General features: G+C 39.4%; 2 protein-coding genes across 2 annotated transcripts in view; both read left to right on the forward strand.

Annotated features, from left to right (window-relative positions):
* The first annotated feature begins 5,918 nt into the window (after window positions 1-5,918).
* Window positions 5,919-20,723, forward strand: LOC135477502 (neuronal acetylcholine receptor subunit alpha-2-like). The gene is made up of 7 exons (XM_064757627.1): window positions 5,919-6,097; window positions 12,684-12,880; window positions 13,127-13,236; window positions 14,381-14,835; window positions 15,471-15,557; window positions 16,192-16,307; window positions 17,349-20,723. Exons 1-7 carry the CDS (start codon window positions 6,034-6,036, stop codon window positions 17,811-17,813), a joined length of 1,494 nt encoding a protein of 497 aa, XP_064613697.1. The 5' UTR covers window positions 5,919-6,033; the 3' UTR covers window positions 17,814-20,723.
* Window positions 20,724-69,646: 48,923 nt separating this feature from the next.
* LOC135473217 (neuronal acetylcholine receptor subunit beta-2-like) overlaps window positions 69,647-72,089 on the forward strand; it is a 39,959-nt gene continuing 37,516 nt past the window's right edge. The window contains 1 exon segment of the mRNA XM_064753065.1: window positions 69,647-70,068. Coding sequence (XP_064609135.1) covers window positions 69,990-70,068 — 79 coding nt within the window. The 5' untranslated portion in view covers window positions 69,647-69,989.

Consider the following 72,089-nt stretch of genomic DNA (forward strand, 5'->3'; position numbering starts at 1 on the left):
AACATACGTACAAGGTCACTAGGACGATGATCGCCCTGGCAACAAAGAGCTTCGGCCATATTTGTGGCCAAGCTGTCGCACTTAGTACAAACAAAGAATTGAGCAATTAGAGTTTGATCCATATTTAGGTGACTTGTCTGTAGACAAGAATAAAAGCAGACACAAGAAAAGTTGAAACGTTGTGATGGAAAATAATAAACGATTTACGGGACGTGGTGAACCGGTAACCAACAGGTCCTCTTAAGGCGGCTAATTCGATCATCTAATTGGTAAGATGAGGGTGCAGGATGTATTGTGGCTTATCCACAGATGTCTCTCATTGTTAATGTATTGCTGTGAGTAATAATTGTTTTCCAAGACAACTTACACTCATCCGTGCAGTTTCTGCAGATGTGTCAAACTCATTTACGGTATTGATAAACTTTACCTTATATTCATCTGGCTAGACTATATACAATTATGACATAATAGTTTTTCATGTGTACCAGTATTTGTTGATTGTGTAAACGAATAAAATGTCCTTTACATACTAGAGACAAAACTGAAGGGTTTTTCATTTTAGTGGTGATAGAGCCGTGGAAAATATATTAGAACAAAGAAAAGAAACAAAATAAAGACAAAACATAAGAATGTATGTTTTGTTATCAGGTGTGTGCTTTCACATACATATTGAAATTGGAATACTAAACGTATAATAGCACATCTACTTACTAACAGGCATGCCAGCTGTGCTTTCAGCTCATTTTCACACTCGATCTAGCAGCAACCTGCGGATGGTCGTGGATTTCCTTCCACCATATCCTGGCTGCTGTCATATTTAGGTGGAACACTCTTGAGTACGGCGTAAATGATCAACCAAATAATTTTCACATTCTTCGCACGCAATGTCACAAAAGGCGCTAAAACCATTTTGCACACATGTTTTTATCGTATTATCGTTAAACTGAATGGAGTTCGACGCTCGTCCAAAAAGGCTCTGAAACAGAGTGTTTTTTTATTGTGTTTGCATTTTAATAGCCAACCACCCCAGGTATATCCCCAATCGTGACGGGGGATCGTTTTGGCAGACTGTGGTGGTTATCACACACAACATATTGTCCATTACGATGCAAGACAGCTCACAATGTTTCTTCAAGGGATGGATCTTTCTGCTCATATTCTTAGGTAGACAAAATCATGAACGTTTACGTGGTTATATTCTGCTTGGAGTGATGAAAACAGCGCTCGCGATTGTATGCAGAGCAGATGGGGTAAACTTTGGTCAAGTTCTGGTTACCAAAGTACAGCACTAACCTGTGTATATTCTAGAGATCTGGTATACTGTTTCTCGCTTATTTTATGGCAATATTTGAGTAGTCTCCAGAATAATCATATAGGGGGTTCTGATCCGGTTTATATATTGGTAGCTCATTCTAAGTGCCATGCAACCATAAGCTCAAAGAGGTCATGGAAACAAAGATCATACTCCTCACCAAAATAACTATTCTTTAGTTGTAGAGATCTGCAAAGGCTTTTGATGCTTTTTTCATTGCTGTGACGGATGCCTGACGTGAACCTCTGCTACAAGCTTTAGAGAAATGTTAGGGCGCAGCCAGCACTGACAAATCTTAATAGAGAAACGATTTAGGGATTTGCCTAATGGCGTGGGTCTTTCACCTCCTTGTGCTGACCAATCACCAGTAGGATTGTCGGGATAACGGCGAAGATGTGGACAAATTAACCTGCTGCTCCCTTGGTCAAAAAACTTTACCTGATTTGAAAGAATGATTGATGGAGCGACAGGAAAGCCGAGTCTGTATTTAAAGCACGATGTGAGCTATGAATTGTTAAGCAGTATTATTCACTGAATCGCATAATGGCTTCAGCACCATCGATTATTTCCAGATATAAAATGCCACATGGAAATCTTTTTCAATTCCTATTTTTTTCACTGGCTTCAAAAGAAAAACTTGATTCCCAAGACAAAACTCACTGGGAAGTTCGACTTGGCTAGGTACGGGTATTTTCTCTTGTGTAAAATATAGGGCTTAATACTTTTTACTTCGTTGAATAATGGGAAGCTAGCTTACTCCAATGTTGATCGGATATAGGAATACACCACTATAGTTTATTTAAACGCTTTCACCAGTGATCACAATGTGGCCTACTTTATAAAATATGGATTTGGATCGCAATGTAATATTCATCAAGCGCGAATATAAAAAAGACGTTACGTTTTTGTTTTGAGTGTAAAATTTCACATGGCGTACAGTATCACATGCTTATTACCAAGGTGATAGAAAATAGTTAATGTAACCATGTCAACCAATTTGAAATGGGCCGTTATTTTTGCACAAGTGATTCCCGAGCGTATATAGAACGTGATAAGTGGGGTAAATTCTGTAAAAGAGGAACTTTCCTAAGAGTAGCTCTGATTAAACAACTAACTGGTTGTCAAGTTGGGTCACTTGTAGGAACAGTACCCATGTGTTTATAAAGAATCCGGAAACAGATTATCTCATGTGACGTGGTAAAGATTGATCAACTAAATTGTATATTCATGCTTGATACGTGATCACGTTGTATGCTATGTCCAGCACAGAGGGTTATTTTTAGTAAATTAACTGTAAAGTATTATTAATAGCTGTTAATAGGTTTACACTTAGAAGCAAAGACGTGTGAAATTTTGTTGTCTTGACGAAAAACAAAACAGAGAAGTGGATAAAAATAGAGACAGAGATTGCTAACAAATGTAAAGTATGAAAATGTAAAGTTTTTGCTTCACTGATATCTTCATCTTACCACGCTGGGGGTAGAAAGCACACTTGTTTGTTTGGTAGACACCACACTTAGTGGTATTCTTACCAAATGCACTCCAATAAATCAGGACTGGGCCTACTTCGTTGAAAGGGGCAATTTTCCGGCTTCTCAGTGAAATGCTGCACTCGTGTTTTGTTAACAGTTAATGGTCCCACCGTGTAGCGCGTGGCAGCAATGAAAATTGGACTAGCAGTAACTCCAAGTTTATATCTGGGCGAGCAAGCAAACGCAATTTCATGGACACACAATAGCACGTCGTTTCCATCCTTCATTTTCCCACTGCTATGGAAAATTAAAAACCAGGATTATGTGGGCTGTGTGGACGGTGATTTTCACGTGTCTCAGGTGTGGGTCTTCAGACTGGCTGTATGGGTAATGACTTTCAGGTGTCACAGGTGTTGGTCAGACTTCAGACTGACAAGATTATGTCGGTCATGTGGACGGTGGTTTTCACGTGTCTCACGTGTTGGTGAGACTTCAGACAGCCAGAATTATGTCGACCGTGTGGACGGTGATTTTTACGTGTCTCACCATGAATGGAATTTTCACGTGTCTCAGGCTTCAGACTGGTAGGATTATGTGGGCTGTGTGGAGGTGAATTTCACATGTCTCGGGTGTTCGCCCGACTTCAGACTGGTAGGATTATGTGGGCTGTGTGGAGGTGAATTTTACGTGTCTCGGGTGTTCGCCCGGCTTCAGACTGGTAGGATTATGTGGGCTGTGTGGAGGTGAATTTCACATGTCTCGGGTGTTCGCCCGGCTTCAGACTGGTAGGATTATGTGGGCTGTGTGGAGGTGAATTTCACATGTCTCGGGTGTTCGCCCGGCTTCAGACTGGTAGGATTATGTGGGCTGTGTGGAGGTGAATTTCACATGTCTCGGGTGTTCGGCCGGCTTCAGACTGGTAGGATTATGTGGGCTGTGTGGAGGTGAATTTCACGTGTCTCGGGTGTTCGCCAGGCTTCAGACAGGCATTATTAAGTCGGCCATGTGTATAGTGATTTTCATACGTCTCAGCTGTGGGCCGGTTTCACGCTGGCATAATTTATACCGGCAGGTGTTGAGCGTTAGTGGACAACGGATGTTTTAAAGTCTACCGGAACCAGCTGGAAGACAGAACTGAATCTGACCTAAGATGATTCCAGTATGATGACATCCTTGGGAAGCCCACATGTACCTAATCATTTACGGGATATTTGGCTTACTAAAGCAACTTACATACGCTTTATTTTTGACACTAGATTTGCATTTGTTTGCTACAAGGCCTTCTCTACTAAATATTTTACTTGACATAGGCTTTGATACATTTTAGTTTGCCAAACGTTCTCTAAGTTGGGAGACAAATCTCCTCAAGAATGTTAAGTATGGTTCTGCTGGATGCCCTTAAACATTATTGGCACTTCTATTTCCTGACCCGAAATTTCTGTGAATGCTTTAACAGTTCAGCGGTGGCACACGTGTCTTAACCTGTACTCTGCTAAAAGACAGATGGACAAGTAAAGACTTGCCCTTTGAGCTGATCCATTAACAGTAGCAATTCCGAGATGGGAACAGACAGTTTTCAGGCTAAAAACGAATACAGTATGGAAAGCAATCAGTCTCAATCTCGGCGAAATCTTCTTTTGATATAGGGTGGGTGCTGCTGGAATTACCGACAGGATAGCGCCGGCTCGGGTAGGGTGCAATCCCATGCCTGGTAGGTTTACCCTGACATCATCATAAGACGTTTTGCTCTTGTTTATAGGGGATATCGGTTGGCACCAACGCCTGAAACTATCCACCCACGTTACAGATACTTCGTACACCCAAAACTTTTATACATGGAATTTCTCTAGCGAATTGCTATTTCCAACAATTGTTTTTTCCCTTTCTTTGTATACTTACGGGCATTTCCCTGACTTTCGCCTCTATTTCTGCCAGGTAGATAAATGTTAACAACCAAATAAGCATTTTATTTCTGTCACCACACGGCGTATAATGCTACAGACGAACTAGAGAAATTCATCCGTAAATTACAAGCATTAACACTTTGTTCTTGGCTCTGTCAGAAACCAAAGTGTCGTTTGGGACTGGAGGGACTTTGCACATGAAATGGGGCAAGACGGCAACCGATTATCTGGAATGTAACTAAAGATAAACTTTGACGCTGAATTGCTAGGGATGTCCTGGTAATCACCTTATACTAAGCCAGTGGTATGAAGCTCTTTGTCACACTGTTATATTTATAGATCATTGACTGCATTATCTGGACACTAACAAATCAATTTCCACGGCAGTTTAAACCACTGTCCAGCCAGGTCACGAAATTAGCATGTATTTATGGAAAAATGAGAAGAGCATACTCTAAAAGTTTTATCATAAGTTTTTATTCGCACTTCAGTCAAATGCTTTAGTACGATTTGATTCCGTGATATATCCTCTATGAGCTGATTAGACTTGTTGATTATGTGAAAGATTTCTGTATTCAAGGATTTTCTTGCAGAAAATAATTAGAAAGTATGTTTTCATGTGGGAAATCAAATAAGGGTGAACCAGGAAACCTACTTGTTTTGACCAATATGAGAGCTATGCGAAAAAAACGGCTAAATGAAGTTTGATTGCCATGAGCTTAGTTTTAAGCATTTCTGTGTACACCGGTAATATATAACGATGGTACTACTTGGAGAGTCTAAGTTCTATGCATGGAAATGCATTTACATTATTTCTGTTTAGTGAATGGAGAACGGATTTTGCTCACCGTATATTCAATGACTAAACCTTTATTTCTCCTTCTTTGTTTCACATAATGTGTTTATTCCACAGCTGTCCATACTGGCCAGTTTAAAACGTGCCAGTTTTGGAGTGGTTAATAACCACATTCTGCACGGTATAACGCTGGAGACACTACATTATCGCCTTGTATTATTTCTGATCCCGCATTCAATTTTATCCTAATATTATTTGTTCCCAGGCTGGCCGCAAGAGAAACAGATCACGACCCCCGCGACATGTCATAACAACGGAAGGTGATTCCAGAGAACAGAACTTGGTCCACTGGGACAAAAGTGGTACAGTAGCGTTAACAGTCAAGAGCGAGCAGGTTCCAGTCATTCTCTCTCACACCCATAAGGGCAAAAAGAGGTCAGGCCATCCCTATCTCCAGCAATCATTCCAATGACCACTACATCGCCTTCGGGCCTCGGATTGTCGACACTCAATCTTTCGTAAATAGCTAATATCACCATAGGTATTGAAATGCTATCTTCACAGATGACTGGATGGGCCAATTACTTTGTGGTCATTTTGCATATGACTTTGGGTAAGTGACACGCCTTGCATCAATCTTGCTATCTTGCTGAATATGATACCCTGCATACAGTGGTTTAAATGTCGCTATCCGATACATAACGTATAAATAATGTACGATCCATTGGTTTTCATCCCTGATCAGCGGGATAGGAATATAACATAAACAACAGTGTAACATACCTAATACACATTATACCCTATAGTGGCTAATCGTGAAAACACCGTGTAATTACAATCATCAAAACAATATATTATATAAACAATAAATAGGCTATTAAATCGTGGATAGGCTTGGTTACCGTGAAGAATCTTCTCAATTAGAATACTTGAAATTGACTGTGGATTTTATAAATTATTTGCTGTATTTCTTTGGAAAACAAAATTCTGAGACTATAGCGGACCAGTTCATTGACTGAGAACACAACCGTCCCGTAAGAGAGCAAAAAATCAAGCGAGTATCTTACAGTGCCTTTAAACATGATAACAACTTTTTCGTGATTGAATAAAATACTTTACCTAGTCACACATCTGTTTGAGTATCAATGAGGTAGCAATGGTGGTAAGTCCACAAAACATGGAATCTATCACGGAAAGGCATATAACACTCATCAATTTGTCCAGCTTTCTGCCAGAAAGCAGCCAAGATTCGCTCCAATCTAAAAACAATCACAATTAATCGCCCCATTCTCATGGAATGGATAAATCTGACAAACTTATTCGGTTCTGAAAGAAAAAATGTACCAACTGTATCCTGGAAAGGCATTTTGCTGTCAGTCTATAGTGGTCGTATTTTTAGACGTGGCAATTTAAAGAACAGGTTCCTCTGACAAACATGTCAGCTCTGAAGAATCTACGTGTTAAACCTTTCATGAAACGGGTGTTGTTTTATCCTCAAAAAACCCCCAAAAAACAAAAAAATAAAACAGTGGATTACTCGTTTAATGATATACATTTTTTCACATGACTTCCGTGTCCTTTATCTGTCAAATGTCAGATTCACGCAGCCCTTGATATATTTTTATCAACACTCAGCTGAAACTATTTTTTAACACATATAATGTTTTAGCGTTGAGGTGGTAAAAGTTTTCAGACTCCGACTTTTGTTGATATTTAAACAGACATTTAATTTTTCCTTTCATCGCTTTAAAAGCTGGTTCTAATACACTTAGTTTGAAACAGCTGACGTGTAAAGTGTGAAAGAGATTCCCAGTGAATGAAATCTGGCTTCTTAAAGCCATTTAATTCAACAGCTATTGTAATTTCAGTAAATGATGGGGCATGGACTATGTATGCTAGTATTTGAGGGGTTTTTTGACGCTTTTTGCGAAGTTGGAAGTTATCTTCAACGAAGATGTGAGCTAACATACATATTGATTATACTTGATTCAGCTGTCTCAACGTATTCTTTGTCTCAAATTATCCTGATCCTGAAAGAGTCTGGCTGAGTATATATTTGAAAATGTCATCTGACCAGGCGTCTTTTTTTCCCTTGGATCTGATATTTCGTTACTATTCTGTATGTATATATATATATATATATATATATATGCCATAAAGATGATGAGTAATTCGATCACACATACTCATCTATGTGATTTATTTTAGTTCTTACATCAAGCGTGTAATTCTTCCGTTATGTGTTATATGTGAGAGTGCTGTTGTCGTCAGGCTTTGAGGTGTTATTGCTTACGGTGAAGCAGGCATTGTCGGTTATACCACCATTATTAGACATAGAATAGACAAAACGCTGACGGGTCGAATCCATGTGTCAACTGTTTCACAAAGATAATTTAAACAGAGGACGGTAAATACCATGTTTTATTCATCGCCCAGCCCTGTAAGACCGCCTTGTCCCCTCCTTGACGGCCAGCTGATAACAGACTAGCTTACAATTAATGGCATATTGACGAGCCCGGTGAAGCTTTCGGGAAATCCCCCGTCTCTATTCGTTAGCGATGTATTTTCCTTGATGAATTCTAGATGGGTGAGCCGAATACGCTGATAAAGGGTGTAGCTAAAAGAAAGGAGAATTTCAATAATGTTGCCTAACTTTTTTAAACTGGAGTAAATTATAGCATTACTTTAACAAATTCCTCACTATAATGATGAAATAGATCGTAATTAGTTGATAGTATAAGGTAACAGAGTATGATCTAGGACAGCGCCTGTAGATGACGTTTATCTTATCATAGGCAAGACCACCTAAGCTTGTTTGAAAGTAATGTTTCTCTTCCACCAGACATTCGAAATGTTGAGATACCTAACATCTAAGATATAATGAAGAGGCCTGTATAGCTGTGAAGTGTGTAGTGTAAAAAGGGCATGTTTATATTTAATTCGCTAATAGCTAACCGGGAACAACCGCTCCAATTGTTTTGTTGATGTATAATAAAGGTAAACTTGCGGTAACATTTGCAAACCGTATGTTCTCAAGCCATGGATATATGTATTATTATCCTAACATTTTACTAATCTGTCTAAGCTAATTTATCTCGTATGACAGTGATTACACGTAACTGGGAAATTCATTGTAAACCATTGGTTTTTCCGGTACTCCTTACATAGAAACCAAACTAATGAGAGATGGGTTCGAGCCTTCGACCTAATGTTGAGAGAGGCTGATCAGCTGTGCCCAGAACAGCGTTCTATTCTACTGAGCCAGTGTGGCGCCCGCTCTGGTTTTACTGTTGCCAAAAGATAGGACAAGTTTTAGTGCATGTCGTGCCTAATAAAACGCAAAACAAAATTACAAACTGGAAATTGGCAATCTGCAATAGCCAAATGCGCTCGTTTGAAAGAGTGAAATTGTTGCTAAATATAGATCTTTCACGATTTGAAAGTTTGCAAGTAGTTGTTTGTATCATCAGCCCTTAATTCCTATTTGCATAATTTGAATGATGGAACCGCTGGTTGAGAGAGGATCCAATTATCCCATTTGCCTTTTGTGATTGAAAAGGCACATAACACAATTTGCCTGCATGTGCCATTAAATCTGTTCGTCAGCTTCAAGTTTCATTGGGTATTGAAACATTTGTCGTTGATGTTACACTCCATAACTCCATGCTCACCGTGTGTTCATTACTGCACGGAATAAGGCTGTGTATTGATTCAGGCTGTTGTTGAAATGATTACATTTTAAATCAGTACATTAAATTTTACTATTGAATTAGGTAATCGTAACAGTATACTTCAAACTTTACATGACATACACGTTGACATTATATATATATCCATAATATCTATGTTACTAAATGAATATATGATGTGAAATGTAATTAAACACATACATATATTAAATTACATTATTTTCTGGTTTGTTAATGTCAATATGACAGTACATTTCACAGTGTTAAAGTGAAATTCACTAAGATATTGCAAATTAGACTGTCTTTCGGGGAAAACATTTTGTGACACTTCTCAACATTACATTATCAACAACAGACAGTTCAGATTCTTCTTTATCTCTGCAAAACGACAATGCTCTCAGAAGATAACATGGAAGTTAAAATGGTGACTTTATCAACGTTACGTCAGCATAACAATACGAGGTCGTGAAAATGCTTGTAATAATCACACGTACACGCCCCTCTTTTGTGCCATGGTAATTATGATGCTTTTCATCTACCGTCACACGTTTAAATACAAAAATAGGTTCTTCAGGCATTACTCCATCAAACACCTAAATTTTCTAATATATATAATATAGAATATGCAGTTCATTTGTACAAAAAAAATAATAGAAGGCTCAGCAGATTTAGACTGAGGAATGATGTAGTGGATGATGTAATGATTTCATGTAGACAATGAAAAGAGCGACAGGCATGGCAGGTTGTGAGGTTGGTGAGCCTTCTATTGTTTGAATAGCTGAAATGTGTAAATTTTGAGACGTCAAATATGCGACTTCTCAGTTTTTGTCGGAGTGGGCTGGGGGTGACGTAAGCATATCGGTTTTACGCTTACGTGATACTTTTATGAACAGTTACAATCACATGGCAATTCAAACACATATAATGTACACTCTTAGAATAGTTGCGATAATTAATAGAAATGAGGTTTAAAATTTGAATTTCAACATCCCATAATTGATGACTTTTGTCTGAAGGATTGTAATGTGGTTTCTTAATTATGGCGTTAACGCTTTTGATTATTGACTATGGTTGCAAAATGGTTTATATGGTCCAACCCATACACTTGACCGCCATCAAATGACAGAAATATAACTACCTGCAAACATCAATCAGCTACATAAATCACATATTGTTTCTTTTGGATCTCATTTGGTTTTGATATTTGTAAGTATTATAATGCACTCTATACAGGAAATTGTCCTATTGATGCATTTCACATAGTTATGGTTTTTCTGATGAAGTCATAACAGAATTGTTCAGATTTTTATAGTAGTTCGTTTGTGTCGAAACGAAGAAATACTCAGTCAGTCGTCCGCGATCGTTGGGTGACGTTTTTTCTAGAATTGCATTTCCGCTTAATAAGTTAAATCGCCCACAACGACTTTGATCTGCGCTAAACTTAGAACGGGTCTGAGCCATATTAGCATTTTCAGTTATCCCATATATTTCTGCTTGCGATTTAATATAATCAATTACTCGTAACCATCAAACCCAAAATGGAAAGAGAATTTTTGTGCGCAACTGTCGTTTGGCCATACATAATGCTATTCTCTCTTCCTCTCTAGGGCTATGTAACATCCGCAGCTTGTTTTATTTCTACTTCTGATATTATCGATATAAACTTGCTTTCGGCTTCTTTGAGAGGTTGCGCTGAATCACACAAGGCCCATTGACCAGAACGTTCCTGAACTAAGATGTTGGATAAAAGAGCGGATTATTTATTACCCTGGCGCTTAACTAAATATTCTTTTTGGTATCGGTCAATAGTTAACTTTTTCACAGCGTGCTTAACATCGGCATGGTTTTTTTGTCTGGTTGCTTTTATTGTTTTGACATGAATCAAGACGGGTCACCAGATATGAATACATCCAATCTGTAGTATGTTTTACCAACTGACAATGGACGCATTGGTTGTTGTCATATCTACCAGTGCACCAGTGAACCAAGCTGTGGAACTATTTCTGGTACCAATCGAAATAATGTAACAAAGAGGTTCCAAAAACCAATAAATGTGTGGCAATCCTTCAGCCGTCAAACGAATGCCAGCAGGACTAAACGTGCCCGTGTGTTCAGATTTGTCCACTTAAAAGACTAATATGATATCAACTCAGTCTAGCTAACTTCGGCACGGCAAGACAATTTAAAACATCCATAGAGGCTGTTAGGATTTGACTCTATCATTGACTAGATTTACATCGTTTTGCAAAAACTGTACATAATCAATATTTTGATTTTATCTTGAGAAAAGAATCGTAATTCCTCTGACACCTAGCGCAACCCGCAGGTTATTCAAACTATTGCTTATCAGGCTCGTAACTGGTAGTCAAAAACTGACGTTGAGAAAAACTGTGATGGGAAATGCCTTGTAAACTTGTTTCATTAGAACGTGTTATGATATAATAATAAAAAGGTTAAAAGACATGAAGGAGAAGGGCACCCAATCACATATGATTTCAGTGAAAGACGAGAACAAGAAACTGGTGATGGTTAAATAAATTAGAATCTTCAAAAGGCAGAACTTTAAACAAACAGACTATCGGTAGGCCATATTAATGGTTTATCTATTTATTTCCTTTTTTCTGTGTTTATTTGTTTGTATATTTATTTATTACACGACGGCGGTAATAGTTTTGAGCGACATAAACCGGACGGGTATGGATTTGAACTACCGACCATATTTGACAAAGAGCTAAGAGACAAAGGCAGCAAGGATTTGGTCGTTCGAAGCCTTTTGTATGCATGCTGGGAAATATTTTCGCGGTTTAGTCTGGCTCCAGCTAACTAACAAAAATGAATTTAGAACACACGCGTGATCGAGCTATTCTAACGGGAGTTCACACCAATCTAAATCGAGTCAAATCATATCAAGTTTTATTTACAGGCTGTGTTAATATGACATCACCTACTTCTGTAAACAAACAACACCAGGTTAAAGTTATACAATCAATAAAATGCCGAATTATTTACAAGGTTTTGAGATTTAATCCTACATTTTATGCGCGAAATTTTAAATCAAAACGAAATTTTGTTGGATAAAATATACACATTGAGAGTCCTCGTTTTTTGTGAACTGTAGCTGATTCTTACAAATTAAGGTCGATCAAGACTCATTATCTTTGGAATTCAGTCGTGGAGATTGTTCCTGAAAACAACAACTTTATAGGAATGGAAAAAGTTGAGTAAAATCTTCAGAAAAGACCTACAGTGTTTCAATCGTTTCTCTCCCAGGAAACTGTGCTGTCCCATTAACCATCCTCATTGAATCGCTTTTCCACAGTGACAACTTTCAATTCATGCACTACACATAAGTGAGTTTTATCTCATAGTTGTAGAAGAAACAGAGAAAACAAGCAAGTAACAGGAATATGTTCATGCTAATTTTGTATCAGGCTTTTGTCTTTTCGTTTTTCTAACTTTTTGCGACAAAACCAGTGGATTTTAAGAGCCCGACCTCTTTTCCTGTTTCAGTTTACGAGGTGCGCGCCTCTCACGAAAAGCGGCTCATCAGAGACTTACTCAAATTGTACAAGAACGCAGGTCGCGTGGGTCGTCCAGTGAATGACAGCAATGAAGGGATAGACGTGGAGTATGGCTTATCTATGATACAGATTCTTGATCTGGATGAACGCAACCAAGTCCTCACCACGAATGTCTGGGGCAACTACGTAAGTACTTTGGATTCCGAGCCCCTGACAATATTATTCATTTAAGATTAATAAAAGAATAATGATGGTGGCCGGATATGGCCAGCTAATTACATCCTTAAAGTTTGAGCATATAACGCATCTATACCAGGAAAATGTTTCTAATGTGACCTTGGCGTCCTTGAATGGAAAATTGACACATCGCTTACACATAGGGCATTTGGGTCGTATTACTACTTGCATTTTATTTTGAATTTGTGTCTGCAGAAATGGAGGGACATTTTACTGACCTGGAATCCAGTGGACTATGGAAATGTGACAACTGTCCGTGTTCCGACTTCAAAAATTTGGCTTCCAGATATAAAGTTGTATAATTAGTAAGTAATGTTTCACATTCTGAAATAAATCTAACTCCTACCATTGATTCATAAACAGGTTTTGATGAAAGTTACCTATGCCAGTTGTGTACGACTGAAAATATGGTCCACAATTTTGATTGTTTGACGTACTCATTAAATGACAGCATATGTCGCTATGTTGTTATATACAACTGGAAGGATAGTTTGCGTTCGTAGATCCACTGATTATTTTCATTCAATAGAATATTACAAAGAAAACCAAAGTTTCATTTTGGTAAAACTACATTTCTGACATAGTCTGGAACTTGGGCGCATTTTCAAACAGCAAAAAATTGATATTCAAGGCTATGCTAAATAAAGTTCACTCCCGTTAAACCAGATTACAGTCACAAAGAAATTTTGTTGAATAAAATATACACATTGAGAGTCCTCGTTTTTTGTGAACTGTAGCTGATTCTTACAAATTAAGGTCGATCAAGGCTCATTATCTTTGGAATTCAGTCGTGGAGATTGTTCCTGAAAACAACAACTTTATAGGAATGGAAAAAGTTGAGTAAAATCTGCACAAAAGAACTACAGTGTTTCAATCCTAGTCTGGAACCTGGGGGCATTTTCAAACAGCAAAAAATTGATATTCAAGGCTATGCTAAATAAAGTTCACTCCCGTTAAACCAGATTTCAGTCACAAAGAAACAGAGAACACAAAGAAAACAGTGAGAGGAGCTGTCAACTTTCACTTATAGAAGTGGATATGGACGAATAACTCACATGACCCAATTTCCTGACGATGGTATTGATGTGTGTTGAAATATAGATTGATTGAAGCCTTGATTTTCTCAGCTACACCTGTACTTTAAGGATACTTTCAAGACACTATTTCAAAATTTCCAGTATTTGAACAGATTTGTCCTTTCTGGTGGAAATGATTTTCACTGCTTAACTTTGCATAAATCCATCTCAATTTCGTACTTTATATATTTTCTTAGTTCTTTGGTGGGGTTTTTGTTGAATGTTGTTTTGGAAACTAGTTTGCCTATTATTGACCCGGGATGCCAATTTCGGCTAGTATTTGCATGTCTGTTTTGATGCCTAGTCTTGTATTTAGATGGAAATTGTGCTGTACGTGGTCTATGTGTTAAGAAGGTAAATGTGTTGGTTGCAGTGCTGACACACGACTACAGGAGCTCCGAGAGGCCTTGGCCGTAGTGTATAGCGACGGTACCGTTATGTGGATCCCCCAAGGAATCTATAAGAGTTCCTGCTCTATAGACATCACACACTTCCCCTTTGACGAACAACGATGTAAGATGAAGTTTGGATCTTGGACCTACGATGGCGCTAAACTGGACGTCCACTTTTATGACAACGGGACGGGCTTTGATTTCGGGGACTATATAGAGAGCAATGAATGGGACATCAAGGAGTTTACTGCCAAGAAAAACATCAAAAAATACAACTGTTGTCCGGAGATTTACCCGGACTTGACCTTTTCAATGGTCCTAAAACGAAAGGTGGCTTTCTATAACTACATTCTGATTCTGCCTTGTGTTCTCCTTTCTTCTTTGACGCTCGTGCTCTTTTGGCTGCCTCCGGAATCCCCGGCTAAGATGCAACTGGGTAATATATTTAATATCTGCAGCACACACTGCATAATTACAGCTAAACAGGCGAATGTTTGTGAATATCTTTCTTGAATGACAAGGTACAGGCACAACGCCTATTGGTAATATACTCGTAAACTAGAGAACCAAGCCCGGTGACGAAAGAATCTAAAGGTCGTTTAGTGCTTGGGCTATTGGGCGCTTCTAGGGGAACTTTAGTACGTGTTATGGTGTGATTTTGATTTCTCCATTTAACATCTCCCTCACCAGACGACACTGGAGGCGATTCCAGACAGTTAATTATCGCACAGAATGATCGATTTCCCCTCAAGCACAACGTCCTGACCCATAACTGCTATGTCCGATGTCTGGTCTTCAATAACTAAAGCCTACAGTGTGATGATGACAATAAAGGATTATCATTTAGTTTTCTATATCCAATAAGTGGCTATTAATCAAGCACGAATAAAGGTATAGGTGTATAAAAGTTAGTACTGGTTTTCTATCAACATTTTATGTGACACAGTAGCATATATTGCTTATGGTTACCAAACACTGATCTCAGATACTATTCAAAATGAAGAAAGTATCTAATTGTAATTATTGAAAAATATGAACACTAAACGTAAAGTTTGGATTTTCTTATTGCAGGTATGAACATTTTCGTGGCGTTCTTTGTGCTTCTGCTTCTCTTGGCTGAATCAACGCCTCCTGCGGCTACTTCTATTCCGCTTATAGGTAAGTCTCCTCGCGCTATAAATGTGTGTAGGGGTTGACTTATGCCAGGCAAACTCTTACACTGAGTTCGTCTTACAGACATTGCATGTTACAGCCCTGGACCCGGTTTCATGAAGCTTCTTAAGTTCAGTAATTGAACTGCTTAAATTGGCAGTTTGTTGTCTAACAAATCCTTCATGGATAATTTTTTACCTTCATGGATAATTTTTTTCTCCAAAAAACATAAATATTTTCGTGAAAACGGGCCCTGGTAATGCATTAGACTTACATGAACATTCATAAATATCACCTTGGATGTTCCAAACATGCCGTAACTCTAAGTACTAAACTTCACACTGACATTTTTAAACTCCTCCACATGCTGGTATTGTACTGGTCTTGATTCTGTGCCCACGTATGTGTAGTAAGAGTGTAAAATGTAATGAAAATATAAGTATTATACCCGTCCTACCTGTGGGCAAGTATTACATCGTTATTGGATTTTAAGTGAAAAAGTTATAAAAAGGGTTCCAGAAATATAGTGCCCAATGAATTCCACAACTTAGGCATTCACTAACTGTTTTGTGTTGCATAATACGTTGTAAATTTGAATGCTAATAGACTTTATTCTCTCTTTGTATTCTGTCTTTGTCAGGGGCGTACTACTGCCTGAACATGATACTGATAACGCTATCCACTTTCCTCTCCGTTGTTGTTGTAAACCTCTACTTTCATGGGAATCGATCTAAAGTGCCCAGGATTCTGAAAATGGTTCGTAATGAATTGCAGATTAATCACAGTTTACCAGAGCCTGCCTTGTGTATACCAGCGATGCCATTATTGATAAGGCTGTCCCACATTACCATATCAAAGTTATCGATTAGAATACGTAAGCTTCAGCTATTATCAGGTTATGCAATATTTGACTGGCATGATGGATAAGTGTTATGGTAGTGGCGGTAAATATGACAAGGTAATAATTATAACGCCTGCTTAATGACGAAGGTAAGTTAGGGCCATCTCATTTACATATATTATTCCAAGGAGACAACTCCATATGCCCTAAGCCTAGATGTTTACATGGGGAATATGAAAGGCACAGAGCCAGCTGACCTGCGTTTGCAGACTGCCCATATAATACGGCTAAAACTTGAGCCTTACTCCCAGGGACCTCTCTAGAGAAGGTTCGTCAGGTAACGGCTTTCCTGGTTTCTCCCAGCCACAGTAAAAAGAAAACAAACATAAATGTATATGATTAAGACAAGAGCTGGAGCAGATCATGGTCGAGTGGTTAACATGCTCGCTTTTCAAGCACTAAGATACATGAGGTCCTGTTTCAATTCCGGCTTTGGACAAGGGTTTGTAGATTCCCTCACTCTCACTGTAAGTGGGGTAGTGGTGATAATACACAGGTGAAGATGATCAACACCATCTTACGTTCGATAAAAACCTCTTCATTTGTACCAATATGGAATGTATATATGTACGTCATACTGTGGAACATTTGTCTGCAACTTGCCAAAGGTCGATGGTTTACCCATGGCACTCCCTTGCCTCCAACCATGAAAGTGTCTAGAAAATGGCTTTAAACAACAATTTAATTAAGGTAGAACTATACATATGATGTGGTTCATTGTCTCGATTAACGTCTCTTGCAGCCATCACAGGTTCATTTCCTGCATACACTACATGGTATGTAAGAAGGTTTAACTTCTTACATAGCGCGAATATACAATTATTGGCAGGCTGATCAATTTAACTTTGTCGCACTGTTTGGAAAGACTGATACTCATGGTTGTTGTGGTATTACAGATTATGATTGATTTCATGGCTCGTGTGATGTGTATGAGAAGCCAGGTGATCTCGCTCACGGCCGACACGTTTGAGAGCACGAGACTATTGTCTAAGACGGTGAAGGAACGGAGCAAGCAGTTCCGGGAGATCAAGTATGACAAAGTTGGCTCCGTGGATGCGCATCGGGAGGACTCACCGAGCTGGAGGGTGCTGACTAACGGCAGTGTCCGCACGGAGATGGACACGTTCCTGGACAAACACCAGAACATGTCCTCCCTGGTCAACCTCGAGTCGGAAGTCCGAGAGGTCAAACGTCACATCCAGGTTATGACAGACAGAATCGCAGAAAAGGATTTCAATGATAAAATCGGCAAGGAATGGAAAATTGTAGCTCTTGTTTTGGACAGGATGTTTTTCATTCTGTATTTCTGTTGTATTATTGTGTCAATCTTCACGATTTTCCCGAAGGCCACGTTCTGGTGAAATATTACCATGACGTAATTGTGGTAACACATTGCCGTGACGTAGTTGTGGTAACACAATGCTATGGAACATTTGTAGAAAGACATTCCCATGTTGTAGTTATGGTAAGAACATTTCCATGACGTAACTATGGTTACACATTGCCATGACGTAGTTGTCGTAACACAATACCATGGCGTATTTGTGATAAAACATTTCCATGATGTAATTATGGAAAGAACATTTCCATGACGTACATGTAATTGTGGTAGCACATCACCATGGCCTATTTGTGGTAACACAATATCATAGAATACTTGTGGTAAGAACATTACAATGGCGTTGTTGAGGTCAGATATTACCATTGCTTACTTTGTGGAGACATTGGTACGGTATAGTTAAATGGAACACTTCGATGACGTGGTTGTGGTCAGACAACCCCATTGCTGCGTTGGACCACTTCCATGACATGGCATCCTTATGACATTAAAATGGTTTCGTGTTGATGAGACATTGCCATGGTAGATCTGTTAAAATATTACCATGACCACGAGTAAGTGATACATTTCATTGCCGGAGAGTGTTAAAATACACATGATGGATTCGTTCTGGTGAGCTTTACTATGATGATGTAGTTTGGTAACATTACCATGGGATACACGTAGTTCTGGTGACAGGTTTGTAATAAAATTGGTGATACTGTCGTGTATCTGGAATGAAGTCATGGTCCTGCACAAACTTGGCAGAATGAAAACAATTCGAATAATCAGAGTGGTTTGACCTGAAACACTTGTGTATGCTATTAAACATCAAAGACGTTTATTGATGAAACTGACATTAATTTAGCCTTCTCAATTTGCTCAGTGGATTATGGTACGAAATCGAACTGTTATTGACGCAACAAAACGTAACGAGAACAAACACTGCGTTATCAAGTTGCTGAACGTCCCGATAATATATATATGTGTGTGTACAATGACAATTTGTTTGGTATCACTAATTCATTATGCTCTCTGATATTCAGCTATATACCTGAGAGGTTGTCAAGAGGCTTATTGAATGCACGAGTCTACTTGAATGAATTCGCTCAATGTGAGTAGCTGCATCGTGAGTTATGTTTAAGACAAGAACCAGCTGCACAATGGTCTTGAAATCCTGTTTTATGCTCACTACAGGCATCGACATATTGTGTGTTATGTCGGTAACACAGTACGTTTCCACTGCATAATTGTTTTCCGAAAGTCTACGTTCATTATTTCACCCATAGCCATATAATGTTGTCCGAGTACACAATCGCGTGCAAATCTGCAAATGACAGTTCCAGTGCCTATTTAACTGGAACAGTAAGCGAGTTTTGAAACCGAACTTGTGATGTGTCAAAAGTGTTAGTCAGCTCCTGATCACATTAATTCACCGAGTATTTGTCTGATCGTGGGCAGGGCACAAATGACACATCTGTCTTTCAAGAACTTCTTAATTTCACAAACCTTCAGCTCACCTGTTTTCTCCATTGTTCATTTGGTCTCCAATATCATAGTAATTATGATTAAAATAGTAGAACTTTTCGTACCTTCAGCGTTAAAAAATTCGAACTCAAAACTCCCACTGGTCTAAACAGGGGATTACAATCTGTCGCGTTGGTTTCTTTTATCTAAAAATATAAATGTTAAGCTGGACGCAGTGATCGTTCATAGACGTTATGTAAATAAATTCTAAGGTTACGAGTTGATGTTCAAATAGCTTAGACCTACTATTAAAATACTAACGTAGTCCCACTCTCCTAAACTTCTCTGGAAGAAATATTTCTGTTATTAAACGTGCATGGTAGAGACATTGTTTTCAATTATTTGACCACTTGGATCTGTACGTAGAGAGATAAATTTCGTTTCCTCAAGGTATTACACATAACCCGGTGTATGTTTGTACATGTGGTTCATGGGAGTGGTTTCTAATGTTGTAAATATTCATATACGTGTTAACAGCCGACGCACTCGCTCGCCTGCTACTGAGGTCTCGGAAAAATCGGGTAGAAACCCACGCAAGGGAGAAAACTCGTCGTTGTTATTTTCTTTGTTGTCCACGAAATTATTCCCCATTTCGATTTAATGTCATGGAGAGGCGTACATTAATTTAGAAAGTAAAGATTTACTTTTTTGTTCTTTGTTAAAATGATAATATATCTTCATATGCTTTGACCTGTATTTAAAACGTTATCTATTTAAAAGTAAAATTGTTTTCGGGCATGTCCAGAAAGGTATTTTCAACGCAGTAGTTACCACAATACGTAAATCGTACCTCTTTACCTTAATACTGCTATCACGAAGTGGTTTATACCAAGCATATGACCGTTGTTTCGATATTTGTGGGTATTTCACCAAATATCTGCTTTTAGATAAATGCCCCGATAGCTTCAGTGATAAAGAGCAAAGTACATGCAGAACGTTGGTTCACATAATCACGTATGTAATCTCTGTAAAAGGAGCTGGTTTGGTAAGGCGGAGAACTGTGCACGTGAAAGTTTCAGTAAAATTTTTTCTAGTTATCGTCGATTTTCAGGAAGTAAATTAAAAACGCAGTGCCTTGTTTGAACCAAAAACCGTTCTTTTTTATCGTAAGTGCATTTTTGACGGGTTATTACTAAGCAACCATCTCTTCTAGGTCATATGAATTTTATGGGCACTTCCAGAAAGTATTATACATTTGATTTGGAAATTTACAGAAATTAGCTGGGTTTTTGAAATTAGCAATCTTATCGTACCACTATGGGACCGATTTTCCGCCTTATCGCACCGGGTCCTTTGCGTGTCATAGCAGCCGTTTTCAGCACAAGTACATACGGATTCTTCTTTTCTATGCTATTTTACCCATTTAGCACTGTAAATAGACGCAGGATTACATGTACAGGAAATACAATTTCCAATTAAAGATTGAATATGCAATATACGTATATATGGTATTACAAAATGTTGTTTCTTTCTCCGGAGAGTATGTCGATAAAAGGACATTTCTCCAATTATTTGCAATCGAACAGTTTCAGCTCTGCTCACGAAATTATTGGGTACAAAGGCCGAGTACACAAAGCGACATTTGGCTGAAGTGAAAATTTGCAGTGTGATTTCAGAGCTTATTTTTCGACGATAGAAGTTGGGAACATAAATTTTTATTTTAAGACAAAGAGTTAAAACTTTTCTAACGATAATGTGATACGGTCAAATCAACCCTCTATGTCTATTGCATTGGTTAAACTGAGTGTTCACGTTGTCAGATGAATGTTGCATAGTGGCTGTTGTCTCCCTTTATTCGCAAGTTTGGCGCACACATAGGCCAGGGTAGTCTTCCTTGGGTGTGCGACTAAAGCATATGACCATAACTGTTAATTTGTGTCCCTTTTGTATGCAAGTGTATTAAAACCGATTAAGTTATTATTGGATGTTTTCTAAACATTAAAATGATACAACTTGATAGATCCTGCTATCATTAACGTTACTCCAGAAATGATTATTTGCAATATATAATGTGAAACGCATTACGAACGTACCGAACGTACAAAACCTGAAAGTGTGGATCTGACATTTCTTAGCATTTCGAAGGCATTAGAAAGTGTTAATCTAACATTATAGATGTCCCCCCCCCTTCCACACTGCAAAAAAAAAATGTTGAATTTAACATTATGATAGTTATATTTCAGTTTTAATCGTGTACATGTTACATTAACACAAACTACCATGTATGTGTGTGTGTGTGTGTGTGTGTGTGTGTGTGTCTTCGGCACGTTTGTAATGCCTTTCACATTATATATTATAAAACGTCTTGTAATCTGGCTTGCAAATAATCATTTCTGGAGTAACGTTTTAAAATGATAGCAGGATCTATCATGTTGTATCATTTTAACGTTTAGAATACATCCAATAATAACTTAATCGGTTTTAATACACTTGCATACAAAAGCGACACAAATTAACAGTTATTGTCAAATGCTTAAGTCGATTATTTTTGCACACCCAAGGAAGACTACCCTGGCCTATTTGTGCGCCAAACTTGCGAATAAAGGGAGACAACACCCACTATGCAACATTCATCTGACAACGTGAACACTCAGTTTAACCAATGCAATAGACATACTTTTTAAAATTTATTTAACGACGTAGGGTTTGATTTATTTATTTATTTGACGCCGTGTTTTACGCCGTACTCAAGAATAGTTCACTTGTACGACGGCGACCAGCATTATGGTGGGAGAAAACTGGACAGAGCCCGGGGAAACCCACGACCATCCGCAGGTTGCTTCCCTTCCCACGAACGGCCGAGCTGCTGTTTAAATGTAAAAATGATACAATGTTCACCTTGTAAGGAACCTCGTCATACAAAAATAAAAAAGTCATTGATAAACTGCTGTTTTATCGAAATATGTCAGCCATAGGAGCGTTTTGAAGATAAAACGTCATCAAAGACGACACCAGTTGGCGTTTTAAATCAACACTGATCGTTTTCGCAGAACATTGTACAACCCAAACACCAGTATCTATCTACCCAAAATTTATTTCTATAACATATAGCAATTTTGGACATTTTTTGTGAACTACTAGTTCATGTACGTTCTATTACTTCTCGTTGAGGACCGTTATTCACTTACTATGGCGATCAGCATTAATGGGATGATACAACGACTGGTTGACCAGTATCAGCATAATAGTTCGGGCTGGGCGACTTACTTGTCTTCGGTAAGTTGTCTCAGTGAATCAGCACTAAGTAAAAGAGATGTGGAAATCCATCCTGCAACAAGGGGACATATTACATGCACTCTAAGGACTCCTTCGTATAGATATGACTAAAAAATTGTTAAACGGCGTTAAACCACACGTATTCACTCAATCACTCAGTCAAGAGTACAAGGATTTGGTAAGTGATGTCCTAGAACCTGGTCATGGGGCTCTAAAGTTTCCGTGAGAAATTCTCCACTCCAGCTCTTCATCTGTGTTGTTTCTGTTGATGCTTTGTGTCAGCAGATTTGTGTGGGGAGCGATTGGTGGCCAAATGGTAAAGGTGCTAGCGTTTCTATTACTAGGCCACTCGAAACCTGGAGGGAAATCTTTTTTCACGCAAAGAATTTTCAACATTAATGTGAATCAAATAAACAGATGAAGGCCACAGATGTTAGGCTCAATCTGACATTGGGTCAAGCTTTTTATTTTTCTTACAGAGGAGGTGGCAGATTTCCGGAGAATTTCTGAGAATCCTAATGGCTGAAAATCAGAGCCTTTCTTCATCAGTGGTCAACACATGGGCGGTGGTTATTAGCCAGCGATACATAACCCCTCAAAAGGTATACTCATTTAGCACATTCAGTGGACGTAAATATTGTGAAGGAATATCAGGATCTTTCGTTGAAGTATGCCTACCCCTTTTCGTTGTTTAAAAAACGTCGTTTGATATTTTTGTGACATCCACAACTACAATCGTTGGTTGTATAGCTTCCCATTGAGGGAGGTGTTTTATGTGGACATTGGTACCTGCTAATCGCTGCGAATCAGTCTTTCGTATCATCTTTAAAATACAAGGGTTTACCTAGATGAAAGAATGTACCTTTATTCAGACAGATTTCTATACCAATGTGAATTCCGGGTCAGGTCATAACAAAGACTAGTTCCTCGTTTGGCCCTCAGCACTGAAAAACATCAAGCATACATACACACGAACGTAAATTTATATTGTCGTTCTTTGACATGTTCATAGGGTTTGATAGATTTCAATATGCCGTCTTGTCCTTCCATGGCATGCAAGCTTGATTTCATGCTTATCTGCTAGAAAATCAGCAAGAGGTCATCTAAGCTGTGCATGCAACCCGATAACGTTTCTAGCAAAACAGCTACATGCATTTCCTTACTTCATCGTTTCCTGTGTACATGTTATTTTGGTTCATACTTTTCCCAACAGAACAATTAGACTGGTGCTTCAGTCGTAGGCGTGTTCATATACCCAAGAGATTTCGAAAACTTTCATTTCTGTATGATTAAACTTGGTCACAATGATCAGAAATTTTGTGTGTTATGCAGCAACTAACCACACACATTCTGAACATACCACCTTAATTACACATTGATGCTGGCTTATCTTCAAAGTGATTCATGTGAGTTGGTCGTGGGTTTCCTCCGAGCCCTGCCTAATTTCCTTCGACCATAATTCTGGCCTCCACGCAATAAGGCTAATCAAACTATATAAATCGATAGACAACGAGATTTATTTTCATTCAACAGCTAACCCAGTCTCAGATAATCTGGTGTTTCATTTGTTTTCAACATTTTATAGTAGTTAAACGTTTGCTGTGGCGTCACGGTATTGTCTGCGCAGATGATAATTTTTCAAGATCCCATCCTTGGGAGATAGTGTGGTTTTAGCGGTGAAGGGTGAACACTAGGACCACATGAGTGCGCGCCATGGTTTGTTGTATGGTGGAGCGGGATTCTTTCAGATTGACAGCGGAATTCGAATCCACGAACACAATGCTCTAAAACCTTGAGCTATCTGAGATATCTGGGAAGACCATACAAATTTTTCCTTTTAGACGACTTTAAACGTTTGTTGTAAAGTCAGTCCTTTGTCTAACTGACCATAAGAATGTTATATATCAAGGGTATGTTCGTTTCTTTTCACAGTAATGTCAACAATTCTCTTAAGCATAAATATGAACAACAAAACAGAGTTTGTACTAAGGTGAGCTGGTGCGTCTGATTTTTGGCATTCTTGTTACCAACATTTTGGATATCTCGAGGCTTGGTTATGTCAATCTGACAGAAATTGTATAATCTAGTATCAAACTTCCACAGATTATATGTAACCTTCAGTCAATTCAGATTAACTTTCCGGCATAATTAATCATGGACCGAGTCACTGTCCATAGCCTTACATACGCAGTGTATGTTCATGTAGTAACCTATATAGTGTATAAACGAGTGGACACCCATTGGCTAAAAGCTCTAACGCTACTGCACTAAAACTTCATGTAACATCGTCACGAAAAATCAACTATACTACGTATTTTTTTCAACTATACAAATAAAGTTTTATGTTTGGGTCCAGCACGGCATATTTTTGTTATTATTTTTTTAAGCGCTGTATTTTTACCATGCCCCACACATTGCTACGTAGTCTTGGCGTACTATTGCAATGTTGTAACTATTACAGCATCCAACATGCAAAATGTAAATATCTTTGTCGACCACACAGAAACGAAAAGTTCAAGGCTAATTATTATATAAAGTTGTGAACCAATCTCACCCAACCCGACCATATATTTCCAAAATTATAGGGTCAAAAACACATCTGCTTTCATTATTGTACCTTAGTCTTTAAAGTTAGTTTCAAGTCAAAATAAAGTTTAATTAATTAAATGAGCTGGTTGTGCTGTCACAGCGTCGTTTTTATTTAACTTATGAAGCAAAACTAAATTCCTTTTAATACAATTCATAGATATAGATATAAAAGATTTAAATATGTAGATATGTATACACACATATATATGTGTGTATATATAGTTCGCTTGGAATAAAATATAATTAACTGCACTTTTGTATCGTGATGCAGACCTACCGTCATTCACCACATATCCGTATAATACAGACAAAGGCAATGCCCGTATATTAAATCGTGTGTACTCCTACAGACAAACGCAAGGCCCATGTATCACATCGTGTGTACTCATACAGACAAAGGCAAGGCCCGCATATCACATCATGTGTATTCATACAGACAAAGGCGAGGCCCGTGTATCACATCGTGTGTACTCATACAGACAAAGCCAAGGTCCGTATGTCACATCGTGTGTACTCATACAGACAAAGCCAAGGCCCGTATATTAAATCGTGTGTACTCCTACAGACAAACGCAAGGCCCATGTATCACATCGTGTGTACTCATACAGACAAAGGCAAGACCCGTATATCACATCGTGTGTACTCATACAGACAAAGGCAAGGCCCGTATATCACATCGTGTGTACTCATACAGTGGTTATTAACACCTGACCAGAACTGCTGCTATATTTCCATTGATCCACTATGAAGCAGGATATGCGCGTAGCTGCTCAACATGGCGGCACTGACCAAGGAGCGTATACCGTGGAAGCCTTCATGGCTATAATAAATCTTTTGTAAATCTAGTTGGTTGGTGTTTCTTATTTGCGCGACAATTACTCGACAACAAAGAGAATCGACCTTGACCTTCGTTGAGTACGAAATTAATATTGTAAGCGTCCAGACTCCAACGATGCTAGGCCAGTGTAAGAAAAGGTGTTCGAGTCTTTCGTGGCTAACTAAGACCTTGAAAGATGAAATTGTAGCTTCCCGCTTTGCGTTCAGCATTAAAGAGATAGTTCAACGACTGGTTGACCCGTATCAGTACAAAGGCTTGAGCAGGGCAGCTTACTTCCCTTCGTTAAGTCGTCTCAGTGACACAGCACTAGATAAAAGGAGGTACATTGCATACACCCTAAGGATTCTTTTGTCGTCATATGACTGAAAAATTGTTAAGTACGATGTTAAACCTTAAGCAGCCAGTCGCTCACCCCCGCTTCGACCGTACATGGGAAGGTCTTTAGCAACGTGCGGATGGTAGTGGTTTTCCCCAGGGCTCATCCCGTTTTCTTCTCACTATGATGCTGGCCGTCTTGGTATTAATGAAATGTTTTTAAGTGGGCGTAAAACACAAATCAAATCAATAAATCTATTTCTATATATGGCTGAACGGCGACACAGAAACCGGATCATGGCTTGACGGGTGAACCTTATATATTCAGGTCATGAACACTAAAGCAAACCAAAGTGTAATTTCGAGAAAAAAATGTGTCTGAAACGTAGTTTCTGTAGGATATACCCTGGTGTCATGACTGTACAAATTTAACTGTAAGGGATTAGATGTATGTGTAGAATATTTTGCAGTCAGACTACTCATGCATGGAAAGACGGTTGTTTTACAATCATTGTGTACATTTAGACGGTTGTCTTACAATCAATGTGTACATTTTTACACACACAGTTGCTTAAATTAATATATCCGGATTAAGATTTAATGGGTGGCATATGTTATCTTATGACTATATTGAGAGAAAAATCAGACGACTTTATGTGTTTTATGAAGCAATTATCTCCTCGCTCTTCGAGCGAGCAGATATAGAAAAGGGTAAATAAAGACTACGGCATATAGAAGAGAATAAAGACCTGATACATGATGCCCGTCAATGAAAAACAATTGAGACTATTGCTATTGAGACACGGTCTCAAGGCCTAAATCTGGGTAAAAACTGAATTCCACACTGGCTCTCCCAGTGATGCATGACTTTTTTTCTGACTGTAGCCTTTACGCAATAACAATAAATTGCTGCTATGTTTTTCTCCAACATTTTTTGCAGCAACAACCAAGCAGGATTGATGGGTTGATACTGATTTAAGGTTATGTTCTCCCAGCTTGAAAACTATTTACTTTAACGCTGGAATTAGAGCTGGTATCGTTGATATTGAGGGTACAGATATTTCAAACAGCAATACTTTCCACCATTTTCTCTGACAGGACACAAGCACAACTCTTACAGAAATCACTCATTGCACCGCCATTGGTTTTGGTGGGTAAGGTTATGATTATGGATCAACATAAAAAATTGAATTTGCATTAAAATGGACTTGGCTGAAAAATTGTTCAAAGAAAAGTAATATCTTAAATTGCACACGGGTAACATGTCATACCGGCGGATTGCAAGTGATCCCCACGAACTTCATGTAAGACTGCACGAGAGAGTATCGCTGACAGTTCACTGACATCAAGGGAGAAAAGAGGGTGGGAATATTGAAAATTCCTCTCCCTAGTCAATAAGAGATAAGCACCTTAACCTGTCGGCTATGTCTGCTCGCTGACCGATTTCACTGAACTCTCGTTAAATATGTAATTTAAACGAAATATGACACAAATCGGGTCATATTTTGTTTTTCAATCAGTCCGTATTTTGTAACACACAGCTAATTAATTCACTGTTTTCCAAATTTTAAGACTTAATTTACGTCACTGGATTTAATATGTTGCGTATATTATCTTATGATAAATAGACGAAGTGTGTTTCATGAAGCAATTATCGCGTCGCTCTTCAAGCGTGGCGATGTAGAACACTGTAAATAAATATTTTGATATGTAAAAAAGAATAATGATGTGATAAATAATACGCGTCACTGAAGAACAACTTTGCTATCGAGACACACGCCAAGGCTCAGGCCGAGGTAAAAACATTTTAACACAGAAATCCACTCTGGCTCGCCCTGTGATACATGAAGTCCTTTTGACTGTAGCCTTCACGAAATAACACTAAATTGCCATGTTTTCCTGTGCCATTTTTGCACGAAGAAGCAAATGAGCAGGACCGATACTCATTTAGGGTTTTTTAAAACTTTACATTCAGCGAATACCGGGAGGACCCGGACATAATGGTCGTCTACGACATTTTGACTGTCCAAGCCAGCAGCCCGTGCTGATGGATTCGATGACGAAGGATGGAGAAAAAACTCTGACCCGAAACAACTTAATACATGGATTTGCCGTTACAAGCTGACCAATCAGCGTACGATTTGAAAACTGAGTCAACAATCCAGAAGGAGAAGAAATGAAATCAAACTGCTTCTCTCGTTACGAAATGAAAAAAAAAACTTGGAAATTGAATCACAGGCAGAGGTTTTATCCAGTGTCGAACGGACCAATCGGTTGTTTGCCACCTCATTAGGGCTGGCAACTGTATTACCGTGTAAACTCCCGGCTAAGGCTACATTCTGACATTTTCAAAGGCTTATTTTTTTCTGTTGGTCAATAACTGGACTTAAATTTGTCAAATGTCTGACTGGACAAATGTGATTATAATGTGTAAGCATATACGTGTAGGCTATGTGAAATCAAATAAGGCTACATTCTGTGGTGTTGACGGGTGGAAAATAGTGAGAACAATTAGCGGCCTCCACATTTCACACACGGTTCGTGCTTTGAAACCCAATTTTATTTCATCATCATCAGTCTTACCTAATCACCCAGGAGTTTATAATGATCTTCCAAGCGGTTAGGCAATTGGTACTTTGGTACAAATGACAACGGAAATCTTTGTAGCAAACATTTGCCAAAGTTACCTCCCCTTTTACAGGATGTGTGTACTTGTTTCAGCAATGCTTCAGTTAATATATACATCTCTACAAAAATAATGCATAATAGTAAATAAAGAAAACAAAGGTCAAAACAATTGCAAATTTGACAGAAATATTTCCAACTTTATCTCATGATTTGCCCATGCATGTGATATTACAAGAGAAATGTTAATTTATATAAACAGAAGTTTTAATCAGTCACCATGATTTCCGTTGATTAATATATCCAAAAGGAAATAACATGTGCATACATGCCGCACTAATTTTTATTACGATTGTAGGCCTAATGGTGTCGTTAAGACACAGACCGAGGCTGATCGTGATTCAGAATTACAGTTAAATTTACATGAAAACTTAAATAAAATCGTCATAAAAACGGAAATGGCAGACAAAGTGCTTGAAGAAAAATAAGTGCTTAACACTACGAAGCAATTGAACAGTTGAACGACAATAAAACAGTTCTGTGCAAACTATCAGACTTTCATGTGACAGAATTAAAGGCCTAAGATACCTTAGAGCTGTATAGAACAAAGAAGAAACATCTCCAATGAGTTATGTGTTCATAACACGTATATGACGTGCACTAGATGAATGTCATTTTTATTTCTCTTTCAAGTTCCTTCTTTATATTTCTGTTAGACAGTCGCCTATATTCAGCTGTCTGTAAAATCAGTCACAGTCGTTACCAAAATTGCCTTTAGTCAGAGACATGTTATAGCACAAGCTCTACACTTTTATTTTAAACGTTCATATTCATTCAAAGAAAATGAAACACTTTTTTCTAATTCATTATTTTGCAATGCATAAGCTCGGTTTTGACGGCAAGAAGGCATTGTCTCGTTGACGTCACAATTATTCAAAAACCTGTGGCATGCTGGATATTGAGTGGAGTTCAATATGTTTTGTGCCATGGCAACACGAGTTACCTACACTGCCATGGAATTTCCTGTAAACCCGGACACTAACATACTTCAAATTATGTACACGTTTTTGTGTGACATAACTTTAATAAATTAATTTTGTTTTGTCTTGTGGTATATGATCATACGGCTGTACGATTTTAGAATTGGATGTTATTAAATTCTGTTATATAAACAATTTTGTATATATTGTGGAGACTGTAGTGAAGGCTGTGTTATTGCGTGGAGTTTGTTCTAACGGCAAGTTGATGCAGCTATTGTAAAAGAAATTATTCACCATGTCAGTTGTCCAGCATGCCACTTACTATTGAATGACTATGACGTGAGTTGTTTGACGTCGAAGCCAAACTTATAGAGTTTAACACTTTGAATTAGAAAAAGCATTCTAGGTGTATTTTTGTTGTAATAATATGGAAATCCACCATACCGGTGTGTAGAGCTTGTGATGTTACGTTCACAAACGAAAAAAAAATTTTGATAGCGAATATGACAAGTTAAAAGAAACAGATTATACACTCAAAAAATAATCTGTTAATTTTGACAGAAAGTATGTTGTCTGAGTGATGCTAGAATATATTCTGTTATTGTAACACGATATTCTGTCATATTTAACATAATATCCTGTTAGCCTAACAGAATATTTATATTTAATTAATAGAATATGTGTGTTATATTTAACAGAATAATCTAGTTAAATAGCAGAATATATTCTGGTATCACTGAGACATCCGACTTCCTGTCCAGTTTAACAGATTATTTTTTTGAGTGTAGACTCCTCACTACATAAAGAAAACAGTCATTCAGTCAAATGTTTATGACAAAAGGTCAACTAGAGACCAAAATCACGCCTCTGCTATTATTGACATTGTGTTGTTGTGTTTTCAAAGTTCATGTTATAATTAATAGGCTGATAATTAACTTCTGTGTTGAATAGTTAACGTTGATAAACTACTGGTTGCGTCATTTTGTTAATTTTGGAAATCAAGGGTCGTTGCTCTGATCTGAGTGTAATGATGCCATTCACAAAACACCTCTAATACTGTATCTCTCATACTGCACCTCTAATATTCATCTCTCACCTACTCTGCGTCTAACGTCATGTAAGTCACAGGTAGATTTTCGCTTTTCAACCAGAAAAGGAAATAGTGGATTATTGGTATCTTGAACTACACCTGCACAGGGGTTGCGATATCTAGTATAAGGCACCCATTGAATCTAAGTGTCCCATTCCCTTGCTCACGGAACATTGTAACGTGAGTGAACTGGACGGGCTTTTAGTGAGTATATTATAAGGATTGCCACTGGATGTTAGCCCAAGTAAGCCATATTATGTCAATGGTAATTGTTACTATAATATTAAGGTTCTATAAATGCAAGGGTAGAATATTTTATAAATATATATTTTACATTATTGTATTAAAGATACAGCGGCCATGTTGACAAATGCACGTGTTGGTGTATGCGGGTTCTTATTTCACTGTGAGATGCTTGATACTTTCTAAAACCGTTGCGCTAATGACAGCCTTTATACGTTACCTATTGTCAGGAATTATAATGGCGTAGATACCTGATATATGACATTGTCTTTTTGCCGTGACATTAAAATAGCGCCTACTTCACATCTGCTCCTATTGTAATCTAATGGCGGTGAGTGACGGCAGGGATTATTTCCTAGCACAGACTAATGCGGCTTTTGTTGTTTGAATATTCTGTGTTTCCACAAAGAGCATCTTTACCTTGCTGAGGACCTAATTAATAACGCTGGTTTCCATGGTAGCTAAGATGTTGGTAGACTGAACCGGCTTTGTAAGACCAGTCTGTGAACTTATTAGATCGTCACCTACATGTACCTGGTTGTTGGATGAAGCTCTATGAGCTCGAATTTTTCATTAGCTCAACAAGCGCCTAATAAAAAACAGCTAAACACATCGCATGCATTTGGACTTTGGGTGTAACGGACATTTGCTACAATAGACTTGTCATATTATTTATTATTTTTATACCAGGTATAAATAGTTAAATGGTTCATAATAATGTGGGATCGACGTTGAATGAGTATTACATAATCACAATTTCAGTGTTCTCTTTTCAGGTGGTATTTTCTGAATGTAGAATGTTCCAGATTATTTACAGCGAGTTAAAGCCACAGCTGTCTACTAGTTGGTAGTTTTTGACATCAGGGCTCCCCGTGCGAGCACAAAACCGTGTATCATGTTGGTCATAATCAATGCCGCTATAGACTTCTACGTTTTGAACACAGTTCCAAATGAAAGCACTGAAGGAATGAATGATTAGAATTTAATACAACATCGCATGGTAATATTTCTACCACATCTCGGCGCGAGCATGGCTTTCAGCATATGGTGGCTGATAGCGGCCATGTAGACCGTGACGTTAGCAACTCCGCAGAGGTTGTGCTTTTCACCCCAAAAAAGATAATTAAAAATAAAAAAAATAAAAAACATACGCACCACAGAAAGGGCGCGGATCTGCCTTCTTTCCACCTTCTGCACTCTCCACTGTCACGAAGGGCGCGATTCCGCCAGTTTGACGCTATCAAGCACTATAATAACATCCAAAATCAGGACAAATAGGAAACAAGACGCAGTTAAAATCAGCCGAGTAATAAAGTAAATTCCAGAATCGGTAAAATATAAAATTCACACTAAATACATAGATTGTATATTTAATTACAACATCGCCTGCATAGCTACCAAATAACTGAGTCAAGTAACGCAGCTATGTGCAACCTTCGCAGAATATTGTTAAAGCATATAAGTCAACCAAGACATTTTAGATGCCATATCAGGCATCCTGCGGAACAAACTCGATACGGCACGAGAGAACTGTAGGTTGGCCGTCCTATAAGAACAATTTTCTTTCATTGCAACACAGCTCGTATTGTTTTTATCCCCCAGAGACCACATAGCTATAGTTGAGAGACAGCTGCAATGTTTAAATAGTGTGTAATAATTGTTAGAACACTAAACCCTGTATTATGTAATGAACTGGTGAGCTTAGGTTGTACTCGGTTTTCCTTCAGGGTAATATGAGAAACAAACTGAACTCGTAATATGGCAATCTTAAGTGTGGCGAGGCTTGAAGTTTGGCTATTGGGGAAGAAAATATCAGAATTCTAAATGCAACTCTGTTTCAGCGGTTTTTAACTGTTCAAAGTATTACGTTCTCAGCTAAATTACGCTATTTCGTAACTAACCGTTTTGAACCTGAAAAGAGCGGCTGAAAAGATCACTCTGTCATGTCTCTCAAATTTTATCCCAACTGTTAGAAAAAAGTATCCAGATTCTGGGGTGTAAAGACCGGTCTCAGGGTTAGTACATAATGAGGCTTAGCTACAACCCGACTCTTTGTTAAAAAGGGACAAACTTTTGCAACAGCGCGAAAAAGTTGTCCATGTGCAAACCATAACCATGTCAGCATCAGCGTCATCGTCAGTATCAGCGTTATCGTCAGCATCAGCGTCATTGTCAGCCTCAGTGTAATCGTCAGTATCAGCGCCATCGTCAGTATCAGCGTCATCGTCAGCATCAGTGTCTTCGTCAGTGCTGCCAGAACTCACAGATCCCATTGCGCACTGTCGTGTCTCCTCTGATCAGTTATTCTTAATGATTTAAAAGTCGCTTGGTAATTTGGAACTCCTGCTGAGAAGATTTTCATTAACTCCTGGCAGTTGTGTTAGTGAAGCGTTCGCCTGATTCTCTTAGACCAGTTGTCAGGTGGTATTTGGCGACTTATCTGCCACAGACAGGAGTTATCCCTGGTGACAGTCGCCTTACTGCTCATCACGGCCATATCAGACCCAAACCATCTCTTGACAATTACTAACGTCTTCTCATCATCGACCTGCCCCATGGTCTTCAACTAAGGTCTTACACTAGGCTGGTATTTACCACCAACAGCGAAAACTTACAAGGAAATATTGCACATTCCCAGAAGTGACTGTGTTGTTTTCAAAGTCTCAAATGTCAGACATGCCAAGAAGTTTACTGTCAGGTGAGTTTTAAGGAGCATTATTTATGACATGGACAGATGTACACTCTTCGAAACGTCGTGAAAAGCCCAAGAAACTTATCAAACTGACACCTCCAGAGCCATCCTGTGTTCGAGAGTGGCCATAGTTAACTATTTTCCTCTATCTTGGTCCACCCTTTCGGTTTTACCAGTAAGTTTGGACAAGGGCACAATAATACTGTTTGAGATTTGCAGAGTATCAGCACAGAATAGTTACATGTAAGCAACACAACAATTAATAACACTCAGAGGCCACATTTCAGATTAAACTTTTCGCTGTTTCGCAACCGCAGAAATTTTTCTCCTTATAACCAAGCTGCAAAAACACAAACGGCTTTTCTGCCGGTTTATGCCTTATTGCAAAATGAAGACGTGCTGACAGGAAAAGTCTCCATTAGCAAATTACAATATAACACAACCAGCTTTGATTAATGGCGAAATATGACTATCTGAAAAAAAAACACACTAACACTATGGAGATTAAAATTTCTGGACGATCAGACACGTGTTAATGCCATACATCCATCCATCGGTTAAAAACTGAACAGCCATCCATGTTGTGTTTATTGATTAGCGACGTTTTTATCATTTCCAACAAGGTGTCTATCTAACCTTAGCGCTCCCCTTTAAAGAAGAATAGCCACCGAGATTATTTATTTCGCCATCGGGTACAATATCAGAATCCATTCATCATACCCACCCGACAGATCGACTGTTATGCTCAACGTATAAATTTCAAGAAAAAAAACTAAATGATTTATGACACATTTCTCCTCTAAATTCAAATAAAATCTCCATGTCTTTATGGCAGAAACCATACTGCTTCGTTACTGGTTGGATTATTTGAATTGTTTATATCAGGAGAAGGCATAACGTTTCCTTGGCTTGATCAATATGGCTTGCCTTCAGTCATATCGATAAGTCAAAACGTGTATTTACTCAAATCTGTCAGACAGGATTCTTTTTTAAGTCTTTTTAAAGTTTCATGTTGTGGAAACCTGCATCTGCACAAACTGTCATTTTACTGTCATTTTAAAGTGACAATTTGTGAGGGTGACTTTTATGAGCAATGTGCATGTAATTTGCCCTTGGTTGCCATAAATTTTAAGATTTATTTGAATGTTTAGACACTTATCACATTTGAAGCAAACAATTTATGTTAAAGTTTCCTCGAGGACGAAGACAAGTTTATTTTTAAGAGAAGAATAAATAGATGTTGCCTTCATCAGTTGCCTAGTTTCTGTCCGACCTGGTGAGATTTTTAATTAACTTTACGTCCCGGCTCTGAGCTAGGTAAGTGTCAACCCACGTGAAGCACAGAACCTGAACAAGGTATTTTCATTAGTTACAACTTAATTATGTGCATATTAAATCTCGGACACAAGGGTTTGGTTGGTGTTGTCGGAACTCTATGCCATTTGATATTAAGATGTGTCAACACTTCCACAACCAGTCGAGGATGTAATTTTGTTTCTCTGGTAACAGCCCTATAAATCTCAGGCCCAAGGCGGTGATGGACCATTGGCATTTTCCAAAGGGTCAAAAGCTCCAGTGAGATATTAAATAATTCAGATTTTCTTCAATAAACCCGCCAAATGATTACACCACAGGCATCTCGGTTTTATCGATTGGCAAATTTGCCTAGGTGTCCGAAGACGGAGACATTGCAATGGGATTTAGGTGTAAATGACATTTAGCCATAGGTGAGACGAATCCATTCTAATTAAAGCCAGCCGCTTACTATTTAACCCACTTACGTCGTATATAGCTGCAGGTCAAAGGGAATATGCGAACCAAGTTCTGAAATTGTATCATACTTTGATTTTAAGCTTTGTTCAATAATATACATAGGTGGTTAGTTAGCGAAAAAAGTCCAGTCCACCAACGACAAGGCACACCCCCTGTCAAAAAGCCACAGATATGCCGGGAGCCTGAACGAGAAACACAGTACAACACGTTTCAAAAAGCTAGAGCTGAAACCAGAGCCTGAACAAAAAACACAGCACACCATCTGACAAAATGCCTCTCTTCTACCAGAGTCTGAGCCATAAAGACATCAAATCACCTGACAAAAACCACAGCTGTACCAGAGCCTGAACACAAAATACAGCAAATCATCTGCAAGAAGCTATAGTTGCACCACAGCCGGAGCAAATACACAGCACACTGTCTGAGCCATAAACACAAAAAAACACCTACAAAAAGCCACAACTGTGCCAGAGTTTGAAAAGAATACAGCACATCACCTGCACGAAGCCACAGTTGTGCTAGAGCCTGAACAAAAGTCACAGCACATCACCTGCAAAAAGCTACAGCAGATCCTGAACAAAAATATAGCATACCATCTGCAAAACGCCACAGCTGTGCCAGAGCCTGAACCAGAAACGCAGCACACCACCTGCAAAAGTCACATCTATACCAGAGCCTAAACAAGAAACACAGCCCACCATCTCATAAAATGCCTCAGTTGTACTAGAGTCTGAGCCATAAACACAGTAAACCAGCTTACAGAAAGCCGCACCTTTCTTGTCTGGCTAAGCCTGAACACGAAACACAGCAAACCACCTGCAAAAAGCCACAGCTGTGCCAGAGTCCGGGCTAAAAAAATAAAATAAACAGCTCACCACGTAACAAAAGCCACAGGTGTGTCATTGCCTCTTGACAGAAGGTCACGACTAAGCCACAGGCTCAACCAGTTACACAGCACTTCGGACTTATCCCGAAGTACAGCCAAATCCAGCTGACCCTGAGCATTTGACAGTCTATGGAGATAAACCATTTGTCAGATATTTTCCCAGTTAGAAAAGGCTAACTGGTAAGCCTTACTCCTATTACCAAGAGTTTAGAGCCTGACTGCGTTCGTTTTTCTGACCACCAGCTTGGTTACGGCAATCTTGGTACTTTCTAGTTTTGCACATGTTATAAAGAGACACAGGTGTCCTTCCAATGTTACTATATTGAGGCTGGGTAGGGTGGCTTGTCTGGTGTCTTCGGCAGGCCGTTCCAGCCAGTCTGCAATCCGCGTCCTTTGAAGAAACAAGCAAACTCACTTAATAAACTTTAAATAAAAAGATAGCTGGTAATATTTTTAGCATTTTGGCAAAGTATGTTAAAGGCTGGATTAAAGAAATGTGAGCCAACACGCAGATATTGCTAACACCACAGTCAAGGATATATCTTTCTCGTATAACGTTAAACGCAAATTTGAAGCTTGTAGGTCAGAATCATTGGATTGGAAATGATATGATTTTACCAGAATCTTGCTTCGCTCGCCCGCGGTCGTAGCTGTCCACAACACGCATCTAACTGTCCAACGTTTCTTACGTCTCAGATTAAGACATAATATTGCACTTACTGACCATAAGTATATTTACAGTACACGTGTTTACAGAAAATAAAGAATGGCGGGAATAAAGTCACAAAGGGCTTGATCTATCCCGAAGAAGTACAAGTATAAAAGATGGCACTGGTTTTAGGTGAATTGTAAGTAAATGATAACAGAGTAAACGTTTTACATATTTAAGAAAAACACAAAGCGGTTTAACGTACCAAAAGAGATGCTGTGGTGCAGGGCTATGATCAGATTTCGAATTGAGTAGAGAGACAGGTTGGAAGAGTGGAGGGGTCTAAATAGGTTAAGATAGGTTGGATAATTGAGTATATCTGATTGTTTTCGAAACATGTTACGGCAGTTCAGGGATATTTTATAGGGGTGATACATATATTTATGAGCGATTAATAAAGAAGACTGAAGGATAGACAATTTTACCGGTAAAATATTCAGAGATCTGAAGAGAGGTTCTGTGTACTCGAGTCGATTAGATAGGGTTACTGAACGCACTGCGCGTTTTTGTAACAGACTCAAGGGTCTGAGATGAGAGGATAAGTGTTACCCCATAAAACACAAGCATAGTTAAAAAGGGGGAAATTAAGGAGTTATAAAGTATTAGTAGAGTTGGTTTGTTAAGTGTTTAATATGGTTAATTATGCCAATGTGGCTAGATACTTTTTTGCATATGTAACTGATTTAATTTTCTCTTCCCATGTTCTTGTTTTTAATTGTTCGCGGTTCATCAAATCTTGATTCCGTGTAAACATAGTGGTTTCTAGTCAATGTGAATATCAGTCACTACAAAACCATGTGCACACACAAGGGTCATAGAATATGTGATTGTTCAAAAAGAGAAACTCAATAGTCTAATAATCCATCGTCGAGAAGTCAGATTTTATTTATTTATATATTAATTTATATATTTATTTATTTATTTTATCATTTCTTTCTTTATTTATTTGACTGGGATTTATTATCACACTTAATAATATTTCACTATTTCGACGGGCTATGCGTGATGGAAATTGGGCAGTCATCGGAGGAAACCTATCACCTCATCTACTGACCTCTTGACATAAAACCAGCATGAGATGGGCTTGAACACGTAATCTCACCGGTCAAATGCCGACATGCAGTCCAGAACGAGACAGTATGAAGTCTTTAAGGTGTGTCTCCGTTTGATACAAAATACTTGTGTCGGGAATGCGACAATTAATTATCTGGAATAATATTGCTACAATATTTACTACACGTGCTTTAAACTCTGACCTCAGCAATCCAAATGCCACCGCCTCAGTATATATCATCAACACCACAAAATTGAGAGATGTTTATTCCGTGTGTAGTAGTCTTAGACTGTCGAAGAAATGGGTTATAAATGACTAATTACGGAATTAATTAATCACTAGGTAAAGTTTAATTATTCAGTTAAAATCAAGTTATTAGGTGCGAGAGATGTTCATGAATGGTGACAACAAAGCTACTTTTACTAACCTACTCACATGTATTGTTATTATCGTACTACTAGAGTAAACACTTGAGTAATTCATATGCAAACAAAGTTACATGCAGAACTCTTTCACCTTCCCCCAGAAAACTAACACAAAGCAAAATGAGTTGGGTAATCACTCACACCCGTGTCTAATGGAATACTTCATTTGCTAAACATGAGCTGGAGGTGAAAAAATATCTAGAACAAAGCAGTTGCTAGTACATCGCCATGTCGTAAGTAAAATAAATTAAAGAAGGCTGTTGAAGTATTTCATTTAAAATTTAGCTGTTTCTTTGCGTTTGATGTCTATATATTTCTTGTGAGTCGACATCTACTGGTACACTAACTTTTGTTATATCTCATATTTAGTTTGTGAGTTTGAGATATGTAGCGCTGGTCTGCACTGCAGTTATATAACAATGTAATGATAATTTATTTATTTATTATTTATTTGATTGGTGTGTCACAGTATATCGCAATGGTTTCATTTTGTTCACGTGAGATAACTGGCACTGAACTGAAGGTGGAGTTGCTAGAGTCTGCCTAATGTTCGATGCCTGGTGGAATGAGTAGAAATGCATTATACCAATATATCTGAAAGCAAACCGTTTTCTTGAGGAACGTTACCCAGGCTTGCCTGTCTGGACAGTGCATGTTTTATGGGGCTATATTTGGATTGTCTTGGACGCCAGCCCAATACGATAGTGTTTCCGAATACGTCTTGATCCGCTATCCCCCTATCATCATGGCATTTACTCAGATGGCTGCATGTCCGAGTAATTCCTTGAAAATTATCTTACAGACAAAACTATTCCTAGGTTTTCAATTGTTTTCTGTTTCCCTCGCCAGATTTATAATTGACTGGTGCTGCTTATCAGCTTTGATGGATGAATCCGGGGGGACATGTTACAACCTTGACCCCATAGACATATATTACTACACATTGAAATGTACGTCCCGGCAGTCATGCCGATTCCGACTGCCTGGTTGGGCATGTTCCTTTGATTGTCTTCTTGCAGCCTGTCAAGGGAAAAGCAGTCTAGGCGTGGTAATTGGAATGCTTAAAAAGACCCACAGGCCTTGAAAAATCAGCACTCTCGTCAACAATGTATCGCAAATCCGTCGCACCCAGTACGCCTTCGTTAATGTTGTGCCTGCTTCTGCACACGTTTAGACTGCTAGTGCGAAATCTAACGAACTTAATTGTCTCAGTTGCATTCTCAACATTTTTGTATTTCCATTTGACGTCAGCAAAGCGCGCCTCGAGGGCCTTTCTTTACCAATTTAATAAGGCAATTTCGAACACTTGACGGGGATAAAAACGGGGATTTTGGTATAGAAAGCGTTTTTTTAGGCTTTTGCATGCCGAGAAAACATGATCATTAATTATTAATGCGCTTGGTTTTAATATTATAAAGTTACGTAAAATGTTCATAACGGACGGATCGATTGAGTTACATGTGCAGTCTGAGGCTGGTATATACAGCTGTGAAAGACAGTCGGCACAATGCCCAGAAGTTCACTAACTCTTTAAAGGCAGACTCCACATGCTTTTGTCAACTCAAACGATCCATTGCACTTGTTTTCTTTGCAAAGCTACGGGCATGGAACAGAGACACAAACCCTACGCAATCCACATGTTAAAGCACCTCTATATTTAAATCTGCCCAATAAACAATAATCTAGACACAACAAAGGTCCATTTTAAACTGAAATACAACAAACTACATGCAAAACCATATATTAATTTCGTTCTTTTATAAACAGGTTCCAGTTATGGCTTTTCGAGCTAATAGAAAACTTGATACTTGGCATCAACGGGGGGATAATTTCTGAGATCCAGTGTTTATCTTTGATACCGTTGATCTGGTGAACCGAGTACAAAACCAACGTTTATCCGCAGGAGGCTGTAGATCTTTCCACATCGAGACCTCTAAGAATTGCACTGACAACTTTTTAGTAGTTTTGCGCCACGTTCACGCGCTGCAAATAGTGAATTCGACTATTCGAAGGAAAATAAGACAAGCGCTAGGGTCTACGTGTATTTCATGCCAATCTAGCATTCAATAAATCGCATCATCCCAGCGCGCGTTATTGAATAGGCTTGTCCTGTTTTCATACGACGAATCGCATCGTATGAACGAGGCTTAAGGCAACTAAAACACTAACGTTGCCAATGGTTGCATGGCGCGTCATTGGTTCTCTCACAAACGGCTCATTTGCGTTCTGTTGTTAGGTTCTTTGTAAGACGTTTGATATTCCAATTAAATTTTGAAGGCGTCAGCGGGAGACCTTTTAGGCTGTAAAATTACCCTTGATATTCATGCTTTTAAACTATCTACTGCTTCCTTGTAGCAGGAAAGGAAATAGCACACAATATATTCTTCATCTGGATATATCTTCAAAGGTTGGTGTCCTTTGCTCTCCTCCAGCATTCGTCTTTCCATAAATCTGTTTTTATCAAAGCACACTGGCTGGCCTATGGACAAAATTTGGCTTCTTGGTAATGTGGATATGGAAGCCTATTGCTGGGGAGTTATGATGGCGCCAGGCTTGTATCGGAGTAGGAGGACAGACCGCCCTCAAAGCTTTAACATCATTAGCTTTACTTCCCATTATACTATTACCTATCAGTTTTCATCAGAATCAGAGCTCTCAAAATATCTGACCTTTGACGAAATATTTACCCTACACACCAGAACCTGTTGTAAAGAAGAATACCCCGTGGCAAGCAAGCTTTATGCGAAGCCTTGCCAATGCATTTTACAACAAGTTAAAGCTAGTGCATTAAATTAAAGATGAAGTTGTTTGGAGCAGGATTGTAAAGCATGGTGTGTTCGTCATAGCAACCCTCTGAGATCCGGACGGAGCATCTAATCATCTCGGCTTCAAGTGAACCATGATGTCCTGTTCTACAAAGAAGTTTATCTTGAATGTCTAAGTGTTGAACAAGAGTCGGGGCTAGGGCGCTCTCCACGATCTTTATTGTAGGAGGTACATATTGATCGCAGCTCGCCACTTTGACCGACACTGCTTAAACAGCCAAAACACTCGGTAATGATAACAGTATTATCATTCGCCCAGCAAGGACCCCGAGCCATTAACGACCGAGATAAAACCACGATGGGTGATTGGGTCTAAATATGGTCACTGCAGTCAGCTGTCTGGCTGATGTATCGGGCACTCCGCGTGGACATCTCTGCGACTTCGAGACAGAATATTTTTCTTGCCAAGTTTCACTATTACTTTCCCTGCGAAGATTCTCTGCCGCAGCCACTCTGTTTAATCTTCATTTCTCAATGCCTGGGAAAGTTTTGCAAGACAGCTGTCAATCTTACACCTAGTTTCCGAGTGTCGGAGATCGATACGTAATTGTTTTATTTCAAATCTTTTAACTGAGATGCCCAGTAAAGTGTGATGACGTGGATATTATTTATGTCCTCTTGTGAGCGTTTAGCACTAGAATGTGGCAAGTCTTAGCCATATTATCACCTTCTCTCTCCCAAAGTATCCACACGCCTACCTTTATGGCTACCCATAAAGCAAATTCCGGTTTTATGACGGATACTTAATCCTTTTCTCATTCCCTCACGACGGAAGCAAATGTTAATCAGTCGACGGCTGTCAGAAAATCAACGTCCTTCAGTGAATAAGGTCATCTAGGAGATAAAGCCCATTGCTGTTTGGGGAACGTAATATTCTCGGCACTTCCTAATAAACGGATATTGTCTCAGTGTGAACATGTGGACTAAGGGACAATATCAATTTTCGGTCTCATAAACAAATACCCTCTCGACGTTACCAAAATTACATGCTGGAAAGAGATAAAGACTTTAGTAGCTCAAAATTTTAAACTGACGTGTCCAAATCTGAAGAGCTGATAAAGCTTGCTTTGTTTGAAATAGGCCTCTGTTTTTTCACCACAGCCATTTGCAGTGCAGTATTGTCCCATATATAAGGCCGATTTGTGTACGTTAAGTGAATGTCTAGCTGCAAACCGTCTTGGCGTGTATTTTTATTGTGTTTTCCTTGTAATCCAGACTATGTGCATGTGGTCTGATGGCAATCGATGGGGCTCAATCCGAGTTAATTGGTCGTTTCTGCCAAAGCAGCCAGAGAAAGGCCAAAGTGTACACCTTTCCATTATGTCTTTAAGTGGTAGAAACTATAGCCCTAATTCTGGCTAAATCTCCAAGACCCTCAGCGATAATAAGAAAATCTGTTACATAAGACGATGGAAATTGGCACATTCCGTGCAATGAATGTGAGGTAAATTGGATTTGTATACTATCTGCCAGGAGTGATATTGGCCTATCGAGATACTGCGGGTAACATATCGCACACAGCGCCTTCTATCGAATCAATTTGTAATACGTCAGAATAGTAATCATATTTCCACTCCAGGAAAATCAAATCTTTTGCTTGATGGCCGCCCCTGTTTGTCGGTCATGACAGTGGGAAAGAAAAGCTGAGAACTGAAGTCGGATGAAGTGACCTCGGCCAAACTAGCACAGTATATGTGGTCCTTGGGCCAATTCTCGGACCGCTTGACAGCTTAATGCATGATGGGCGGCCAGTAAGGTGTTCACCATCTGAACTTAATCCAGTGCGGTGACTGGCTGTTCATTTTTTGGTAAATATTTGAGAACTCTCACCGGCTATTCTTAAGGTATCACTGCCTATCACTAACACTCTGCCCACATGAAGAGCTATTTCCAGCTGTTTTAGGCAGAACTGAAATATTAAATACACTCATTTGTTTATACATCATTTATGGCAAATTTACGTGTGGTGCCATGCATGTCGACAGAAATATACTGGCAGTGATCATCCGTGTTTGAATGAAAGCTCCATTAGTGAGATATAGTTAGAGCTGTAAGGCATACAGGGCCATGTTTCAGCGCTCTCATCCCATGCCTAGGGTTCTGTGTATAGTATGTAACGCGGTAAAGGGTTAGAATAAAAGAGCAGAAGAGCTGATGGCATCACTTGCACTGACACATTATGCTAACATGCTGACGTGCCATCATGTGTTGGCAAAAAAGCTGAGTTTTGTCACCATTTACTCGTTTTGCTTTTCTAACTTTCATTTTGCATACAAGAAATTGTATTTGGTACAAAGATATACTGATAAATCCTAGTATAACTGTGAGACTTGGTATGTTTGTTTTGGGTTGAGCTTCATTTCCGTCACACATGGAAAATTTTTCAACTACTACATGAGGTACGTGCATGACGCCTTACAAAGCCACAACACACTGACATTAAGCTGGCAGTACATGGCCTTATTTCCTAACCTACGTGTTGAGTTTAGTACGTAGTCGTTGTCCTGACCTCACTGCGGGGTTGAACCCGTCTTCCAGTTACAACGACGGCGAGGAACATATATGCCGCATATAGCCCAAGGCCGCCTCGAAACTAGTTTCCCCATGCATCCAATAGGTCATACAAAATTGGTTATCGGGATAAAGACATGATGGAATTATATCTCACATATTAACGACAGCAAATGGGTTATGTCCGAGTGGTGTTACGCTCGCGCATAAATAAATAATGGTAAGCCGTCTCCGGATGGGTCAGACGTACATTGGACGCGAATTTGCCGTGGTAAGGTGCCCGTTATCCCTGTTTTTATCCTCCGGCCCGAAACCTAAATCCCTGCACACCAGAGCAAAGAATGGCGCTAAGCAGGTCATTACCAAACTCATCTTTTCTCCCCCCAAAACGTTTAGAATATAACGATATTTAAACAATTTAGTGGTTTTCTCGATTTCATGGAAACAGTTGACACGAGCTCGGTAGTGAAGATTTAAAGGTCTGTTGGATTGTCCGGGCCGGCCATTATGCAGTGTGTTGGGACGTGACATGGCCTATGGAGATGAGACATTGAGGATGGCTGTATAAATACGATTTGGCCAACAAGGCCGAATGGAAAGGAACATGGCTGGATCATGTGGCCGCTACTCTTGTAGACTTTGAACAGTGACCGCAAATAAACTCATTGAAGAATCCTGATGATTCTCCTTACCTATGCATTTCACGTATTTCACACAGGCTCCCGCCACCCGGACATGACAAGATGTAAGGTTGTAGAACCATCTTTAGGGTCACAAAGCTCTTTTGGCAATACACGGCGAACTTCCACTGTTCCCCCATGCCATGGTTTTAGCATTACATGGATCGATCCTGCTCAAATGAAGTGATACCATTATATGTTTGTCTTGAGTTCACTCTCGCCTGCTGTTGTCAGGGTGACAAACAAGCCGAGTCCTATCGGGATACCTCTCCTTAAATAGCTATCTTCCAACTTTTGTTTTAGAAAATTGGTCTAAATTATTTTAACGTAGAACAATACAAAGCTATGTCTTCATGAGGACTTGACATTGAGACATTGGATGTGTGCTTATGCTCTGTTTCCCGTACAGACACTCGGGCCTGTACAACTTGAGGAAATGGCCTGAATCACACCGAACTCCAATCCAGCGAGCCCTCACACGTTTTTGTCTTACGGAGAGGAGTGAATTCCCAAGACGCCTTCAGCTTCACGCCAGCTCAAGGTAAGATGGATCTCGACTTACATACACGTGCCACACTAATTATATCATGACGATTCTCTCCCCAACCCCACTTCACAATTTCCACCATCGCCTAAAGTACACAGGATAATGTACTGCGGGTCGTAACATGGAATAATGGCAATGTAAAATATGTACATTTACATCAGTGATCTTTTTAATATCTGCAGTATGCTTATGATGTAAGTACGTGAGTAATTGTTTGATTTCCACATTCATTTCCAAATATTGTCGTAGCTGTTAGTAGCTATACCTCAGTCATAAAGGATTTTCTATAACTGTGCGTATCTCCGTGATCAAACCCAACGGGCACAAGGTTTCTTGTCGTGTAATAATACACAGCTGTTATTCATGCCAGTGGCGTGCAGTTTTTGTATGACCTTTTACAATAGCGAGCAGCGGGAAATTTCTCTCACGAAAAGGAGAGAATATTTCCTCAAGAGAGTGAAATGAACCCATGGGCTACTATAACGTACGCTTGACACTTTTGCATTTTCTGTCAAAGTAACCAATCACGTTTTAATGGCAAAATAGTACACCTTTAATCAGCTTGCAAATAAAGTGCGGAATCATCGACATCTTATCCTAACATGACACGATTTGTACATCATGTTGAATATAAAAAGGGTGGCAGACTTTTGGACAGAGTACAATGTTTGTTAAACTGTTCATCTGCATATATTTAGTGTCAAATTGAAGATGAAAATTGTTGTTTTAAACATGGAAATGTAGTGACAAATTTAGATTTTGATTAAAGCGAAAATCGGGCAAATTGCCAATATATTCTGAGATGTAACTGCAATATGCTCCCTTGCCATTTAGGCTCGCATCGTTAAATATAAGATTTAGACACCCCAAATTCACATTCTGACAACTGTCTTGATAGAAACCAAATGCATTAATTTCTACTGATAACAACAGACAACATTCGGAAGAAGTTTCATTAAAATGTGTCTTTGACTATTACAAGCACGAAGCGCGGTGAGTTTCAGACGTGGATAATGAGACGCCTTAGTGTTCGAGTAGAAACCCCCAGAAATGCTGATGACCAATGTCTTGTGCGTGGCTTCCGACAACCCCAGTTTACAACACAAAGATGTTTTCTGTCCATGTCTCGTCCGGGGCCCATCGTGTTGTGTAAATAGACACTCTCCTAGTTGTTCATCGCCAAGTAGAAAGTACACGACAGATGTCCAGATGTATTATTCAAGAACTAGTCGGAACATAAACTTCTGTGGTCATTTCGATCTCCTGTGTAATGAGCCACGGTAGACTGTGTGTAGTTCTTACCTAATTAGTGTTTTACTTTGTAGATAGTTTCGTGCACTTAACGGTAAAACTGTTGCTCTTTTCTCCAGATAACATTCTTCAGCATCTTTAATATGACATTCTTAATCGGAAATAGTTTTAGCAGCATGTATCAAGTGAAACTATAACAACAACAACCGTGTGATAGTTACAAGCATCAGATGAAATTGGTCACTTTTCTATTTACCCCAGCATGGGTTTCATTTTAATTGTTCACGCAAATATTAAAATAGTAGCAAATGGTATTTATCTACCAGCTGCTTGCGCATGGTTATGGGTTTCCGCCGGACTTTGCTAGGTTTATTTTGTACAAACACCCCCCAAAAATACATCAAATAAAACAGAACAAAAAAACCCCATGTGATCTTAATAGCAATCCATTAGACGTAGTGCCGCCAACACTTTGTATTACAGTATCCATGGATTCTAAGGCAAAACGAGAAAACCATTGCTGAATTTACCACGTTACCCTTTATAGATTCCGTAGTATGACATTTTAATGACAATGTTTTTCTCCGCAAAAAAAAAAACAAAACGAAACAAAACATCAAAATCTAGCAAAACATACAAAATCCACTTTTAAGAAATAAATTTTTCTTCGTATTCTCCGATGATGGCATCTCCGAAAAGACGCTGAAAAATAAAATCTTAGCATAAATATTTGCACATAATACATATAATCTGCTAATCCATGAAAAGGGTATCCGCGTAAGAAAAATGAATTATAGTTTCGAGCTTAATAGCTCATCATCATCAAAAGGGGATTTCATATAGTAATGTATTGATTGATTGGATGATTCACATACTATATATGGTTGATGGGAAGTTTATACCGGATTGGTGGCAAGGTTCTGGTATTATACCGGATTGGTGTGGAGGTTCTGGTACTATCCCGTTTTGGTGTGAAGGTCCTGGTACAATAGCGGATTGGTGTGGAGGTTCTGGCACTATACCTGATTGGTGGGAACGTTCTGGTACTATACCGAATTGGTGTGAAGGTTCTGGTACTATACCAGATTGGTTGGAAAGTTCTGGTACTATACCGGATTGGTGTGAAGGTTCTGGTACTATACCAGATTGGTATGGAAGTCCTGGTACTATACCAGATTGGTATGAAAGTCCTGGTACTATACCAGATTGGTATGAAAGCCCTGGTACTATACCAGATTGGTATGAAAGCCCTGGTACTATACCAGATCGGTGTGGAGGGTCTAGTACTATACCAGATTGTAGAGAAGGTTCTAGTACTATATCGGATTGGTGTGGAGGTCCTGGTACTATACCAGATTGGTGAGAAGGTTCTAGTACTATATCGGATTGGTGTGGAGGTCCTGGTACTATACCAGATTGGTGAGAAGGTTCTAGTACTATACCAGATTGGTGAGAAGGTTCTAGTACTATATTGGATTGGTGAGAAGGTTCTAGTACTATATCGGATTGGTGTGGAGGTCCTGGTACTATACCAGGTTGGTGAGAAGGTTCTAGTACTATACCAGATTCGGGAGAAGGTTCTAGTACTATACCTAATGGGTGGTTGTGATATTATACCAAATTTTGGGGGCGATTATGGTACTAAAAAGGATTGGTGGGTGGCGCACACATAGATGAGACATGCGTCGCATGAGGCCTCCCGGTATTATTTGCTAATTGCAGAACAAACATTTTGTTTTTAAGAAAATGTCTTTTCTCTGACAGATTATTTCACACTTTGAGATCGCCTTGAAAATGGTATATATGTAAGATGTTATCAACTACCCATTTCGGATCGCTTTTTAAATTTTAGTAATACCATCGATGTGGGATAATTCCCTTTTCTGCTGATTAAAAGACTGTCTCCATATTTTGGAGGTAATGGTGTACACGATAAATACCATGGATATAAAATTATATACGCGTGTCCAGCTTCTATATCAACTTGTAGACATAAATTGTTATCATCATACAATCAAGCCAAATTCTACCTGACACCTGTATTTGCAGTTCTTCAACAACAGCGCTAATGTCACTGCACCCAAGAATTCAATTAGATTTTAGGTAAATAAGTTAATTTGAGAGGTTGCTACTCTCTTCATACAGAAGCCCCTGCAAATTCTTTGGCTCTCACTGTTTATGTGGCCGATATGACGATAACCGTTCGATGATATTCGTGTGACAGTTTATGAAGTTTAACGTTTGTTGAGAACCATTTTTCCTCCAACAACATTGCCCATCACGTAGGAAAGTAGGTTACCAAAAATCAGTATTTATCCTAGATTTACTTCACCCATTTAACCGACTGGCATCGTATGAGTGAAAACTTCTAGAGTATTGTCGACAACAATCCCAAAAGTAAACAAAATATTATAATCCGACGGTTGATACATAGTGTAGAGATTGTGACGTTTATGCGTATCCAACACTGTCAATATAGTAAATAAAGACTACCTTATATTGAAATACTTTAATTTTATACATAAACGATAAAAAAGATTAAATGGACGTACTTGAGGTACAGTTTTATCGGTGTGCTGGATGTTGTCTTTCCTTTAGCACGGTGTGGATTCTATCCTGTTCCCATCTCATTCTCTAAACTAAAGATATCTGAGAGTCCAGTCTTGAAACATAATGCGTATCGTGTATATCGCGCATATTTGTTGAGCATAAGCCCATACCTTTCTTAGTTCGTGTGCTGTTGCAATATGACGCATGTTTGTTGACCCTAAGCTCATACCTCCCTTTTTTCGTGTTGTGTTGCAATATGACGCATGGTTTGTTGACCCTATGCCAATACCTCCCTTTTTTCGTGTGGTGTTGCAATAAGACGCATGGTTTGTTGACCCTAAGCACATACAAAAAAGTATAAAATCAACATAATGTTCCCTGCTTTGATATGGAACCTAACAATACTATATATCCATGGGTACCTGAGGGCTAAGTCTTCGAAAAAAAATGGTTGATTGAGTTAACACGAGTTGGAGCCACGTTTACATCAAGGTAAATTGGCTTAACTTGTACCTCTCACAACACACAGTGCCTTCATGGCTCGTTGGTTAGAGTGCCTAATAGAACGGGCATGACTGCATGGTATTGTTGCTCGGTTCTGATGTATATGTATCCAGCACCGTGACTGTATACAGCATCAACACCTGCAAATGCTCGTCCTTACACAATGGCATACTGTAGCGGGAGTTGTCGGAGTCACCCGACTCCATTGCGTGCTTTAGACCCATGTTATTTAACCATGTAAACCATTCAGGAAGTTTACAATAGCCCACTCGACCGTGCAGTCTAAATTTAATAAAACTCAAATGTCTGTTACTGAAGACAGGAGTCCATTAACGTGACATTGTCAATAAAGGACTTAGTTAAGGGTAAACTGAATGCAACACGAAACAGCTATGTACATCAACTTTGTGTAAGTAAGAGTCAAATCAATACAAGCAGTTATTTAACCAGATCAACCTGGAAAACAGACGCGTGACGTAAGGGTGACGTAAGGGTGACGTCAGAGGCAATGAGACCTTCCATCAGTCGCGGACAGTCTTAGGATAGCAAGTTATCTGGGCGAGGCTCAAGTGTAGGGTAAATTACCCACACCAGTCTCTCTGGCCCTCGAGCAATGTTCAGTGAAACAGTTACCAAATTGTGAAATAAAACAGTGCTGGTTGGGGAATAAGAACGGCAGAGACTTTGGGTGCGTATCGATCTGACCAGCTCTCTCTGTCTACATTACTGCCAAAAGAAGGCCGACGTAAGGTGGCGGCAAGCCCAGTTTGATTCCGGAGAACAGTTGATATATCTTCTACCACGGACAGTTCAATCGTGTTTTGATCAGCACAATGCAACGGCAATACCAGTGTAGTTCTTTAAATGCCTACCTATCATTGTGCCGTTCTCAGTCTGAGAAATGAGTACATGAACTGGAGTCCTGTACGATTAATCCGACCTTAACTAGTTCTGTTTGTGTTAGCTTATACGGTAAACACCAGGGGGTGATAAACTTGTCGTTTGCTGACGAGTTCTTTCCCCCTTGTGACCATACAACATTGATGTTTATGTGACTACATGCAGTCTTTATTATTCTTTCTGATGTCCGTATGGTATTGATTAACATAGATTCATTTCTTATTGACCTATATTCTAGACCCATTTTTAACATTTGACTGTAAATGCATAAGCGTGTTAGTGTATCACAATACCTGATCACTGCACAATACAACCGGCGGTGGAACGCGTGGACTAGTACTAGAATGACCATGGTAGACATGATCGCCTTGATAGTGGTACACTCGTGCGGTAATTACTATATCAATGTATTGTGTAGTCCAATACAGTTTATTACCACATGACTGGCACTTCACGTGATGATTTCTGCACCAAACGCGGTACATGGACATGCGTAATTGATACTTCAAATAAAGTACATATAACTTCAAAGAAAATGTTGTCAAGTGAGTTCATCAAGCTGTTCACAGAGGGGACAAGGCTGACATGTAATGTATACATTTAATTTCCCATGGATAAGGAAATGACAATTACTGACATCTTTCGTGTAAATCTAGTTGGTTTCTCGTCTTACATGCGGAACCGTCTTGGGACTGTAATGGAAGCATTTCACTACTGTGCTGGAAGCATTTCACTACTGTGCTGTAATTACTAACCCTATTTTGCTGCGTATTCTGAGGCAGGTTATTCCAGCTGTACAACACCACATTCCTCAGCGCCTTGACACGACGGATTCTCCATGCCTGTAAGATAGGTGCGACGAGGGTTGTTGTTGGGGATGGGGGGGGGGGGGGTGAATCCCAAGAAACCCATCACTTGTCATATTTCTAATTACTTTTTGTGGAGATATGCACTCGTGATTACTTTTTCCACGATAAATCAGCGCAGTGAACTCGAAAAGTGTTTCGATTCCTTCGGATTCCGTCTTTGCTCTGCAAATAAATGTAATTTGTGGACATTTTCTTCGTCTCCTTGCCCTCGCCTAAAGCTCAGTTTCATGTGATTAAATAATACAGGTTATGGCCCGTAAGTTTGCCCCTGCCTTAGCTGCCTGTCGCCTACTGATAATATCGTAAGACGAACTGACATAACTGTTTGAGTGGAAAATGGAATGGTCATTATTTACAACTTATTCTGGGGACCACCTCCTCACAAGTTAGCCAGGGCTCTGCAGTATAACACCTCTACTAATACTCACAAGTGCACCGCTTTCCGTGCCAATAGCCCCACGCTGGCCAGAAGTTAATGGTGGTCGGCAAGCGATTGAGATTTATTGCCAGTGTAAATGCTGAGAAAAAATAAATAAGCCGCTTATACTGAATTCCCAATAACGTCATTCGACCAAGGTGTGGATTTAAACCGCTGATGGTATTCTAAGCAGTGTTTCAGTTATTGAATCATCAAACAGTAAATGTAGTTTTCAAGGTGCTATTAATTTAAAATACTAACAGGTTACCGATGAATGCATACAATTGTAAAAATATCAGACTGCAGCGACATGAATATCTTATTTCAGCACAAAACACTGAATATGCCCATGTTGTGACTCTTACAGAAATTCCGTATGGATAGTTGTTTAAGAAGGCCTGTGCCTTATCAAAGGAAAGCAGTAAATCTGAGAAAGATACGTTACATTATCTGAACTAAAGGACAAGCTACAATCTTTCAGGTATTGAAATTAGCCTCAAAAGACCTGTACTTAAGATCGCCCACCTCGTTGTTTTTTATTAGCGTGTTGAAAAGACAGGTCTGGCGTCATGGCGGGATTCCCTGTCGTGCCTATGCCGTGTTGTCGTGTTTCTGTCGAGTGCAGCATGGGGGCTGAGTTTTTACCTTAGACCAAAAAAAAGCAAGTGGCATGAGAGATCAACCTAAGGTTTTAATGCTTTATTTTTGCCACTGTTTGAAAAGAAACCTCTTCGGATTGTCACCAAGTAAAGCAAATCTCATCAATATCTGTCTACAGTCATTATTGTTTGCTCCGATGCAGACATTCACATCGGAAGGTTTTTTAAGCCGCTTAATGGAAGCAACCACGGAAACGAAGCTTTGAATAGCATTCTGCAAAAAGATCCAATATGTTATGGGGTTAAAGATGTTGATTAAACATGGCAATATGGTTGATTATTCCAATAAAATTCAGCGACTTTGAATGCAATATCCATAGAGGTATAGCTAAATGTCTCCTCGTGAATGGGTGAAGCTGTTTATCAAAGAAGCACGCCTTGTAATGAGGTTTTGGAACATCTCAGGGGGGCTATAAATTATAGTTTTCTTCCGTAACTCCCTCTGCAAAAGTTTCCGAATTCTTTCTCAGACATGAATTATGGTTCTGGTGAAAACAATGATAAAGAACATGGTAACTTGATTGGTTGAAATAAGCGCCTTATACATAAACCCGTATGTCACCTAAATAGCGATTCTGCTTCTGTGTACATCATGGCATGGTTAAGCAAAAGAGAGGTCCTTTGATGGCAGACTTGCTGGGTGATATAAAACTGAGGAATCGCATCCGTTTCCGCGCTCTCCGCGGATGGATATGTGCGTACGAACAGAACCAGTTTATTGATGAAGTCCAAATTCAATGTGACGTTGCTGGGATATGTAGGTTGGGCGAGGCGAGGAGCAAAGCTGACAGGCCAGGCTATGGGATTGGAACTTGTGCTGCGAGTCAGACAGGAGATGTAGAAATTTATCAATCATGTATTCGTACATGGAGACGTTGGATCTGTGCTATTGTTTTACAAACTGGGTGAATTGCCCATCAAATTGTGGCTGTTTTCTAATCTATGAAGTTTAGAACACCACATATTCCATCACATATAACAGACGACGTAACCTTCAAACAAAAGCCCGACAGGATCCCCTGGATAATCTGTTAAGTGATAAGTGGGAAAAACTGTACAGGAAAGATCAAAGCCTGAAGCCCACAATGTCTAACCTCAGTGTGATTCTCTTACTCTCTCTTGATACGCTTATAGGTTCTAACAGCCAGTACATTATGAATGCAGTTCTTTTAGTAGTCACTAGATTCGAAACACTCATTTCGCAACATAAGATTTTGGTGTTAACTATTATCTGACGTCAGATGCTTAATGAATGTAGTCAGCACACTGTTCGGACACGAGACTTCAATTTTCTGTATTATTAAAACCTCCACTACACGTCTGTGGTGTAGCTTTTGGAAGATGTTACTTGTAAATATGTATTGTATGATTGACCTTTTATTCCCTGGAAACTTGCCCATAAATACAGCCCGACCGAACCGAAATCGAGGAAGGCTAAGTCATGTTTTATTTTAAATTTCTCCTCAACAGAAAACATAGTTTTATACGTATATGTCAACTATGTGACACAGGTGTGGAACAGCCACTGGTGTGCCACATGCGTGGAACAATCACTGGTGTGCCACAGGTGTGGAACAATCACTGTTGTGCCACAGGTGTGGAACAGTCACTGGTGTGCCACAGGTGTGGAACAATCACTGGTGTACCACAGGTGTGGAACAATCACTATTGTGCCACACATGGATCATCTGGCTTAGTTTAATTGTATATCAAGAAACGCTTTCGCAGTCACGTGCAACATACCAACAACACCCATTCACAAAGCTCTACCTATAGCCTGGTAATTCGGACTTGCTTCAAACACAGACACATGCAGATGGAAAACCTAATCATAAATAAAGTACAACGAAGTTGACAATGTACCAAACTATATTCAGGATTGAGCGTGAAGTCAACTTGTGTTTTGGTGTGTTTTTCCACTCAACTACCACGCCGTGAAATTACAATGAAGCACAAAATGTACCAAAACGTATCTAGGTGTGGGCATGAACTAAACTTCCGTTTAGGTTTTTTTTTTGTACTCAACAATACTTTACTGAGGCCAAAAAGAATGAACAGGATAAATCTTTTGTGTGTGATCATTAAGAAGGTATTGGCCTTATGGCCAGACTTAGGGTTCCACTCTGGGTTATCCAATATTATGGTTGAGTACACAGAGCCAAAATTAATACCTTTAAAGGAAGTGCCTCCATTAGCGATACATCCACGCTTTGGATAGTTAATCCATCAAAGCCTATGCTGCATTCCAATTTTGTCTTCAGCCAGCACACGCCATACCTTTTGTCTAGTCAACTGAGATGTCCATGGCACAAGTCCCTAGACGCTACTTGCTGCGTAAAACACACTGGCCACCCGCGCAGGCAAATTACTCCCGTCTTTTACTGGGCTTTCTTAATTGAAGTCCCAGTGCTTAGATCCTTTATCTTTCGACTAAGAAGACGCGAATGTAAGATATTTGTGATTGATACGGATTTCAAACCGATTGTTCTCTTTTCCAGGGAACAAATCCCTGCTTAAAACTGCAACATAAATCAGTGAGGGCCTGGAGAATGAGACAACCAGGCAGACGAATTTACAAACATTTCCAAAGACTCCTAAATCTGTACACAAACCAATCCGTTTCCACCTTTTTCCAAAGTAATGTAGTCTGAATGTTTGTACTGAATAACATGTTGGGAAGATGGTGACTTGTTGTTAGAGAGCGGACATCTCTAGTGTAAAATGAGCACGGCTTAGTGGGTATGCAGTGAGAAAACATCTCCGTAACGTTACTAATGAATGATGCCCGATGATTGATTGATTTCTGGATGACGTATCGTTGCTTTGACAACAGTCTCAGATAGCTTACTACGTTAACACTTAGAACGCTACTATTTAACTATAAAGCCCAGACGCTGTGTTTACGGGCCGTAATAAATTTTGTTTGTGTAGGCAAGTATCGTGGGTGTTGTCTTACCATGTTTTGGCAACGCGCAGGAGGAAAACCCTTGTGCCTTTAGAGGATACAGGAAACGCTTGGTTTTTATTTCTTAATATAGAGTACATGAATGGACTAACTTCTGAGCTTTCTTCTTGGGGAGTACAAATGGTCTTAAACTATAGTTTTTCTAAGGCCCTAGCGGTCAGTCTGGCAATTAAGTAGCTTTCCGTGGTCAACGATGATAGCTGCCAAAAACAACTTTTCTGGAGGAAGAGCTCGGGGAGGGGGTGGGGGTATCGCCAAGCTGGTCCCGCGTTCCCAGTTAGTTAATCGATGACGCAATTGACCAGAAATATGCATAAAGTAGATTGGTTATTAAGAAATACAGTAGTTTTTCATGTACCCTTTAACATCCACATAGATGTCTTGTATCGACTGATTACTTTCATGTAATACAGAAAAAAATGTCACTAAAAAGAGTTTATTTTTTGTATTGTGAATGTCTGAAAGTTCCTTTGATTAAATTCTTCATCTGCCCATCTTACTCTACTACATAAACTACTCTGGACGAAAAATTTCATTGTAAATATATTGTAGACTTGCCCAACACTTAAGTAAAAAGCTTTGACACGTACCTGCGGAGTGTGTCACGTTAAAATATCGCAATTAATTACTTTATTCAGTGCTTCATAAAATCAAATGAAACAATGATTATTAGGTTTCACTATGTCGACAATAGTTTAGCTGAATGGATGGAATAAATACAATCATCGCTGGAAATAACACTCGATCTAGAGTACATTAACTGCAGGTTAGGAAATGCTGGTATTAAAATCATGTCCTTGCACTCATCGTCTATACAACTCATTTTCTTCAGTTTATGTTTTCTGAAATACATTTTGATGGTAAATTAAATACTGCGGATTTAGTCTCAACGTATAGTTTGTCAGTTAAAAGGATATGCGATTTAGTCGCCTTTACACAATGTTTGTGAGCTTCTGAAAGGCCCCTCTCTTAATTTAATTCATCAAAATTATTAGAATGATTGATAATGGCTTAACTCCACTCCCTGATTATTTCCGGATTAAGAGCCGTGTAACCGGCTTCTCTTACTCCCCATTTGTTTCAGATTCATCGTATATGTGGTGTAAAATAAATAAATAAGTTTTTAAAACTTTGATTAAAAGAAAATGTGAATGGTTAAATGATTCAATGGACTTTAAAACAATCTCACGTCATGAGAACAGATTCTGTAAGGGAAGACTACAGGACAATGGTCTTTAATCGGGTTCGAGTATATATATTGGCCCATCTCGATATGTATTGACAATTGTCTCGAGAATTTTGTGTTATTGCTCTTACTTTTTTTTTCTTATGTAGAGTTCAAATTTGTTGTATCACAAGTAAAATCTGATAAATACTTACGTCTCATATGTTGTCTGCTAGTCTATTAAAAGGAATAGAAAAATATGTTGTTTGTTAACAAATAATTGTCCACTGTGGATTTTAAAAAAGATCAGTGGGTGATTATTTTACTGTCAGGTCAGGTTTATAGGTGCAGGAAATCGAGGTGCCTCCATGGAAGAAACAGCCGCCTTTCTAGAGAAAACAGCCTCCCCCCTGACTTAAAGCCGCAACAAAGCGATGCGGAGAAGAGCTAGATTCAAGCCTGTAACCTGATTAGCCACAGGCTGATGAGCAACAGCGAGAGCAAAGCTTTAGCTTAACAAACCAGTAATAGTTCAGTAATATACTGTAAATAGTCCCGGCGCTCGATGTGTCTTCTGTAGCCAACCTACGGATGTTATACCATCTGGTCAATTCTGTTTACTCCCTAGAATCAACCACCGCTGTAATATCTTGTGCCCATCCGCCTATTTATTTCGCGACCAGATTAAAGTTAACAAATGGTGGCCTGCATCAGATTCTCGTAATGGTCTCGACCTGGTAATAGAGTTTGCCCCGATATTCATCTTTGGCCTGGGCTAATAGAGTTTACTAATCCTCTGAGCCCCCAATTGTCCGTGGTGACCTGTCTGGGTAGCATCAACCAGCTAAGCCACAATTACAACAATTTAACAGTAATTGGTTTTCCCATGTTGCACGAAAGAATTTTGTCCCTTTCCACCATATCTAACTTTGCTTGAGGATATTTTTTGTACTATCCAATCAGGAAGCCCCTCAATTTGCCGCTAATTAACAGGCCCTGATTGAAGACATATATTTGCTGATCTTATTTCTGTGCACTGCAGGGGATATCTGAATCCTTAGTTAAACCATGATACGCATGTTAACTGACGCACAGACAAGATTGTCTGAATAGAGATAAGAAATATTGCCATCCCGGAGAATAGAACCTCGAAACACTATGGCTACGTTAAATTATACATCACACTAGTACATGTATGTGAAGAACCACAAAGGCGTTCTAGACACCTTGTCATTCTCCTCATACACTTGTATTTTTGCATATATCTTACGCTATCTGCTTAGACTGATCATGCTTCCTCTCCGGCCGTACGTGGGAAGGTCTGCCACCAATCTGCGGATGGTCGTGGGTTTTCCCCGGGCTCTGCCCGGTTTCCACCCACCATAATGCTGGCCGCCGTCGTATAAGTGAGATATTCTTGAGTACGGCGTAAAACATTAAATAAATAAATAAATAAATAAATAATTAGACTGATCCTGAAACAGCCATATAGCATGTCCACAAGAAGAAGGCCTACGTAGAGAGTAAGGTTCTTAAATATATAAATGCTTGGCACCAGTGTTTTGCTGGAAGATATGTTGATAGGGTCACATTAGGTCGGTAATAATGGAGTATGGTAACATAACCATGATTCAGAATGTAACTTTACATGGAATAATGTTCATGATTACAACAGGTGGTCAAGTCAAAACTTACATTCGAAAACTTTTCAACGAGTTTATCAAATGTTTTCAAAGACGTTTCAGAAGGAAATTATCATTTCATATTGCAATCACGTTTGAATCAAACCTGTATGCTGTAAGTTTACTACCAAATACATATATTCTAATAATAGAAAGATTTATAAGTCATAAACGGTTAGATATTAAACAGGACATAGCATTTCCATGATACCTTGACTGCAGCAGAATGCTACGCCATGACGACTCTTTTTAAAGCAGCCCTTGTGTTATATAGTTTGTTTTCAACTTTTTTTTAATGTTGTGTCCCAGATGTTTCCTTGGCATTTAATAAAGCCATATTACTAGCTTATAAATCAACGAGGGTGTTATTAAAACCCCAACGAATGTTGCCAAGCAGAGACATGTGTCATCATTAAGAGGACAAAACAGCAAAACGGAACATGCCAGTTTTCCCTTTGTACTGTTATGATCTATCTTTATCGTTGACTCAGCCATAAAGACAGCATATAACACTCCAATCATTTTTCTGACCACATTATTGATAATATAATTTCCATCCTGATTCATTATCGGCCACTGAGGATTTGGTTCGGTGTGAGATTTCACACTAGGGAGGAACAACTAAATAACTCATGGCGATAATTGGCATATATTGATGGCATAAAGTATTCAAAAACCGGTGGTCATGCGCTCATATAACAACCGCTAACTTGACACATTTAATTCTCGATTGTCTCATAAAGTTAGGTGATTATTCTATCAAAGAAGTATTACATTAGGAAATTTTGTGCGTGGCAATATTGCACGCAGTCCTCATTTGCATACAGTCACATCATGTCCCCCGTGCTAAACTAACACCGGAATCCAGAAAACTCTTGGGATTCCAAGAACATTCAGCATTTTCAATGAATAACCAAGCCTGATTTGTAGTGATAGCATTGATGATAAGTAAGCAAATGCCAGGTTATGTGGTAGCAGGTTTGTGCAATTCCCCCCAAAATTGGAGACCTTTATTAAAAGTTACCAGATGAACTTGTAAGTTCTAACTAAAGTATCTTACTTTAAATGTGTCGTATTTTAATCAGAAATAGTTTGATAAACTATTTGTTAGTCTAGTTTACTTCTTGAATTTTTTTGCTAAAAAACACCCTAAATTTTTGAGTTAATTTTTTGTGCTGCGTTGTTTCAGATGAAATAAACCAGAGCCTGTATCTTGACTAATGTTTTAAAGCGAATATATCAGACAATGAAAGCAACATACAGAGCCTGTAAAATATAATCAACAATAATCCTCTTCACTAAAGTTTATTCCGTAATTAGTATTGTCTCCCTCTCTCTAATATTTGAAGATGAGAGGATATCTAATATTTAAACATTACTGATGCTAAATTAATTTTCGACACGGACATAAAATCATAACACACTTTAGACTCAGTTTATTCCAGAACTGGGAACTGTAAAACTGGATACATTGACCTCCAGAACTGGGAGCTGTCCAACTGGATATATTAACCTCCAGAACTGGGAGCTGTCCAAAAGAACATTTTTATCACTGGGACTTGGAACTGTCCAACCGGACATTCTAAGCTACTTGCTGTGATCCCTCTGTGATGTGTCCCTGCTGTAGGCCAGGCAGCAGGGTGTAAGCGGGGCAGCACACTGCATAAAGCCATGGGAATAGATGGGTGTCATACAGGACTTAATGTCCAATTATCCATTTTTATTTGGCGCTACAGAGCATTGTCAGAAACTCTTCAAGTATTCTGTCTTTACTATATTAACTTTAGGCACGTAAATAATTAAGACGATGCATGGAGTGACAGGCACTGACGCCAGCAAGCTATTTTGGCTGGATTTGTGGGCCTCCAGTCCCGACCACTTGAGCTCGTCAACAGACGCTGGTATTTCGGGGTTTTCTTGACAAAAAGTGAATCTGACGAAATGGAATATTAAATGCGAGAGATACCCGGCAAAGTTCAAAGAAACCATGGGTAAAGAGAAATTTATCTGGTTTCCTAACCCGGAGATAAAAATCTCATTTAAGTTATTGGGGGATCTAGAAATATAGTTATGTTCCGAAGGGTTCACTAAACGAATCCCTAAGGTATTTCATCTTATATCACGTACCCTGGAAATTCTAACTGTTTAACTCTATCGTCATGTAAACATACACCTCTTGGAGCACGTTTGGAGGCAGGGCTCTGATCCAGTAGGCCTTCAGAAATCAATACGAGAGAGATAATAGCTAGGGAATGACTTCCACGTGGCGATCCCTTCTCATAAAAAGAACTATTTTCAGGAAGTTTTTAGTCCAAGACGTAAACGTTCTAAATCATCCTGGGGTTTTTTTCAGCGTAACAGAAATAGTTGTTGTATAAGGCCCAATCTGATTGGCCCGCCCATGTGCCGCTCACCCCACATCCGGGATCAGAGCAAATCACACACGTAAATCCCGCTACTCGCGCTACATGCCAAAGATCCCATACTTGCTACAAATGGACACACAAATCGATCGCTCTTTGCTTCATTGCATTTTTATTCTTTAATTTTGTTGTAAGCGCCCATTAGAGAGTATGTATACTCGTTCCTCTTTATATACTGGGATTGATACCCCAACGTTTTTAGTCTTGAAATATTTCATTCTCAGTGTCCAACAGCTTCACAGGAGCGGTTGGTGAATGGTGAAAAGTTATCGAAAAGGAATAAGTCGACAGGCAAAAAAGGCCTTCAGTTCCTGTTTACACGTTTTGATGACTGAGAAAGTGGCATGAATTACAACTAAATCTATAAATGCTTTCACAAATAATCTCAGTTTGCATCCAAGCTGTCCTTTAGTTTTTCCTTTAGTTTTGCTTTATCAGTGCAATGTCTCTCACGACAAATTCAAATTTACCTGACTGGCTCAGTTGATAGAGCGCCCGCGTAGGGGGCGGTAGATTCAGGGTCAATCCTGGGTAGGGTCAGGCCTAGGAATCAGTAACTTCCTCGCTTGACGTTCAGCATGAATGGGATAGTGCCACAACTGAATGACCCCTATCAGTATAATTGCTCGGGTGGGGCGTCTTACTTGCCTTCGGTAAGTCGTCTCAGTGAAGCAGCACTACATAAAAGAGCGGTGGTGATCCGTCCTCTAACAAGGAGGGAGATTACATGAACTATAAGGACTCTTCGATGGTCATATGACTGAATAATTGTTAAGTAGGACGTTAAACTCCAAGCACTCACTCACTCAAATTTACCTGATAATTCCCTGATATCAGCCGATGTTCCACATCTGAACACTATATGCCCAGTATAATGATATTAGCTGAATAATTCCTGCATAAGATAACGCTACTCTGCCGATAATCACAAAACTGCCGAGCGCCCCAAAAGGGGAGACTATTTCCACTTGTCCCGCTTCCGGACCAAAAATCACTGAATAAAATATTTTCTTAAAAGGGTTCGTTGAATATATCCGCAGAGTGATATGGCCTAGACAGCGGACGGCCAGGAAGTACAGGGAGAGAGTAGCTTTGGAAACGGCGAGTTCAGTCAAGCGAGACAAATGGCAACTCAACTGCTAGAGATTCCAAACTTAGCATTAACTTTAGGTCTGCTGCCTCGACCTTTTAACTCAGCATGGGACATTAGAGCAGGCTGTCGTGTCACCGACAGGATCTTTCCACCAGTTTCCACAAATCAACCCCATTGTCTATCGATCGATTGTAAATAGTGGACACCAATAAAAGCAAACCTGGCAAACTGTCTGATGATAAAAGCATTATCTTTCGACATGAATGACTGCCTTTCACATTGGATCTTCCTGGTGCTGGCTTCTCGGATGACGGCTGATCAAAGTTGAAGCCATTTTACTATCCTTATTACTGCCCTGATATGAAACCTATGAAAATATTGACGTTAGCTGAAGCTATGAGAATTAGCTATATCTAAAGGTTGGCATAGTCTTGTTAAAATGCCAAAATAAGTTGAATTAGGCAAAAGGATTTTCATTTATTTAATGGTTGTTTATAAAAGTAATCCAGAATACTTCATTTAAATGACCCCTATCGTAAGTAAAGACAGAGGAAGGTGGACAAAGCCTGTGGGTAAGCCACTGCAACTCTCTAGAAACGTGACACACTCTCAGAATCAGCGACATGTGGTGTCGACCAAGCAACCTCATTCACTACAGAAGAAGTGGTGTGGCCCTGTTCAGCCTAAATCATTTCGCTTTTGACGAGATAGTTGCAATGGACATTAAACCATAGTATGCAAGTACGCACACAGCATGCAAGGCTGAAAGTATAGAGAACTTGAAAGTATAGAGACTTGCACACGGGTTAAGCTTGCTCTCCCTTGCCCTCCCGGTATACTGATGCACTGGTGTACTGGTATACACAACTTTGCGGGTTGGGTGTCCACAATCTGCACCAGAGGTGCTGTGTTTAAACAACCCAGACGAGCTCTCCTCTTCCATATCAATATTTTACGAGGTTGGTTTTGCTAAGCAGGCCCACATCTACTCTAGCACACTGTAAGAATAGCCATGACCTAGTATCTACACCTCTGTACTATTTGTACCTAATGAGGGCCTGTCAAACGCCCGGCAGTAGGACTTTGACGCCATTTTATTCAGTGATCAAACGTTCTTTCTACAGTGCATCATTTTGACACCACTACAAAGGCAGACAGACAAAAACAGAAACGGATACACTGAAAGCCTTTTTTACGTTGCACAACAATAATTTTTGACGTAACAATAGATCGAAGTCCTTCTTCACACTAGTGTCACCTTACGGAATTAAAAATATGCCGCCTTCCCATTATGTCCTGGCCAGGAAATTAATTTCATTCAAACTTTCATTGTCAATAATAAATTAAAGCTTCCAGTTTTGATCCATTTGTTGTGATAGCTTTATGAACGAGTGCGCAAGCAGAGCAACGGCATAGTTAGGCCGTCTGTTGACACAACCATAATGACATGGATATAGTTTACATTCCGAATCTCTGAGTATAGCGATAAGCAATAATCAAATAAATTATAAAACGAACCATGCATTAGCACGTAGATACACCGCCAGGTTATCGCTGATGTCCTCAGTTGGGTGATCCTAAAGTAGTATAAAATGTAAAGCAGTTTGGTAATAAAGTAGTTTAATTTTCAGACATTTATGTATATTTGCTGCTTTCCTTTTCAAGTAACAATTTATGTTGGTACAACTGGTTAAGTGCGCGTCAGTCCATTCCAGCGGACTATATAGTACCCACACAGTACTAATACAGGTGGAGAACAGGACAAATAATACAAATATTAAGAAGAGACTCATTAAATTGTTATAACCACTCGGTATAGGAACAGTGGTTATTGGCCAGAATGAAATACTATCCATCTAACGCCGCTATTGTGGACATATCGCTCACGATATTTGGTCGGCAAACAAACGTTGCTGCCACAATTGACTCTCAGTCCAATTCAAACAAATCACCATTTCACCGTTCTATTGGAAATCGGTTTGATTTTCTGCCCATGTTGTAAATATTTGACAGTACAATACCAACGAACTCTTAACAGTGCATAACAAGGCAGCTTGAAAAAAGCTCGAATGTATTGAATCTAAACCTTTATTCCGTTGGCAAACAAGGAATGATGTCATGAATGTCGATCAGTCTTACGTCCACAGGGCAACTGGCAGTCAGCTGTCTGTGGAATAATGATAACCTCCGTTTACGAAGTGAGTCAGGGAGGCTTTCGTGTTTTGTGTTTTGTCCTCTAACTAATCGTCTTCTCTGATAAGAAAAAAGTATTATTGTCAGCGACTTGATTTTCAGTTTTAACCTTGCATGTGTGACCTGAGCCTGATATTCTGCCCAAAAGAGCATTGCATGGTATGTGAAACCAATCCTCGGTTTTATGGCCTTTGCGTTAAACGAAGTGAGCTTTTAAAGGTCATTGCACGAAATCCATTACCTTTATAAAAAGTACAAAAACTAAAAACTATCATATGCTGTGATTGCAGAGATAAAGCCAGGCTACCTTTGTAAACATCAGTCAGTTACATTTAGCTTCATGAACGAAAGAGAGAGTAGTTTTATAAAAGCAGGATAAATATGACATTCTTGTGGACACATTGGACAAGTGCTTGTGTAGAGGAGACAAATTTTCAGGAAATTCAGGTAGAGTCCCAATTCAATTGCAGTTGCCTAATCCGGAAAATGTAATTATGTATGTGGCATTAACGCATTTGTATTGAGTTAGAAAGTTGATAATCAGTTTATGTACCGCTGGTGGGAATACAGATTTTCAATTTGTCCAGAAAATAAGATACTCGACGGACAAACTAGCGGCTAAATTGGGCGTTGTTTTGGATAAATAAAAGACATTTAGGAGAAAATTGATCTGGGTAGCTCTATAAGGAATTCTTCCCATACATTAATCAAATTAATTCACACTAGGTGACCATTCAGGCTATTTTTCATATTACTCACTTTCAATGCTCGTCTCCCTTTCGTATAAAACATATGATCAAGATTTTTCCTAAGCTCAGTGTGAGATCTTGCGACGCATATTAAAATATGATAGCAACACCTAGTGAACGTAATAAGCAGTTTTAAATTTAGAGCCACTTGCCTAGGGCAGTAATCAAATATTCATGGGCTGTTTCATGAAACACAGTCGAATTTCATATGCAAAGCCCTTTGGGCTACGTTTCCTGTCTTAAAAACCAAAGGATCGAAGCGGGATCCTGGTGGTTCTGTTATGCTAACATGGTTGCCATTGACATTGCGATGGACACTCTGAAATACTTTATGTATGTATACCTTTTACATGCAAAATGCTTTTTCTTCTTTGAAAATCCACAGCCGTTTCCGAATAGACTTCTATGTATATATTAGGACGCGCTCGGCCACATTGGCCTGGCGACTACCAGTTGTAAAATTGTGAAAGGGGCAAAAGTAGAATTTCATTTGTCTGAAGTCAGTGGTCTATTGATTTGTATTTAAGGTCGTCCATAAAGGCATCATTAGTATGTGATCAGTCAAAGAAGTTGGACGGGTAAAAAGGTCCCGTGAGATCCTTCAGTGAAATGTGAAGTAATTTATCACGAAGACTTACTGCAAGAGATTTTCCTGGCCATGTTTCCAGCAAAAAAAAAGCCAGTTCTGAAAACACACATCTATATTGCCAACTTGATTTTTTTTAGACGGGCGCGCTTGTAAAGATGGTCCTTTGAGAAAGTAATAAATAATGGAAAGACGATGTAAAGAAGATTCGTACGGTTCAACATGTGATTCATTCCTGGAACTTTTAAATGAATGACTTATGAACAATGTGCTTGGACGTGGAATCCGGATTAGTGCCCTATCCTCGTTGTCTCCAGGGGATCGCCGTTTCTTTAATCATTGATCATTTCAAATTAAGTTCATTTATGCTCCCTATTTTCTATTTAACTGAGATATTCCTACGCTCTCCTAGTGTAATAACGTGTCTATTGTAGCCATGGGTAGTGCCCGAGTATTTGAAGTTCACGGAGAATTGTGGCTTGTCCGGAAGGGATATTACCTTCTGATCAAGTAGACTCGGCCCTGCTAAAGTTGTCTGAAATGACACAATTACGGCCATAACAGCCGTCTGTTTCTATTTCTATCGCCTCAAAAGTAGTTAGAAAATCAGGTGAATCGAAATCAGCAACGGGAGTGTCATAAATTTGGGACTGGAGACAAATAATGCCGACGTGTGACCAAGTAATAATATTATTATTTGGCATTGTATAGTTTTGGAATGGAAGAGTTAGTCCTATTTGTGGTGAAAGTTGGAAGAAATCGGGTTTTCAGTCCACGATGTCACAGTCACTTATACATGTCGAGGATGGGTTACTAGAGGCGTGTAGCGTTAGACATACCCAACTACAATGGTCATTCTAAAATCATAACTTTTGGCACACGTAACTACCATAAGGATCAATCCTCAAGGTATAACGTCACGATGACACATTACTGCCTGTCTACATATTTCAGCAAATGATCATTGATACAAAATCTGCCATAATGACATCAAACAACACAGACAAAGCACAGAACACGCTTCGTGAGTTAGTGCTTAGGATTTAACGTCGTACTTAACAATTTTTCAGTCATGACGGCCAAGGAGTCCTTAAAGTGCATGTCGCCTTGTTGCAGAACGGCTTTCTACCGCTCTTTTATCTAGTGCTGCTTCACTGAGACGACTTACACAAGACAAGAAAGCCGCTCCGCCTGAGCCATTATACTGATACGGGTCAACGTACGATATTTTGTACGTCACTATTACTATAACCATTGTCCTATATGTGTGATTATCGTGAAACTGGTCCCATGGGAATGTTTCTCAAAAGTGTGGTACTTTTACAACGGCGTAGGCTATTTACGACGGATTAACTGTTTTTGCTACGTCAGTTTCTCAAAGGATGTTTTAAATCTCTCCGGCAGGGGTAACTTCTACAACCTATCAGCGACCTAGTTTTGGGCAAGAACTGGAACTCTTCAGTACTTGCACCGACGTAGAGACAACAACAACATAAGCTTCGACGAAAGGCGGTTATGCGCGCGATTACTACACTGGTCTATTTTCTGTACCGGGCTACTGAAACGTACATAATTTTTTGGCAGGTGCTTATCGCGGTGTCTGTGGGCCACCTCCGCCCGACACATTTGCATGTTTTTTCATTGTTACGACCGACCTACAACATCTCATCGTGGGCGCAAAATTTTCGACCTTTCGAGGGCGTAAATTTGTTTTGAGAAACGGTGACGTTGTAAATTTTATGACTTAAGACGGGCCCAATTCTACGATCGTCCTAAGTCTCATTTGAGAAACAGCCCCCAGGGCCCTAACTTACTGTGCCTAGTCTGTGCGCGTGTCCGATGAAGCCGTGCATTCCAAAACTTGCTGTAAAACCTGATGTCGGCCTTAATTTGTTGTCTGTTATAGGGATAAAATTTTGTGCACTACCTTAAATAACGCATCAATTCATAACATTTTGCTGGCGATTGGGGATTCGGATTTAATCGTGGTTACCTATTGCTTACGTTTCACACACATTTTTGTCCGCCGCTGATTGACTTGAATGCTGAGTTGAGGAAATGGAATCCCAAACGTTTCGAACAGCAAATGAAACGAGATGAAAACAGACTGTTGTCAGTTGTATGATAAGCGATCAGACTATTTTAAAACACCCAAAGCTACAGGAAACTAGTGGACTGTCATCCCTTTGGCGTCCTGTGTTGTACGGATATTGTCTTTCCCGATTGTATCCATTTAATGATCAGTCGAAAGCAACACAAAGGATGTCAAAAATGAGAATACAGCCATAAGTGTTTGATTTGGTATTCATGCTATTTACACACTTATTCTATTTTAGAGATGGAAACACGAAAGATTACAAAATCAATACAAAAGACGATGATATGCCTTGAAATGTCTTAAATCTATAAAGATTGCCATGCTGTTGTGGAAGCATATAGATAAACATGAAAACTCCCATAAGCAAACATAGGACAATATTAACCTGGTCATGGGCTGATAATTTTGTCTCGCAATCAGGTAGGCAACGTTACGGCAATCCTAATGTCCAAGTCCGGATGGGTATGTGAATGTATGGCGCTTCGGTTGAAGAGTTTCCATGAATTACACTCGAGGGGATAAGCATATGCGTGTAAACATGTTGAAACACCATAAACATTTGTAGGTGAAATGCGAAGACGTTGATAAACGATATCTACAGGATGTCGTATATGATTTTGTAGTCTTTGATTACTGTGCTTGGTTAGAAATGGCCGGATGTATCGCTGAGCCACCTGGGACAAATAAAAATGAGTTCTATTATTCGTGGTAACTATAGCACAGATACGGTACATTAGAGTAACCCGAGCTCTGTTCAGAATACTCCACAGAAAGCGCGCTCTGATGGTTTTAGCTAATTCCATGACATCGACTTAAACCCTTGTACTGTGAGTATACAGAAGATCACCGTTGTACAGCCTCGGAATTAATCAGTAGCTGCTTTAAACGTTTTGTCTTCACCACGTGAGCTCAACGCGCGGTTATATTTAGACAAAGACTGACATCTGACGTTTTTTTCAGAAGTGGAAAAACGCCGAGGAAGTCTGGATAATCCATTGCCTTTCCAAAGGCTGTTAACTATTGATATACACGTATGTGCGTAGTTCAATAGACACTGGGTATACCTATATCAGTTATGCTTATTGCTGACTAGTCGCCTGTGTCCTTCGGCTACTATAGCTCCCACAGCAAGACGAGCGCTGAGACCAGGTACCACTATACAGACGGAGTAAGGGTTCGAGTTGCTAACAAGGGAAATCCAGTAAGTGGCGACTACTGGGTGCCTTACTCTCGGCTGTAGGAATATGTACAAACATTTCTACTTACTTATACCTAACCGAAGCGGATAGTATTTAGAGTGAGTGGTTTGCCAGATGCTCGCTGTGCTCCACATGCCAGTAGAATGTGTTTAGTATTACATGTATGTAAGTGGTGCACTTTCAAATTTTTAAATCATATATGTTATGGTAAGTCGGGTGCATTTAGCGCTGAATAAACCAATATTCGTATTATTACACCATGCATATGCCTCAGAGATGCACTTTCAAATTTCAAGTCAAAAATTTCATGTTACCTAGGATGCATTTATAAGCGTTGCTGAAAAAATTACATTCTTATATTCTTATATTACACCATGTAAATGTCCAAATCAGCACACTATTGTCTATGAACGAGCCTTGTTGTTCGTTCTGGAGGTAGTTAACAGAGGGCGTGAAGACATGGGCATAGCTGGCTTTTGCCCTGTACTTTTCCGACGGAATCCTGCCATGCATGGAGTCGCCTCATTACGGCAAACATCAATTGTCAATATGGTAACTAAAACAGTTTGCTTGCTTTCACCAGTAAGCCATCAATGCCCACTTGTCCACTGAACATAGGCTTTAGAGCAGTATAATAACTTTGGTTTCATACAACTGTATTCTATTGACTCACGCGCCAGACCCGGGCTGACTTGCACCAGAACACCAGAATTGAATTCTGCTACGATGCACGAATATTCGGTTGACCTAGAGAAATTAACAAACCATTAGCGGTTGGATACCTCGCCATCGCGATCTCGTTTTTCCTCAGCTGGTTAAGTTTCCTGCGAACAGCCGCTGTAATCCCAATCTTATGAATTTTCATCAGGAAATCGGGGTTATTTTCGCTGCCTTACCAGGGGTCAATCCCTACGCACCGAACACATGAACGGGCTTAGCGTCAGACTTCACTTAGCTTTATACTGTTAACTCTTCAAGGCTTACTACCGGATCTCCTCCTCTAGGGTTGAGAATTCTACTTTGCTTCTTTTTATCTTTGAAGAAACCAACTGGGTTACCGGTGGATGTGTAATACCGCCTGGGCCACGTGACTGCATGGTACAGCCCCGTCGGCCTGCCACAGGAATCAATCATGCCACATGCAGGACCGAAAAGTAGGCTCCATGCGTGATGGCTCCTCAACGACGTCAGCTCTGCACCGCAAAGCCCACAAGTTAATCAGCCAGTGTTCTTCCAGCCTACCTTCTCACCTCGTCAGTCTGTCGACCGTGGCCAGGGGAAATATGAGCCCCAAACAGTTTAAATATTTCAGGAACTGGATGTAAATAGTTGATGGGAGCTCCCAATATTGCAGACTCTCCGAGCATTCTGGATTCAGTATATCTGAAGAATGGCAATAGATCGTGTTGGATACGCCTCGTTTGTCCTCTTATGTCTTCTACCGGCCACCGCGTACGGACTTGCTCAAGGTGAGTAGTTTTTAACCATACACTTTGTTTTCAATATATCTGTATTTTAACTCGTACATTGTTAATATACGGTGACATTGCACCACGTGCTGACTTGCCTGGTGGTTGTATTTATTGACTAGATGGTTATCCACTAGATACGATCCACGAGCCACTGCCTGTTTTAAGGGAGAACATACGTATCGTAGCCTACTTTGGCATATTGTAGCTTTTCATGGGTTAGATTTCTGCCCTGATCTGAACCCTATGGCTATGTGTGAAGGGTAAAGTATGTTCATAAATCAATTGTGAATGTTGTCCTCCCTGAGGTTGGTACACTACACGTACAGACACATGCTTTACGGTATTGTTGTTCTCTTTGTTTAAATATAGATTGTTCTTGGGTCGAATGCTATAAGCTCACCGACAAATTAACTACAGCATCATTACAAAGACCGATACTTCTGTGACATAGGAGTGGACTGTGGTACTAAAATGGCCTAATGATGTGATTATTCACCTTGTTCAAGCTGAGAACATGTACCTTAAATTGTGGTTCAAAGGTAGCAGACCTCTAAAAGCCTCCGCATACTGGCGTCTTGTTTGTCTGTCGATTGTAACCGCTGATTTGTGTTCGGGGTCAGTAAAACCCGTGGTGAGAGGTCGGTGTCCATATCGACTCAAAACTGGCCGCTTAATTTAATAACTAACTTAAGTGTGTTATTGGGCTTCTTAGAACCTTTCCAGTGGTCAGTCTAGCGTGCAGGATATTGCAATCAAGGGGCTTTCGAGTATGTTGGGAAGGAGTTATACTGGCTAATGACGCAGACATCAGATGTAGCGGCCGGTCTCTGTACGACACAGTTACCCGTCCGTGTGTCTTCCTCCAAACCGTCACGACCCGGCTGGCGTGTAAATACACGCTCCAAACTGCAAGGGTTTGTACTTTAGCGAAGGAAGTCGGCAATAAACGGAGGCCAAGCTGGCGGAGAAATCCATTCCAAGTCTTAATTTTTTCTGTCAGGTCGCTTATCCTTAATCCTAGGTGTTACACAGCATTTTTCTGGCGTGTATATTGTGGCTTGATGAAAAGATTTGGTGGTTGTAAGCCTAGGCACGATTTGGTTCATGTCAACACATATTTGGTGATAACCACAGTGTTCAGGTTTGCTTAAAATTAAAATAAAGTCTATATAATTTTTATCGGAAGAGTAATGCCTTTGTTATATAGTGTATTGTGTTCAAACATTGTTGTATTTATTACATTTGGTCTTCCATCACGATATACGTGATATCAATTATTCCCTAACAGAAACAGTTGATATACGTGATCTCAATTGTTTCCTAACAGAAACAATTCATTGCATGCAGGATTGAGAATTTTATTTCTGCGCACAATGTTTACCATGAGATGTTTTATCGTATGGAAGTATATTGTGGTAAAAGCAGAAGTCCATTCGGCGTGTCTGGATGTTTTGTTCGGATCTGATGTAAAGGAGAAGTAGCAAATGAAAGCCATGGCCGTCGACAGCTGGTTGCCAACTCTGAGCTGATATTAATGGTTAATTGACGTTGCGATTGCCTATGCCTGTTACTGACACAGTCTTTATGTTGTTAGTCGCTAGACTCGCTCGCACACACAGATACACGGTTGAATCTATTTCCCGGAGAAGAAATAGACGGTAAAATAGTCTATTTACTGTAATAACGTGTGAGTGAGGAAGGCAAATTAAACTCCCGTTGAGCAGATCAGCAGTGAGGTCTGGAAACAGCAACAGCCTAATTCCGTCGTCTCCGTAGGAATGTGTTCCGGCGGTCAAAGCAAAATTAACATGAACATAGTCCAGCACTAGCCTTAGATCGTCATTAGCTTAAGCATCGCAGTTTTACTGCTCCAAGATGCTTCACAGACTATTCCCCCGTGGTTAAGTAATTATTTCTGCATCAACAACATGTGCTCAAAGTGTATCTTATAAACAGGTGCTCGTTTCTGAATTATTCTCAGGTATTTATAAATGCAAGAGGGGAACTAACACATTCTG

This window comes from Liolophura sinensis, chromosome 1 (genome assembly GCF_032854445.1).
Source record: "Liolophura sinensis isolate JHLJ2023 chromosome 1, CUHK_Ljap_v2, whole genome shotgun sequence".
Lineage (NCBI taxonomy): Eukaryota > Metazoa > Mollusca > Polyplacophora > Chitonida > Chitonidae > Liolophura > Liolophura sinensis.

Excerpts from the sequence above, each read along its gene's own strand:
- LOC135477502 (XM_064757627.1), top strand. The coding sequence starts at position 6,034 with ATGCTATCTTCACAGATGACTGGATGGGCCAATTACTTTGTGGTCATT. Across the intron at positions 13,237-14,380 it reads GATATAAAGTTGTATAATTA|TGCTGACACACGACTACAGG; the intron begins GTAAGTAATGTT and ends TGTTGGTTGCAG. Across the intron at positions 14,836-15,470 it reads CCCGGCTAAGATGCAACTGG|GTATGAACATTTTCGTGGCG; the intron begins GTAATATATTTA and ends TTCTTATTGCAG.